The 72,089-nt window shown below is 31.3% G+C and overlaps 5 protein-coding genes across 14 annotated transcripts; all 5 read right to left on the reverse strand.

Annotated features, from left to right (window-relative positions):
- Window positions 1-7,293: 7,293 nt before the first annotated feature.
- LOC107611774 (ethylene-responsive transcription factor ERF115) lies at window positions 7,294-10,004 on the reverse strand. The gene is made up of 2 exons (XM_016313668.3): window positions 9,542-10,004; window positions 7,294-8,111 (listed from the first exon to the last, which is right to left on the reverse strand). Exons 1-2 carry the CDS (start codon window positions 9,666-9,668, stop codon window positions 7,540-7,542), a joined length of 699 nt encoding a protein of 232 aa, XP_016169154.2. The 5' UTR covers window positions 9,669-10,004; the 3' UTR covers window positions 7,294-7,539.
- Window positions 10,005-21,043: 11,039 nt separating this feature from the next.
- On the reverse strand, window positions 21,044-28,040 carry LOC107612873 (protein BONZAI 1). 2 transcript variants are annotated; one of them, XM_088496320.1, is made up of 17 exons: window positions 27,664-27,975; window positions 27,501-27,548; window positions 26,375-26,523; window positions 26,233-26,281; window positions 25,717-25,773; window positions 25,214-25,399; window positions 24,998-25,132; window positions 24,424-24,485; window positions 24,244-24,322; window positions 24,030-24,155; window positions 22,867-22,991; window positions 22,615-22,696; window positions 22,402-22,539; window positions 22,150-22,314; window positions 21,792-21,905; window positions 21,614-21,710; window positions 21,044-21,538 (listed from the first exon to the last, which is right to left on the reverse strand). In XM_088496320.1, exons 1-17 carry the CDS (start codon window positions 27,811-27,813, stop codon window positions 21,444-21,446), a joined length of 1,857 nt encoding a protein of 618 aa, XP_088352446.1. In that variant the 5' UTR covers window positions 27,814-27,975; the 3' UTR covers window positions 21,044-21,443. The 2 variants fall into 2 exon arrangements, with proteins under 2 accessions (XP_088352446.1, XP_016170125.1); XM_016314639.3 differs by lacking the exon at window positions 22,867-22,991 and having other exon boundaries at window positions 22,615-22,691; window positions 24,041-24,155; window positions 27,664-28,040.
- A 4,042-nt stretch (window positions 28,041-32,082) lies between these two features.
- On the reverse strand, window positions 32,083-35,760 carry LOC107612874 (uncharacterized). Of its 4 annotated transcripts, none has more exons than XM_016314640.3 (5): window positions 35,618-35,760; window positions 34,663-34,942; window positions 33,857-33,976; window positions 32,878-33,770; window positions 32,083-32,473 (listed from the first exon to the last, which is right to left on the reverse strand). In XM_016314640.3, the coding sequence occupies exons 2-5, from the start codon at window positions 34,933-34,935 to the stop codon at window positions 32,281-32,283; spliced, it is 1,479 nt and encodes a 492-aa protein (XP_016170126.1). In that variant the 5' UTR covers window positions 34,936-34,942; window positions 35,618-35,760; the 3' UTR covers window positions 32,083-32,280. The 4 variants fall into 4 exon arrangements, with proteins under 4 accessions (XP_016170126.1, XP_016170128.1, XP_016170127.1 ...); XM_016314642.3 differs by having other exon boundaries at window positions 35,079-35,640; XM_016314641.3 differs by having other exon boundaries at window positions 35,434-35,639.
- A 4,620-nt stretch (window positions 35,761-40,380) lies between these two features.
- On the reverse strand, window positions 40,381-45,616 carry LOC107613801 (transducin family protein / WD-40 repeat family protein). The gene is made up of 7 exons (XM_016315957.3): window positions 45,353-45,616; window positions 43,845-44,241; window positions 43,524-43,680; window positions 42,976-43,020; window positions 42,006-42,171; window positions 41,531-41,898; window positions 40,381-41,013 (listed from the first exon to the last, which is right to left on the reverse strand). The coding sequence occupies exons 1-7, from the start codon at window positions 45,497-45,499 to the stop codon at window positions 40,695-40,697; spliced, it is 1,599 nt and encodes a 532-aa protein (XP_016171443.1). The 5' UTR covers window positions 45,500-45,616; the 3' UTR covers window positions 40,381-40,694.
- Window positions 45,617-48,462: 2,846 nt separating this feature from the next.
- Window positions 48,463-56,328, reverse strand: LOC107612925 (protein MEI2-like 4). 6 transcript variants are annotated; one of them, XR_015895930.1, is made up of 16 exons: window positions 55,721-56,328; window positions 54,866-55,003; window positions 54,641-54,692; window positions 53,452-53,781; window positions 52,838-53,250; window positions 52,577-52,735; window positions 52,366-52,482; window positions 52,131-52,276; window positions 51,793-51,872; window positions 51,304-51,711; window positions 50,167-50,800; window positions 49,830-49,914; window positions 49,674-49,742; window positions 49,303-49,482; window positions 48,982-49,190; window positions 48,463-48,881 (listed from the first exon to the last, which is right to left on the reverse strand). XR_015895930.1 is itself a non-coding variant. In XM_088495984.1 (15 exons), the coding sequence occupies exons 2-15, from the start codon at window positions 54,941-54,943 to the stop codon at window positions 49,035-49,037; spliced, it is 2,907 nt and encodes a 968-aa protein (XP_088352110.1). In that variant the 5' UTR covers window positions 54,944-55,003; window positions 55,721-56,328; the 3' UTR covers window positions 48,463-49,034. The 6 variants fall into 6 exon arrangements, 4 of the variants coding, with proteins under 4 accessions (XP_088352110.1, XP_088352109.1, XP_088352112.1 ...); XR_015895929.1 differs by having other exon boundaries at window positions 50,167-50,806; XM_088495984.1 differs by having other exon boundaries at window positions 48,463-49,190.
- Between the last annotated feature and the right edge of the window lie 15,761 nt (window positions 56,329-72,089).

Here is a 72,089-nt window from a genome sequence, read left to right on the forward strand (position 1 = left end):
GAAATTTGGTTTCTGTTTCTCGTTTGGACAAATCAGGTTATTTTTGTTTGTTCGGAGACAATAAAGTCAGTCTCTTTTATAATTCGAATAATATTTGCTCTGGTCATTTGGTGGATAATCTATATAGGCTTGACTTAAATTCCTATAATAATGAAATACTACAAACGGGTACAAAACGAAAACTAAATGAGAATTCGGCATCATTATGGTACAAACGCCTAGATCACATCTCTAAACAGAGAATTCAGAGGCTCGTGTCGGATGAAATTCTTGGACCCCTAAATTTGACAGACTTTGAAGTCTGCATTGAGTGCATAAAGGGGAAAAGGACAAACGAAAAAAAATTAGGTGCCGAGAGAGCTAAAGATGTCTTAGAACTGATACATACCGATATATGTGGCTCATTCCCTACAGCCTCCTGGAATGGACAACGATACTTTATTACGTTTATAGATGATTACTCTCGTTAGGGGTATCTATATTTAATTCATGAAAAGTCCCAAGTCTTAGATGTTTTCAAGTCTTTCAAAGCTGAAGTTGAACTTCAACTTGGAAAGAAAATTAAAGCTGTCAAATCTGATCGTGATGGTGAATACTACGGAAGATATGACAGTTCAGGTGAGCAACGTCCTGGGCCTTTTGCTCTTTTCCTAGAGGAGTGTGGTATTGTTCCGCAATACACCATGCCAGGCAAACCTATCATGAATGGTGTTGCAGAGCGAAGGAATCGAACTCTTAAGGACATGGTGAGAATTATGATTAGTCATTCTTCCTTGCCTGAATCACTCTGGAGAGAAGCCTTAAAGATCGCAGTGTACATTCTTAATAGGGTGCCAAGCAAAGCAGTTAACAAAACCCCATATGAAATTTGGACTGGGAAAAGTCCCAGTATAAAGCATTTGTATATTTGAAGATGTCCAACTGAGGCGCGACCTTATAGGCCGTATGAAAGAAAATTGGATTCAAGGACAATTAGTTGCCACTTTGTTAGTTACGATGAACATTCACGGGGGTACAAGTTTTACAATCCTGCATTAAGGTCTATTTTTGAAACGAAAAATGCAAGATTTCTTGAGGATGTTGAGTTTGGGGGAAGAAAATATTAGGAATATTTTTTTTGATGAGGATTCTATAACTGACAATGATCAGGTCTATGTGCCTATTATTGTTCAAGATACAGTTATAGTACAAGAGTACAATGAGAATCCTACTATAGATCTAGTTACAGTACAAGAGAACAATAAGAATACTGTTGTTGCTCAAGATACTGCTACAACACAGAAAAATAATGAGAATCCTCCTCAACCCCAACTCATATAGCAAGCTCAACAACTTCAAAAAGTATCATTAAGGAGATCCAACAGAAAAAAGGAGAAAATCCATCTATAATCTCAAACAAGTTTCCCGTCAATGGTATCATAAGTTTAAGGCATTACCTCATATAGTTTTGAGGTAAATATTATAGATGAATGTGTATACCGCAAGTTCAGTGGGAGTAAATACATATTTTTGGTCTTATATGTTGATGAAATTCTACTTGCCAGTAACAATATAGGCTTGTCGCATGAAACTAAAAAATTTCTATCGAACAAATTCGAAATGAAAGATCTTGGTGATGCCTCTTTTGTATTATGAATCGAGATACTAAGAGATTGCTCTCAAAGTATTCTTGGATTATCACAAAAGAACTATATCAAAAAGATTTTAAGTAGATATGTCATCGAAAGTTGTAGACCAATGGACACGTCCGTACCTTAAGGAAACAAGTTTAGTCTCAAGCAATGCTCCAAAATGATCTTGAGAAAACAACAATGCATGATAAACCTTATGCATCAGCACTAGAGAATTTAATGTATGCTCAAGTCTGCATACATCCCGATATATCATTTATAGTGGAAATGTTGGATAGATACTTGAGCAATTCGGGCAGGATCATTGGATAGCTATTAAACGCATAATACGTTATCTAAAGAGAACAAAGGATTACATGCATACTCATCAGAGATCAGAAAATTTGGAGATCATTGGGTACTCTGATTCCGATTTCATGGCATATGGTTGTGAAACTTTGTCACCAAATTTCGTACAGTAGATGACATTGAAAGGTCATTAACATATTTTGTGATAATAAGTCAGCAGTACTATACTCCAACAACAATAAGAGCTTGACAAAATTGAAACATACAGACATCAAGTTCTTAGTTGTCAAGGAGAAAGTTTAAGAAAAAACATATTTTCATAGGACATATAGGAACAGAGTATATGCTAGCAGACTCATTAACCAAGGAATTGATCCCTAAAGTCTTTCATGAGCACACTGCTCGAATGGGTGTCAATATTTGTAATGCCTTGGTTTAGTGGGAGTGTATTTTATGCTATATGTCCTATGATAGATAATTGAATTATTTTTCTGCAGAATTAAGTTGATGGTTTATTTCATGTTATGTGAAATAGTTCATTTTGCAATATTTGTTTTGTATTTGATCTCAATAAAGTTTTAAAGTTGGATCAGATGGAAATAGACATGCATGAGATCACTTGGCATGTAATTTCCATATTACTCATCCAAATTTGATCTATGTCGTTAAGTATATTAAGATGGTGATTGTCGTGGTTTAGTCAAGATATTAATGTGATAAAAGTTGCAGTAGTTCCATATCTAATGTATGAGACGGACCAGATTGTTAAAGTAACGAGAGAAATAGCATTCAGATGCGCGCATAAAGTTTATAAGATGTGATTATGTTAAGAAAGAATATATGTATAGCCCAAGTGGGAGATTGTTAGGAAATTATTTAATTTTCTAATTTATTTGTGGGCAATATATATATTAATTATAATCACAAATTACGCTATTTCAAATTAAATGACTTATCTAATGGTGATCTCATTTATTGTTATAAATGTTAAATTGAATAAGTCATTATTACTTTTGATTTGGAATTAAATGAGAATAAAACCATATATTATCTTTTGTTCTTTAGATAATTATCTTTTGGATTTTAGATATACTATCTTTTGGACTTTAGATATTATTTTATTTGGGTTTTAGGGTTTAATGGGTGCCATGCTCAAATATAAATAGTGCCTTCAGGGTTTCGGTCCTCAACATACCAAAGCCGCCTTTATTGCTCTTTTCCCATCAAAAGAGTTGCAATTCAGCCGCCTAAGGATACAGAAGGTTTTAGTTAAGGAAGATCGAAAGAACCACAAAATCCAGACTCTTCCAATCATCATTTATATTTATGAATTCAGGTATGCTTCTGCATCTAGTATTTTCTTTCTTAATGATTTAACATAAATAATTTTTGGATTGAAAAAATTTCAACAATAGTTGGATATTGTCCAACAACCAAAATTGAATGTTTTGGAGAAGAAATCATTTAATTTAAACTCATTTAAATTAGAGAATCTCTCGTCAAATGAAACATACATTCTTTAAGTAAAATAAAATAAAATAAATAAAATATAAAAAAAATATTGTATGATGAATATCTTACTTGACAATATCAATGAGAAGAATCCATTCCTTGAATTTTACATTTGGGCTATATTTGTTTGAAGAGAAAATGGAAAGAAAGAAAAGGAAGAAAAAAAAATGAGAAAAAAAATTATTATTTTTTATTATTTAATTGAGGAAAAAAATTAAAGAAAAAAGAAAATAGAGAGAAAACTCTCTCTACTTCTAATACTATTCCACTTTTTAATATATTTTATAATATAAGGATAAAATTATCTTTTTATAAGATTTCTTTCTTTCTTATTTTCCTTCAATCTAAACACATTTAAAAAAAAAAATACAAATTCACTTAATTTCTTATATTTTTTTTTTCTATTTCCTTCTTTTTTATTTCTTTCTTTTTAACCAAACATAACTTTGGTGAATGATTATGGTTGTCACTTGTGACTTGTAAAGTTAATTGGGAGGTTTGGTAATTAAGCGAATTGATCTAGTCGTTAATTCATTAATTCGTTTTATACATACAATAATTTATTAACTAATAACAAATTTTTAAATAAATTTTAAATTTGCGACGGATATATACAAAAAAAAAAGGGCGGTTTGGTTAGGAGTTAGGAACACCAACATAACACACGTGGCATCATAATCATAATTAATCCCTCTTTTGGCGGTGGCAGCTTACTTTAATTTGTCTTCATTTTCTATGTTTGGTTATCATTTCAACATTGTGTGCATGTGTCACACATGCATATCATAATATTATGACAAAAAGAATAATGAAGGTGTGTCTATATATATATCATGCATGTTCATATACCTTTTTGAGTTCTTTAACTAGGTACGGAACCTTGAGTTAGTGTATATTATTTAATTAATTAAAACTTTTCAAAATTAATTTGGTTTTCTAATATCTAAAGTTCATAATAATAATAATAATAATAATAATAATAATATAGTTATTTATTTACATTTTAATAATTAGATTTTTGGGTCGATTTTATTTGGGATATCAAATATGAATATTTCTTTGATAATTTTATGAGTTTAATTTTAATATGTTAATAATGTAAAATATTTTATATAATCACATATAATTGTTATTATTTTTTTAGATGATGACTATTTAAATAATTAATATAAAAAATAATTATTTTTATTAATATAATATTATATAATTAGATATACGTATAAAATTATTTATATTGATAACATATCAAAATTAAATTCATTATATACAGAGAATCAAATTGAATTATGCTAGACACAATTAATAATATTTCATCGGATTTAGTTAGTGTTAATACAATTAGGTAGAAAACAATGTACTCTGTATTATCATATTCCTTCTTAACCAACACAATTGGATTCAAACAGCGTTTGTTCCATTTTGAAAAATTAATCATTTTACAGAACTCCGATCTCTATTTGATATAAATTAGAGATATTTATGATTCGGATGAAGTTGAGTCCGTCTCTATTTAAATAGTTGATTTTTGATCACGGATTAATTTAAGTATCGAAATTCTTTTTACAGATTCTCTATATTGTTCGGACGAAAAAAGAACTTGCGGTGTAACATATCGGAAAAGGACATCATCAGTGTCTTTTCAGTTACCGTCGACTTATATTTCGGAATCAAATCTCAAACAAGAACATAAATTATTTCTAAGATTTTTATCTAATTCTAGATCTAATAAATGATATTATTTTTGAGTCACAATAAAGTCGAATCTAAATTGAGTAAAAAAATTGGATATAGACAGTTTAAAATTAAAAGATTAAATACAAAATATTATAAAGAAATAGAGAAAAAATATGAAAATATTCGATATTAGTTTAAAAAAGTTGAATAACCAAACATACCATTTAAAAATATGTATGGTCATAACATAATGCATTAAATATCATAATTAAAATGAATGAATACATATAACAATAATATTCAAATTATCAAAACATATTTTTTTTACCAATTTTTTATTTATTTTGAATTCAAATAAAATCGACTCAAATTTCCAATCTATTTAAAATGTTCTGCAATTATTTTTCAATATTCTTTTTAGTAGGAGAGTTTGAATATTTTGAGGATTTTTATTTGGATGGATGTTAAATTTTAGGATTTTAATTTCTAACATGCATTACCCAAAATAAATGAAACAGATAGATTTTTATTTCATATTTGAATGTTTTTAGTTTTGAATATTTGTCTAATGTGTGGTTTTGAATGTTCATTTGGAGGTTATTATGAATTAAAAATTAAATTTCGAAAAAGTTGGCTAATAAATAATTAGTTTTCTAGTTAGTCAGATAATATAAATAGGATTTTGTAACTACTAGTTTTTCAATCCTTTAAGTTTCAAATTTTGTGCACACTCTTTAACCACTGAGTCATATATTTATTATAATGAAATTTGCTTTTAATTTTTTTTGGGTGACTAATTTGCTTTTAATTTGTAAGTACTTCTCACCTTTTTTTTCGATTTTACTTTTATTATTCATTATGTATTTTTTTTAAGAAAAAATGTATGATATCATGAAAATATAACTTTAAATAAATGATAATCAGTCTCGATATAATTTTAACTGTTTCATTTAATAGTATATATATATATATATATATATATATATATGATTTAATTACTCTATTGATTCTGATAATTTTACTAAATTTATAATTAGGTCTTTATATTTTTAATTAATTTTTTACACTAAATATTAAAATTAACAGAATGTTCATCCCAAAAAATATGTGGTCTAAGATCTAATAATTAAGTTTTTAAGTGTGGATATTTTTAATTTGCAAATAAATATTACACTAATAAAAATTTAATTACAAAAATTAAAAATAATGTAAATATTCAGTTAAAATAAAATATAAAAACTTAATTATAAATTTAACAAAATTATAGAAACTAACAAATTAATTATATATATAACAAGCAATATTCGTACATTATATGAGACATTATGTTTTGTGTGTGAATTATTCTAATAAGGTGGTAGTGTATGTGTTACGTACGTAGTAACAAAGTTATTATGAATAAATGATGAAAACTCAATTACAATTAATTTCATATAAAATTATAGTTAAAAATTATTAAATAATTTGACAAGATTTGATTAAATTATCAACTTCACAACAAATTAATTATACAAAAATTTTCACCAAAATAAATATGAACACCGAAATTGGGACGCGTTTTTAGCCATCGTTCCAGAACTCACAGCTTTAGAATATATACTTAAAAATATTTGCGTGTTCAAACCTATTTACTTGTTCTTGTTCTTCATATACACATCATCTATCACATTCATATTCTTTTATTTTATTTTATTTTTATTTAATGGTTTTAAACACACGTGTAATATAATAATTAAACCTCAAACAAACAAAACAAGTCTTAGTCTCTTCTCCATCTTCAACTCCTTTCTTTCATGGCGATTACATAAAATTATAATTATTCTCTCTTTTTCCTTTTCCATTATCCTTATATCTTCTCTCTTCAACTTCTAAACCATGCATGCATATATTATATTGCATGGTATGGTTTTCCTCTCCCTATCTAAACAATGATGATATGAATGGTTTCGTCTGAAAATTTCATATAATATCATATTGATTTTATTATTAATTAAATATTTTTGTAGGTTTTATATTTAACTATATTTTAATTATTAGTAAAAATTAACATATATAATAACAAAGTGATAAGAAAATTATAATGTAAAGATTTTAATTTTTTTTATATGATAGTAATCTTGTTTTTATACAACTTAATTTTTATATTAGAAATATAGTTATTTATATGTCTCTTTTTATCCGTCAAACATTTTAAATAATTTGCTTTATTATTCAAAATAAAACACTTCATTAACAAGTAATTAGTCAATACAACACATGCTGAAATCAAAAGAAGAAAAATGCATGAAACAAAAGTGTAAAATCTTGAAAATGCCAAAAAAAAAAAAGGAAAGAATCCATCAACCAAGATGGGAAAAAAAAAGTAAAGAAATCAACATTTGAAATGCATGCATGCATATGAATGTATCTTGTATATATAATTCTCTTGAAAATATTATTGTCTACCATCCATGTCATCATCATTCCAATTCTTAGGAGGATATTGCTGATGATGATAATGATGATCACTAGAAGAAGAAGAACCCCCATATTGCAATGAATATGATCTCATAAGTTCTTGTTGTTGGTTATAATGTTGATGTGGTGGTTCGGAAGATGAAGAAGAAGATGATGAATAGTGTTGATAATGAGACGGAACAAAATACATGTTCTGTTGATTATAATCGAATCCACCGTCACTTGCCATTATTCCTTGTGATGGATATTGAACACTTTGTTGAGTTGTTGTATTCTGATATTGAATCTGATGGTGACTATTATTTTGTTGAAAATTCGTGAGATAATTACCAAATTCGCCAGTTCCTTGAACTCTTTCAGGAAAATTGAGTTTAGCTTTGCTTCCTTTGAATCTAAGGGCTGCCTCGTCATATGCGAGTGCAGCCGCCTCGGCAGTTTCAAAAGTTCCAAGCCAAACCCTAGCCGCCTTTTGTGGATCTCGAATCTCCGCCGCCCATTTCCCCCATGGCCTTTGTCTCACCCCTCTATAATGTCTTCTTCTTATGTTCCCTTCATGTTTCAATGCTTAAATCAACATACATAGATGTGCATGCATGTAGCATGGAATGAATATATCCAAAATAATTAACATGTAATAATGTTATGCATACACTCACAACAACATTGGTCAATGTAAAAACATTGGAACTTTTTAATTTTAATGCATAGTGAGATTGAGAAATTTTTAATGAAATGTATAAAGATATGTAACGGGATCATATAAGTTAATGGTAAAATATACACATGCACTACTTATACACTTAGTTCATGGTAGCATGCCTCTAATATTATTGAAGTAAATCCATCTTATTGTCTTGAAAGCATAATTTGATGCATGTTTATATGTGAGGTGTTAATTAGATGGGTTATACTACGTGTATACTAAAATCAGCTATCAAAGTTCGTTATCGGTATAAAATACATGCTCGAATACAAATACACTATGAAAATTAAATTAAACCACACATGTATTTATACACAAATACATTGATAATTGATTTTAGTAGTTAATTTTGGTGTACAAATAGCATTTCTCTAATTGGATCTATATATTTAAAGTTTTAATGAATTTCTTTAGAGTTGATATAAACATAAATTTAACACATTTGATTTATGCATATTCATACACTCATCCTTACTTTTTAGATCATGCATGTAATAAATTATTATGAATATGTATAAATGTGATGAAAGTGATAGATTGACATGCATATCTGAGAAATTAAATTTTCTGTAGTCCATAAATACTTAATATCATTAAGAGTTCCTCTTTTTATTTTATTTTTTCATTGTAAGGGAAAATTGCAAGAATCTTATGGAGGTGATGAATATTAATCTATTAAAACACCACACCACTTATTAGCTTGTTGGGGAAGAGAATGAATAATCTAAGAGCAATATTAAAACCCTTAAGATTTTTAGACGATTAGTAACCCTAATTATCAAGATGGTTTTGGTTTTATTAATTTGTTGGTGTTTAAAATAAGATATATCATGTATTGGAATTGGCATGTTAATTTTTGTTTAATTACGAAAAATATAAACACAGTAGCAGACAGTATAACAAAACTAACAATAGAATTACAACTTCATCAAATTTGAGAATAATTTTAAGCAGTTTCTAACCTTTATTTTCTTTTTTATTTTTTGTTTAAGTTATTTAAGTAAAAAAAAACTTAAGATTTAAGATTATACTATCTTACTATAGAAGGATTGAATTTATTAATAAGAACATAAAATATCAATGGTTAGGTGTAGCATTTGTGAACTCTTTGACCAAGGAAACAAAAGAATAATAATTGCCACGCACCAAAAGGAATGAACAAAATAGTTATACCAAATAATCAAAGAAATTAATTAAATCCAAGAGTTGTAAACATCAACCTTCCTAATAACTAATTAAGTATAAACTGAATAATAATTAACAGATTATTACATACCTTGATCTTGTGATGGTGGTTGAGATTGTTGATCATTGTGATTAGTAGATTGATGAGAAGGGGTTAAAGGGTCATTTGGGATGCCTCCTCCCATGACTTGTGTGAGGACAGAAACCATAGCCGACATGTCTTGTTGAGATCTTTCAGAATAAATTGGGAACAAGTGTTCATGATGTTCTTCTTCCTCCTTTTGTGCTTCTTCCAATGAAAGTGACCTCTTTCCATGCCTTGGATCCACCTTAATAATCAATTTATTATCTATATATAATTATATGTTACAAGATTGAATGAAGATTTTACATGAAATTATAGATGATGATGATGATGATTGCTTGATTTGTTTAATATTAATAACTATTATATATTGTTTCTCAATAATTCAAATCATGGGGTGTTAAGAACATAACTAGATAGATAGAGAGATAGAGATAAGAGGAATTGAAGTGAGGGTGTGAGAGAAAGTAGGGTTTTTGGTTCATTGATATTTAATATTTATATATGCATTGGATATAGTGTGAACTCATAGACAAATGAGAACAGAGATAATAGAAACAGAACATTTCAAGAAATCAAAAGTTCTTTTCTTCTTTTTCCTTTTTTTTTATTTAATTTAATATATATATTTACTTTTTGTATGTGAGGTCATTAAGTAATTAATTAACAATTTTATTGTCTTAGTTTTGAACTATAGCATTACTTCAAAAGTCTCAAGTATTGTTATTAGTTGACCAATGTTTGCATACATTTTCAGAGTTCTTTTCATAGATAATTTTATTTCGAGATATTAAAATAATATTCAAAAATGGAATGTGCATGTACAATTAACTAATTCAATCTAATTAATAATAATATATGATAATAAATAATTTTTAAGTAGAAAGAAAGAGAGAAAGAAAAAGAGAATTTATCACACGAGATAGTTATTGCAGTGTGCATGTATGATCTCTCACACTCACTTTATCAATCTATTTGCAATTTTTTTTTTCATAATTTTCATCAAATTACGAGAAAAAGAAAAAGAAGAACGCAAGTAAGAGGAAAAGAAAAAAAAAAGTATCAATGGATATATAATTGTATTACTCCACTACAACAAAAATGTCATTTAGCGGCAGTTTTGAACCGTTGTAAAACATTTTGCAGCAATTTCATAAAACACCGGAAGATAGGGCGCGGCAAAACAGATAATTAATATACTTATAAGTACAAAATACAAAATTTTAGGTCTTAATCTGTTTTTAGTTATTTCATTTAAGATATTGGCCAAAATTAAACCTAAACATATTTCTCAATTAGAGTTTAGGAATTAAAAATTGTCACATTATAAAAAGTAAAAACTAGTCATTGTTATTGACTAGTAGTTAACCTGTATTTAATTATTTAAGGGCTATATTCTTTTTCTTCCCTCTTTTTTGGTTTCACTGTGTATTCTTGCTTCTTTTTTGTATTTTTTCCAAACTAATAATTATTGTACTTTTCCTTGTATATTATTTCTTATACTATTTAAATACAGAATATATATTCATGAAAAAAATTTTTATAATTCATTTCACTCGTTTGAAAATTATTCATTTATCTTATTACTATAGCATAAAACTAAATACACATACATTATTCTAATTTATTATGCGAGTAATGAAATGATAACTCTGATCTTAAGTAAGTAGATAAAAAATAAATCATCATATTAATATATTATTATTCTATGAATCTCGCTAGGGAATGAAATATCTATACAATGTGTATAATGGGTTATTTATTTGGCCCAGTTTAAATTAAAATTGAAAATGTATCCACTTTTTACCCAGTGTAACAAAACCCTTCAGTTTCACTTTAATTCTAACATTCCAATCCTTATTCAAATTTTATCCAATCCCTTCTTTGTGAATGACGGCACACTTCTCACCCTCTTCCTCGCGAGCTCTGATTACCATCCCACCGCAGCGCCGCTGACTGACACCGCATCTCCCTCATCACCTTTCAGCCGTCGATACCAGGCATAAAAAATAACCATCTATTTTGTCTATAAAAGTAACCATCCAATTCCATATGAAATTGACCATCCAATTTATTATATCTATAAACATGATTTTTTTTTCTAATACAAAATGCTTGTTGAGCTAATTCCCTAGTTGGAGTATTAAGATTTTGTTCATGAGACTTGATGAAGATTAACATGTGATTGCTCATTCATTTTCTGAACTTATATGAATGTATTGGTAGAATATCTTTTAATCATGACATACTTACCAGGCGGCAAAAATAACCATCTATTTTGTCATTGAAAGTAACCATCCGAATCCATATTAAACTGAAAGACAGTATATTTAACATGTCATTACTTAAATAACCATCCACGTATGAATAGAAATAATCATATGCTAACATAGTGAAATAAACATCTGAATTATTCGTCATTGACCACAACGTATAACACTTTTGGGTTAAACTTCTCCTTAATCACATATTCACGATACTAACGGCATATGTTTTATAATTGAAAAAATTTACACTTTGTGATAAATTTACATTATGGAATATGACATAATTAAGTAGGATTTAATAATGTTATAGCATGTCTATTATAACTTAATCACTTATATCTAACTGCAACAACTCCAAACATACTTGATTCGGTGCTTATAACTTAACATCAATTATATACATTGTACAATATCTATATTGGCTCCTCATACTTTTCCTTATTCTATTTTACTAATACCTCTCACACGTAGCCGTGATTTATTCTCTAAGGAAAAATCCCATAACAAATAATATATAAATGCTTGAACTTTTACTATTGTATGTTGGATTTTTTTAAATAAAATAAAAAAAATTAATTAATTCCCAAGTAAGATTTTTTAACTTTAATTTTCAGAATGCGATTTTTTTTTGGGTACTAAAGGTAAGTTCGCCGCACTCCCACCGAACTTTAGATTGACTTTCCAAAATAAAAGCATGCCTGTTGAAGAATGGAGCTCAAAATCCCAATTTCATTCTCTACCTTCGTTCTCATTCTTGACATTTTTTCTCTACAATGTCAATGAATCAATTGTTATCCATTTATTATGATTGTAAAATAGTATACGATGAAGAAGGTTCTTTCATTTTTAGATCTGGACAACCGATAATTATCTATATGACATCGGAAGTCAACAGTCTAATAGCGTTGAAGAATCTGATATTGCATTCCGTCGAGCAGCAACAGACAAAAAAGGTGAAAAAATTTACTACAGATATCCGACCGCAGTAGATGACAGATTGTTTTATAAAAGGTATATCACAGTTGTCTTGGCTCTGTTTATAGTATATTTATTAGACTACGGTTGTGAGAAATATTTCTATTGTTTTGAATTAGGTATCGATTATGTGACGACGAGGACGTATGTCTTATAAGGTTGTGGCACAACCGATGGACAAATGTTCATCTGTTGGAATTATTCATGTTCATCGTTGAGTTGGGTGGCCGAGGATCATCTGCAGATACCGTCGATGCTAGTCCGTTGAGTGGAGCTGTTAGACAAAATATTAGAAGAACGATGGTCGATCTAAATATGCCACCTGAAGGTAATCAAGAGGGGTCTAATGTTGAAGTTCGTAATGCTGACATGATGGATGATGATGTTGAAAGTCACGAGGGTTCTGCTATCAGGGATATGATGATGGATCAGTACGAAGTTAACCCCGATGACGGAGACGATGCTAATGATGAACCAATGGAAATTCTTGATGATGGTGATGAGGAAGAAGAGATGAACTACTATGGTGACACACAAATCGCTCTGACACAGCCTGCCATTTTTCGACCATATGACTGGCCGGATCACTTTTCTAGTTGAATCTTGATGCAATAACTTTGGATTGGTCGTTTACTCAGAGAAGCCCCGAAGAGGATCCAAGTAATGAGTTCGAGGTTGGACAACAATTTCAGAACAAGGAAGAAGTCATGTTGGCAGTTAAGAGGTACAACATCAGGAGGGACGCGGAGTATAAAATAGTGGAGAGTGACCAGTTGAGGTATAATGTACAGTGTATCCAGTTCGGGCCTGGTTGTTCTTCGAATATTCTCATATCATATCGTCGAAAGCAAGAAAAATGGGAGGTTAGGAGATACACTGGTCCTCGTACTTGCATGCAAACATCGATGAGGCATGACCATCGTAGGTTGGATTCGAAGGTGATTGCTTAAAATATTTTCACAATGGTCAAAGCGGATCCAACAATCAGCATCAGAGTTTCTGCAAGGAGGTGTGGAGAATCATTTCGGTTACAAAGCGTCCTACAGAAAGGTTTGGCTTGCAAAACAGAGTCATTGCTAGAATATATGGCGATTGGGAGTCCTACAACGAGCTTCCTCATTGGTTATTCACTATGCAGATGTACTTGCCCGATAAAATTCATTTCATTGTGGTTATTCGCTATAAAAGAAGTCACCATCTATATGTGCTAACTGTTGATGTGTCGGTACTTGGGTGCAACTTGTGACACAGCCTTGGACTGGTTCAGCCGACACTATCATGTTTTATCGGGTTTTTTGGACATTTCTACCGTGTGTTGAGGCATTCAAGCATTGCAAGCCACTTATTTCCATCGATGGCACCCACTTATATGATAAATACGGTTGGATGTTGTTGATGGCCATTGCTTAAGATGGAAATGCAAACATTTTGCCTATTGCATTTGCCGTTATTGAGGGTGAGATGAAAGAGACTTGGTCGTTCTTTCTTTCGTATCTGCGGCAGCATGTGACATCACAAAAGACAGACACAAATCAATTGATGGTGCGCTGAACGCCGAGGGAAATTTATGGAAACCACCTCATGCCTTCCAAGCCTTTTGTACAAGACACATCGCTGCCAACTTCATGACTCACTTCAAAAATAAGGAGTTGAAGAAGGTTCTAACTAACGCAGGATATTCGAAGTCGCAGCGTGAGTTCGCTGATTTTGGCAATTTTATATGGGTTGTTCCATGTTGCTGCCAATTTTTCGTACCCATGCTGTTTTTGAGCTTCTTCCCTTTTTCTTAGGACGAGGTTGCCTTCTTTGAATATCCTCGGAATAACCTTCTTGTTATACTTCCATCGTAACAATTGTTGCGTTGCATATTGTTTGAGTGAAGCTGTTTCGTGATCTTCTTCGATGAGGTCCAATTCGGCCATATGGGTGTCCGAGTTTAAGGAGGCGTTGTATAGGTTGATTCGCAAAGAACCATGTGCTATCTCAACTGGTAGCATGGCGTCTGCACCATATACAAGGTGAAAGGGTGTTTCACTTGTAGTAGAGTGTTTTGTTGTGTTGTAACTCCAGAGGACTTTTGGAATTAGGTCCTCCTACTGTCCTTTTGCTTCGTCCAACTTTCTTCACAAATCTTGCAAAAATATTTTATTGGCTGCTTCTGGTAATTCATTTGTTTGTGGATGTTCGACTGAGCTGAAATGATGTTTAATATAGTATTTTTATAAACAATTGAAATTCGGCTGTCAGTAAATTGGCGATTATTATCACTTATAATCTCACCTGGTATGCCAAATTGACCGACAAAGGAACGATTGTACGTTCTCGGATGTTATCTTAACTAGTGACTAAGCTTCAATCTATTTAGAAAAATAATCTATAGCCACTAGCAAGAATTTTACCTGCCTTGGCGCCATATGAAACGACCCAAGGTATAACGCTTTTAGATGATGCTGATTGCTGTGGATCCTTTCTTATCCAGACCAGAGATAAATTATACTTCAGCGTCAGCAAAACACGAGGCAATGTAGGCACCTGCAAAAAGTACACTCATACTCAAATCAGTATATTATTGATCGTGAGAATAATACTCAAATCAAATTTAATTTTGATACGTTGACAATATCAAGTATGTTACACAGTTATTAAATATTTTTAGATTTTTTTTATTTAAAAAAAAAAGTTATTTTCTACTATGAGAAAAAGTTTATATTTGTATATTATTTGCCTATTAGTACATTTTCTTGCTAATTGGACAATCAATGTGCAGAATCATAAAATTTTAAACTTTTGTCCATTGTAGTAAATAAAAGTTATTTTATTTAAATAAAAAGGCCTAGATTGTGCCATATCAACATTTGTTGTTTATTTAATGATGAAATCAAATTAAAATATAAAACATCAGATAAAAAATTTTAAAATCGAACCACAATAAGGAAAGAAAAAATACCCCATAAAAAAAAAGGAAGAAAAAAGTTATTCTACTCCCTGCCTATACCAATAAATTTTAAGTTTATTAGAATATATTTAGGTGCAAAATTATGTGTAAACACATAATATATTATTATTATTTATTATTGTTAGTGAAATACTATTTTACTAAACAAGAAGTTGACAAAAGCAAACTGTTTCCACACCAAACTTAAACATGATGTTGTTTAAAACTCTAAATGGATATTAGACATCCAAAAGTTAAAAAGAAAATTAATATTAAAAACAATAATTTTTTTTCTTGAATTGTCAAAACTATTTATTATTTAAATAATAGGGTAAAGTATTAAATTAGTCCTCTACGTTTGGACGTAATTCTGTTTTGATCTTTAAGGTTTAAAGTATCATATTTGAATTCAAAAAAGTTTCATTTAGCTTTAATATTGTCCTACTGTGAGGTCAAAGTTAAATAATTAACAGAATGTTCTACATGACAGTAGTACAAGGACAAAGTCGATAATCTGGAGAACAAGTACAAGCTCCAGAGGTACAAAATCAACCTTGGATGCATCAATACATTTATTTATCATTCTCGTTCTATAGAAAATATTTCATTTAAATTGTAAGAAAAATTATAAATAAATGTATTGATGCATCCACGGTTGATTTTGTGCTTTTGGAGCTTGTACTTGTTCTCTAAATTATCGACCTTGTTCTTGTACTGCTGTCATGTAGGACATTCTGTTAATTATTTAACTTTGAATTCATGATAAGACTACATTGAAGCTAAATAAAACTTTTTTTAATTCAAATAAAACACTTTAAATCTTAAAGATCAAAACAGAATTATACCGTAAAAAACTAATTTAATACTTTACTCTTAAATAATATTTTCCACTATTTTTGCCGAACTTAAAAGCGTGAGTTCGAACTTCAAAGTCCAGACATACCAAACTTTATTATTGTGTTGGGAGAGTCCACAAAAGGCTCTTACATTATATAATTATATTGTTTAGCAAAGTTTGATACACTATTATGTCGACAATCCTGCTTTTGTGTTTCTAAATCGGGGTTCATTCTTTTTTGGCGTTTTTATTCAATTTATTTATAAAATAAATTATCAAAGAATAAAGTAATATAAAAACTTAAGAAAAAAGAAATGAGAATTAGGAATGTAGTATGTGAACAGAGACCGATGATCACCAAATAAAAGTATGTGAACAGAAACCATGCTATATTGGTAATGGAAATGGTGGACATTATGAGCAAGTAAAAATATTTGATTATTTTATTATATCAGATTTGATTATTTTAATAATTAATTATTTTATTAAAAATATGTAAAATAACATGTATAAATGTACAAAATTACAAATACATAATTGTTTTAACAAAATGATGGTTATCCCTTTAAATAATTTAGGAAAATTGTTTTAAGTGTTGTCTAAAATAAGTAAAATCATTTTTTATTGCAAAGGATTCACACATGATTTTAATAACAGCATAACAAATGGTCCAATTTTTCAATCAAGGTGAAGATATAAGAATATTATTTAAAATTATTTAAAAGATTTACGTTATTGAGATAAAGAAGAGTTTTTAACGAGATAATTTATGATTTGTGCTCAAATACAAGAATGATATATGCACCAATGTTTACCGAATTTTACACTAACAAACTAAATTTAATTTAATTTTAACAATTAAACAATAATTTGATATTATCCTTAATAATTACATTGTAAATATATAAGATTATCATCTAATTACATCTTAGACTTATTAGATTCAAAAACTCAAGGTAAGAACAACCAATGCAAATAAACATAATAGTTAATTAGCATTATGAGACTCGAAAACAAAACAAATTAAAACATGCTATGCAACAAGACCGCTCTAACAATCATATTTTATACTGTGGTAATTTATACGGAGTTGTTTTCATTTGAAATTGATAATTAAAAATTATTAGATAATAATTTAGTCAAGCATATCAAATTTTCTAACAATTTTCGATTATTAACTTTACATGAAAATAGTTACATCTAAGTCAAAGTCTCTACCATTTTATATTCTTCTAGATGTTATATAGTTCTATTATTATCTACTTTTGTATCACAATAATTGAATGAGAAACTCTTGGGGCAATAATTTTTACTTTTTTAGTATTTTTGGTCATTATTTGATCAATATAAATATTAAATTATTTTTAATAAATAAATTTTATTAATTCATGTGTGTAAATTTTAAAAAATATGGGTACAAACTGTATTAATTCATAAACTTTAGTAAATATAGGTGCAAACTATATGTTTCTTGTATGCAAAACTCCTATAAATATAAGTGTAAATTATTGCTCACCAAAAATAATAATATTTAATTATTTATTGATCACGTAGCATTGCCCTAATTGAATATAAAGCTATCAAGTGCACTAATAATACAAATTCCTTATCATTATCAAAATTAATACCTAATCTAATCTTTTGCCAAAGAAGAGGGAAATGAATTATGTTTGTCTTGAAATGTATTGGTTGGCCGAAAAAACTACATGAATTGGTAAGTGAAGAGTGGAGTTTGCTCCAGGCTTTAAATCATTTGAGTCATGGCTGATGATGTTCCTAATCATTTTTACGCGTTCAAGAATTAATGAAGTGGAGCACTATCTAGATTCTAGATTCTAGTTCAACAAATGTCACATAATTTCGTGTTGCTACAATTAACAAATGTTCTGAAAGCTCGATGATCACACGTTGAATGAAGTGGTCAAAACACTGGTTTTAAAGTTAAATAGTTTAATATCGTTGGGTGTTTCGTTTGTTTTTGACGATATATGTTGTCTACTTAATTCATATAAAATGGATATTTTTTTTCTTCAACAATAATGTTAGGGAGTCAATGAGTTATAGCTCAAATGACATAGTCTCTCCATACTCAATTAAGAGGTTGCGGGTTCGAGTCTCCTATCTTTGGTAAAAAAAAAAAAAAACAATAATGTTAGGGAGACAAAAAAAAAGTCAGAACTTAAAAAAAGTCAAACTATTTTTGATTAATTTTTTCTTGACCAAATATTTTTGTTTTTTCAAATAGAGATTTTTTTTAAAGAGGTTCATCTTAAAAGTGTCTTAGCTTGTGCTATGCTAGGTAGACAAAAAAAAAAAAAACAGTCAGAATTTGCCTTATTTAGCATTAATTAATTATCACAACAATTAATAAATGCTAAATAAGGCAAGTTATGACTGTTTTAGAATGATTTTCTTTGGTTACCAAACATTTCCATTATTTCTCTTTCTATTAGCTTTGTGTGGCTAATTTAGTTAAATCTCCCTCTGATTTCGAAATATATAGTTTACCTATAAAAAAGTCTAATCAAAATGTAACTAAATTATTTCACATACATATTGGGAGATATATAAAAACAACAATAAAAAGAATACTTCATCATTATTTAAATTTTCACTACTATAAAAATTTCAACTCACATTATTTAGACTATAAACTTTATGGATCAAGCTCCACTAAAATGAAAAAGTTAATAAAATTATAAAATAATATTTTAATTACCTTTAAATTAAGATAATAAAATTTATAAATAATAAAAGTTACAAATTAAAAGATAATATGCATTATTTTATAACTTTAGTAACATACTTATTTTAGACAATCTTTTTTCTTCATTTATGTGGGTATATGTTTTATCGTGGTAAAATTGTTAATATTATTATTAATGAAATAATTTCTTTTAAAACCTACTGCAACATATTCTTTTTTAGCTTTGGGTTTTTTCCCCTTAATTTTGTTCTATGAATAGGATATGCACCATCAATAACACTATTTATATAAAAATATTATTATTAATTAATTATATATTTAAATTATTTTTTAATTAATAAAATAAAAAGAGAATACATGTTAGTTTTTAAAGAAATACTAATATCAAAATAATGTCTATTATAAAGGATATATGAATAGCGGAATTGTATGTACCACTAAACACAAATTCTCATTTATAGAAACTTTGATGAGTTGAACAGTTTTCAAAACTTTAAGATTTTCAATATTCAACCACACTTTCCAAATAGCTCTAAGAATCGATCACCGGACCAACCAATTAAATTGGTCCATTCGGTATGATTTTCTGAGCAATAGAGTTAACAGGATCTCTTCCAAGGAGAACGAATTTCAACATCGATTAAGAATTAGTTTCACATCTAATATTTGGCTCAATCAGTTTGGGATTCGGATCACCAAAAGTGTACACAAAAAAGGTCATGACAAAAAAAGGAACATGCCGAAGGCGAAATTCCTTATAATGTTATTTCTCTTTATCTTAACTGCACGAGCAATTCATCTAGAAGAGAATCAGAATTAAAATTTGGAGCGCCAATAATTAATTCGCGTGTGAATATCTCATTGATTAAAGTTGCTTTATTTGAACTACTCTTATTGTCATGATTGTGCATGATAAATAGGAGAATAAACAGCTTAAAGCTTAGGGAGAGAAAAGACAGACAGATAACCATACACACCAAAGATAAGATGTCTACGATGTAAAATTTTTATGCATTTTCTTGAAAGCACAACTATTTCTATCTACATTTAACAAGATATAATTAATGAATAATATTAGAGAACCAATACTATCGCAGCTACTTTAAACCAATATTATAGTAGACTTCCAAAAAGCTCAGTGCAAAGCCGGCAAAAAATTAAGTTTTTATTGAATTTGAATTTTGGATGTTTTTTATTTTTTAAAATTTCATATATTTTTTTTCTAATGCTAAGTGTTTGTTGACTATATAATATTGGCTCTCAAGACTTCTAAAAAATAATCAATAAATTATACTCATATCTTCATACCCAATGGTTAAACTCTCTTTCCTCTCACTCTAAATACCCTCTTAAGTGTATTTCCAAATTTTACCACCTTTGCTTTTAAAAGGAAATAAAAAGGTTAACGAATATTAGAACGTTAATATATTAAAATTAAATTCTTATTCTTTCTCCCATGCGTGTTTTCTTGGTTGCTTCTCTTTCAATACTTGAGAAACAATCTTTTTTTTTCTCTTTTCTATTTCTTTGGGTGCATTTCATATGTAGGATTTGATACCTTTTCAATCTGATGCTTTGATTTTGGTACACGATTCCTGGTGCATGAACATCCCAACTTTAACAAGTGGTTTGTCGGCAAAAGAGGAATTCACCTGTTGCATATGTGCTATTACTTTCCCCTTAAATATATACCCTTAAAATTCAAAATTCAAATATTCATTAGACCATTAACAGCAAAAGAAGTGGTATAATGAACTCACTAATAGTAGACTTTAGCAGTGCCGAATTTTCTGAATTCAACATTTTCTTGTTCATTCCAATACCAAATACAATCTAGATACATCCACAAAGTGCATTTCGTAAAAGAAAATATATAATAAGCATACATGGTGTGATAGGAGCCAACTTTTGCTCTATAGAAGAAAACATGGACTTGTAACAAAAATATTTTCCAGGCCAAACAAACAACCTAGAAAAAACAAAAAGAACATGAACACAACACAAGGAAATGATAATCATAAGGGTTGATAAGATGATCTTACTGGAGAACCCTTCTTGAGCATTAGCAGAATGCAAGAGTTCTTGACCCTTTAGTCGAATTAATCAATTCATGATACCTCGGAGGGTTGAGGGTAGCACATTGATCAAATAAATTGAACATTTTAATATGTACAGTTTTTACATGACTAGAGGCTCGGTTGGATGTTTCTACTTCGCACGTAGGTTAAAAATTGCGTTGGTAACTCCGCTAGAAGCGCTTGAACTACTGAAATCTCTCCACCTGCAAGAGAAAGAAGGTTATCATGCTTGATATTTCAAGAGAAATTTGCCAAATTCCTTGCAAACTGATACTTACTTTGAACATCCCGATACGGAACAAATTGGACTATATCACGGGAAGCAACGCGTCCAGATGAACTTTCAAGGGGTTCTCCCTTGTCTGCATCCAAAACCTGTGCAACAACAAAGTGTGAGCCACATAATTCTTGTAGTGGTCCGGTCAGCATCCGAGAGAACATAAGTTGACGTAATACCTCCATTTCTTTGAAATCAGCTCCTCCTACTCCAACAATAAGAATTGATAACGGTAGGTCCGAGGCTTTAACAAGAGCATCTTTTGTTTCTTGGAGATCTGTCACTACTCCATCCTTGGAAATATCAATTAAATCTCAGAGCAGAAGTGGAAAAACTAGGCAACAGGAATATCTTAAAAAGTTCTCAGGTATCAGGAGTAGGATCGTAGAATTGTATGCTTTACCATGCATAATATGATAGCACTAGCATGCCACAGAAAAGCTTACATACAAAGCAACGTAAGTTTTATTGAGGAACAATGATAACTACTTTCAGGGATTAATAAGTAATTGAAGACTGCTACATATATTAACTTACTGTGATTATTAACAAAACAAAGTACTTCCTTCCACCATTTGCTACAGAATGGCTGGCAATCAGCGCGGCGTTGCTTATGACAGGTCCAAAAAGAGTCGGCCCTGCAAGAGACACATTAAGTAAGGCACTTGTGTATGCCGTCATAATTCCTTGGATCCCTTCCACCTGCAACAGACAGAAACCTTTTAATTAAATAACTATTTCAACATTACAACACAAGCAACTGAGCAAGATTGTGCTTAGAAGTTCTACCTCACAGTAATGACTGCTTCCATTCAAGTTGAAACAATGGGAGACAGGGCCATCAATTGGTCGTGCTCCAAACCCCCATGCAGGAAACCGCTTGTCTGAGTCATAAAACTGTATTACCTCCCCAACCTCAACAATTGCCTAAGAAAAAGCATTCATAGCACATGGATCAAAATTACACAAACTTATTAAGTCAAATCAATCATCATTTCTTACCCTCTGGTATGCATTTTGCCTCCCGGAAGGATCAAGATAATGTAAAGAATCTGGAAGGCGTGGATTCCCATTTGAAGCTAGTCAATAAGAGAGCGAAAGGGGATAAGAACATATTTCATTCTTGTCATTCCAACACATGACCAGCATCTTTAATGAAAGTGTGAAACATATATTACTCATTTAAGTTTTGTCTTCTTTTATCTACCTAATGAAAATAATGCTCGGATGGGGTAGGAAAATAGAGAGAATAAGGATGGGGAACTCGAAACAGGCCCCAGAGGGTTGGCATTTTGGAGAACCCCAAAACACTCCCTCAAGGTAAACTGGACACAGCCAGAGTCCTCCACCCAACCAAGCGCCCTAGTGGGGAATCGAACCTAAGCATTAAGTGATGAGAATAAGTGTTTAAACTATTGAAGCACTAGCATGGGAATAGATTTGATGATGAAACTAAGGCTGCGTTTGTTTACAGGCATGAGACACTGAGACAGGGACATCGAGAAACAAAATTGTGTTTGGCAGATGAGAAATGGACAGAGACATTGTGTCCAAAGACACTGAATTAGTGTATTTTGTGTCCATCATGATAGGAAAGACACAAAGACACACTAACAAGAGACACAACTTATTTTTCATTTTTTCTTTCATTATTCTTGTTAATTTTTTATAATTATATTTTTCTTCCCAAATTTTTGAATGAAAAAAATGAGAATAAATTGGACTTTCATAATTTATTCTAGTTTATCATCAAACAAAATACAAGAATACTAATTTTTTTTGTCTCTATCCTTTGTGTCTTGTTTTCAGTGTCTTGTCTTGTCCTGTTCTCAGAACAAAACCAGTCTAAAAGTTGCATTAGCTTAATAATATTGAACTTTTAACATTATTGTAAACTTTATAGTGTCAAGAATCATTTTGCATTGCTATTCTATGCTGCAAACACTTATGTAAATTGGAAGACTAAGAAAGATCATCTAGTGCCTAGATGAAAAGTCAAAGAACAAAACTTCATGTGTCAGCAAAATGTTTCAGAAAGAAAAATTGTATAATAAAATTTTGTCATTTTATACTCATTTTCGCAGATGTATGCTTGAGAATCTGTGATGTAAATATAACATGACTGGGAAAACTATGAACAATATGAAAAAAATTCTATTTCTTTCAGATAGGATGGTTAAATTCTATGGCAAAACTGGATATCCTACAGTGGATAATCAGCCTTACATAGGACTCGAACAAAGTTAGGTATACTCTGAGAAATAAATCTAAATTAAATCCCAAAGAAATCCAATCCATGATATATTGGACACAACAAATTTCATCTGGTAATATTGTAAGAATAATAATATTGACATCTCATCTCGATCACTTGATCATTATATAAATGTAGATCAGTTTAAGAAGTTTAAGGAAACTTGTGGTGTACCTGTAAAGTCAACAGCCACCATAAAGTTCAATTCAAATCCCCCAGCCACATAATCCAGGAAAGTATATTGGACACTTTCAGTGAATTTGTCCACAAATAACTGGCTGTTTAACACCTGTATTATAGTTAACTATAATTTTAGTTATGACAGAGAAATTCACCAAAAAAAATCAATTTATATTAATATAATAAGTTAATACCACCTTGTTAGGCAGAAATAATTTTTCTCCTTGGCCACTGGAATGAATCTTTTCCAACTCCAGCAAAGATCTCTTCACTTTTCTGATAAATCAAGAACAAAAGCCCTAATATGCATTTAATTAAGCTAGAAATGGAATTAATGGAAAAATTGCCAGACGCCGGCAAAAGGAGCTGGTTATTACCCCATCAGATCATGTTTGCCATTGCTATTGAAGTTATAGCACTCTATTATCAAAGGACTGTCCTGTATATGATTAGAATTTAAAATGAGACAGCTTCAATGATGCATAGAACATAAAGCCAAAATGTAACATAAAAAAGAAGATAAGACTATGTGATAGACTGATAGTTCATTTGCATGGAAACATGATATGTATGCTTTCACTGCACTGTTATCTGCACAACATCCTAGTACAAGCATATTTTTATGATATGAAAAAAACACTGTATGCTAACACCAACACTCTATTAAATTAACAAATGCTGATATGAAATGACAAAACTACGAAAGAATAATATTTTTAAATTATGTTATATGCCTTAGTTCATGAACAGGGTGCATGTTTTGACCCCAGTGCAACTTGATCTAGTGACCTGCTATTTGAGGAAATCTTTGAAACAGAAAGAACATGATATGCCACTTTGCTTCAATTGGAAATGGAAACTAGAAATGCCTATAATAAAAGTATGATTGCCATGCTAGTTTTTCAAGTAATGGGTGGCCACACTAAATAACACAACATTTAAGTTATCAACCTTGCCTCCTACTTGTTGAATATTCAAGAACACTGGCTTCCACATTGGGTTGAGATCATTCTTTATAACTTCTGTTTTGCAAATGGGAATTTGCATACCACCTTCAACCACTTTTGATATCAGTAAAAAAGGATCCTGCAATGCAGACAAAAACAAGTGTTACTCATAACTTGCACCCCTCATATTGTCCTAAGGGAAAAGGAAAAAGGTACATACACTTCTTGAGAATAGATCTCTATATTCCAAATCCGAACACCTGAAAATCATCTCTATTGCAGTCTTTGAGCTAAGAGATTCTTCACAATGAACTAAGAGCTTCCCATAGTTCTGTGAGTGGGTTGATGTGATAAAGTCATCTCTGTGTAGATCTAACGTCAATGATTGATCAAATCTTGTAATTATCTGCACAAGCAACTTTGTTAATGTATATATAGTTGTTGGGATGCTAATTTAATTTGACTAATGTATAGACCACATTACTTTGAACAAACAATTAATGGATCACAAAATTCTAAATATTCTTGCTCATTACAAATGAAAATATAACTCAAACAGAACTGTTGAGCATTTAAAATTTCCAATCATCATATATTTAGAAAATATAATGTGAGATGGGGAGCAGTCCAAGACAAATCGATATAATTGTTAGTATAATGGATTTGCTTCTTAGTTGACAGTAGTACAGTACAAGAAGAAGAAGTTGATAGTCAGTATGTTACCTCAGATAATGCACAGGTCGCCTCACCAAGAAATTGCTGCTCTTCCAGCTTAAGCATCTGCACAAGGCAAATAAATAGTTACAATCTACCAATCTAGTCCTTTTTACACCTGCTCTAAGAACGTTTTATCACATCTAATGAACTAACAAGCATACAAAAAGGTCCACTTGGCAAACCAATATCTTCTACTGCAATGATCCATTTTTACTGAGTACACATACTTTATGTTTCTCATAGCATGCCCTAATTACTTCTAAAATTTACAAGTTCAAACAGCTAGAATAGCAACATCTAAAACGTATTTATCCCCAATGAAAACATTGACAGAAACATCACTCAGGAGCTAACTTATAACAAATAGTATTTGTTAATGCATCTATAAAATTTTCAGGAAAGAAAGTGAGGCACCACCACACCAGAAGCTACTTGATGAGAAACTTACTTATTGGGACCATATCTTAATAAAAAAAAGCAGGACAAAAAATTCAAGCACACACACCATCATAAACACTATACCTTCACATCTACATTGTGAAACTGAGTATCAACATCATACACACGAAACCTGTGATGAAAGAATTTTATAGAACAGTTCCTGGTGAAACAAAAAAATGCTCATCGGCCTTGTTAGGAGTATACATATTGTATTCAAACTTACACTAAAACTTGGACAACCTCAAAATGATAAATGAGGGTGTGTTTAGTAATCCATGTTGGATCCAATGAATTTAGAACTACTTCTGTGCGCCCAAGTTCCTCAAGTGCTCCATTTTTTCCTTTCGTATAAAGAACCAACATTGGGTCACTCTACAAGAAGAAAAATTAATCGTAATATGTTGTAAATTTTCTGTGATGGATGCAATATTCATGCAGTTGAATGATAAGACTATTAATTAACAGAATCTGAAAGCATAATTTTAACTTATCGAATAAATGGTAGTCCTATAACCAAAGGAACAATTGACATGGCCCCAGTGATTCATGTGGTTTATTTGTTGAACTATGTTAAATAAGAATTGATATGTTAAGTATGCCTTGGTCTCTTATGTCAGTCTGAGGATCTATCATAGTATACATTTTCTTCTCGTCTACAACACAAAGGAAGTTCGACATTATTTTTTTATTCTAGTAAATACAATTAGAGAAACAATTCCAATGTAATCCATTATATATATACGCACACATAAACTTTCTTTGCTTTTACTTAGCATACTCTATATTTGGCCTAGATTATTGGATTTTCTTTCCTTTTTCACTGGGATTCAATTGCATGCACTGGCGTCGGACAATATTTAACAATGTTTACACCTCAATCAATTATTAACTGCCATACAAGCAACACACTGAAACAGTCAACTTTTAAATCCACTCAGTACAAATTATTGATTGATTCGTTGATAGATACAATACATTCTAATAATTTCTTGCCAGAGATAGCAGCTTATGAATCGATGATCCCAATCCCAGAAGCAACTAGCTACTCGTTACCATGAGCAAAATACAAGTAATTCAGGTTGAAGTTTTCATGAATTTTCGTATTACGTTACTTGTAATGATCAAATCCATGTGATGATGATGTCATGTGCGTATCAAATAGAACAGATCGAAACAAGAGATAATTCTGGTATAAACTAGATATTCACAACTTGACATCATGTAAACTCATTAATTAACCAAGAACAAAAACACAGAAAAATTAATAACGGAGCGAACGGAACCGCAACAAGTTAATTAACTAAACAGAAGCATGAGCTTCAGATTCACGAAATGCTTAACCAACAAACCTTTGAGAGCACATCTCTATCGCGCAATCCCGAAGCGGAGAACAATAACTGCACAAAAAAAACAAAAAAAAATGAAGCAAAAAGTTCTATAGCCGAGAACAAGAAGAAGAAGAATGAAGCTAGTTCTAAAGCTGAGATAGAGAAGACGACGAAAAGGTAGAACCTCGATCTGAGAGAAGAGGCCGCGGTGGCCTCGGGAGCGGAGGAAGTAGTCGACGGCGTCGTTGGCGGTGTCAGCCTGATGCCGGAGATCTCCCGCAGTGGTACCGATGGAGGCATGGCCACCGGCGACGTCAGAGCAGCAGTTTCCCATTGGAAATTGGCGGCGGTTTGAAACGAAGTGAGTTGACTCAGTAAGTGAGTGTTATGCGTCAAAATGAGGAAAGGGAATGTGAGCCGAAAACGGAAACTGCGTAATCAAAGGGAACGAAACTGGAGAAGACTACGGTCACTACTCACTACACAGAATCAGAGTGAATTTTGTATTTCAATAAAAATAAAAATAAAAATAAAAAAATAAACCAACTTACGCCTTGTACTAAGAGATACCGTAGTCCGTAGGCAACTAAGAAAAAAAAAAAAATACCGCCTTGTACTAAGAAATATGGTAGGCAACTAAATAAAAAATATTAAAATACGAAAAACCAATCGTATAATCATTTACGTTAATAAATTATAATTCAAATAACAGAATTTTTTTATACTCACTTAAAAATTATGAATTCGAATCTTATTTTTATTTTTAAAAAAAATCATATAAATATTTACACATATTGATATACATTATTTATCTCTTTTTTCATATATATTTTAAAATTTTAATATATTTTAAATAAATAATTAATTTAATAATAAATTTTAATATATACATTACATAATTAATTTTAAATTTTTAATATGTATTTTATGAAGATAAGTCGATAACCAATATTTTGTATATACTTAGTCTGATGTTTTTTATTTAGTTTATTTCAAAAAAAATAATTTTTCTCTACTTACAGAAAAAAGAGATCAGATATTTAGTTAGTTGATTTTTTATAAAAAAATAAAAATATTATATATATATATATATATAAATTAATTATTAAATTAATTATTTTATATTTATATATAAATAAATATAATATTTAATTTATTTTTAATATATATTTTATATTTTAATATATTTTATATTAATGATTGATTTAGTAATTAAATTTTAATAATTAATATACATGTATGATATCAGAAAAAGACATAATCCTCAATTCAACTCATCGAAAGTAAAGCTAAATCAGGGAAAGTAAAGCAAAATTATAGATAAATCGTACTTGTAAGGTAGAGAATTCTTTGGTGCATATTATCTAATTCCTTTAAGAAAAATCCAATCCCCTTATTACTAGCCTAATTTTATTGGCTTTTTGAGATGAGTTCTATTTTAATCTTTTAGATTGATGGGTTACATTGTTTTAGTTTTTGATTTTTTTTAATTGTTACAATTTAGTTTTTTAGATTTAAAAAAGTACATTGATATAATTTTTTGTGTATTTTTTGTCTCTCTGAACTCAATATTGTTAGTGACGTAGCTCAAGTCTTGTTACGCTAAATATATTAAAACAATGTTGTACGTATTTCAACGCTAAAAAAGGCATTAAATGGCAGTGTTTAAGGGTTTGAACAATACTAAAACATTATATCCCTCTCTTTTGAACAATTAACACTCAAACAACATCGTTTTGTATCTTCTTTAGCGTCAAAATACGTACGATATCGTTTTAATATGTCTAACGTAACAATATTTGAACCACGTCACTAACGACTTTGAGCTCCAACGATGAAAAATACATAAAAAACTATATTGATGTATTTTTTTTAATCTAAAAAACTAAATTATAGCAATTAAAAAATTAAAGATTAAATAAGTGCAAATCGCCAATTTTAAAAATTAAAGTGGGGTTTATCTCCTTTCCAATCCTTTTTATTGTTGCAAAAATGTGGTCATTTACCTAACATTGTATCTTTAATTCTTAGGACAGTCAAGTCAAAAAACCCTTTAACAAGGCAACAAGGACTTGAGCTGTTGATTATAGCACCTCTAATAGTCATATCATAGATAATATCATACCGAATGATTGGATAATCATGTCATATATTGTATAGTTCTGTTAGAGTGAGAACTAAAGAATTTTTTTTTTGACTAAACAGAAAAAGAAAAAGAGAACTAAAGAAATTTGGTATACAAAATTTTCTTCTAAGAAATATCTTTCATTATATCCATTCAAATAATTTGTTATTTATAAGATTTAAGATAAGAATATTTAAAATTTTTAGATCTTTAAAATTTGAGGCAAAATTTACTTTAAGAAAGTTTAAGAGAAGAACATTGAAATGTTTTAGATTAGGTGTGAATGCCTCTCTTTTGGCTCTGGATAATTTTTTGAAGGATTACGGAGCTCCAATTAAAAAAAAAAATCTATTTTGGTTCTTGATATTTAATTTTGTGAGACTGATTAGTCTATTTATTAATGATCTCTTTTTAAATAATATATTACTCACTAATATATCTTTCATTTAATTTTTATAAGTAAAAACAATTTAAAAATTACTAATATTTTTTTATTTGATATAATAAATTTAGCTAATGTATTTAAAAAAAATAACAAAAAAAAAAAAATAACTAAATGGTCTTAATAATTATCCTTACAATTACCCCTAAAAGACAATGAGACTCCCTACAAAAAAAAAAAATATCAATCTTAGTTGGCTCTTATCAAATAAATCAACAGTTTAATATGCTAGATAGGTTAATTTCGTTAATATAAAAAAAATATTGACAGAAAAAACTAATAAAAATAAAAATCAAGGACTGAAAATAATATTATTTTATTAAAAATTTCGTTGTCTTTCGAAATAATTGTCACAGACGTTTAAAATTTTTTTTCTCTTTAGATTAGCAATTGAGAAAGTTTAAAAGTACTATTTTAAAGACTATCATGGAACAATGTAACAGTAACATTGCTTAATATGGTAAAAATATCAACAATTGTTAAAGACGGTATATAAACAAATCTTATGATTGTTTTCAAACTCACTCTTAACTTGTTTAACTCAATTTTATTTACATCACCTCAGGCAAAAAACAAAACAATTTTTTATATTCTGAATTTAAATTTTCATAAAATTGGATATCAAATTATTATCTTTTATTATCTATAAGTCCGAAAACTTAAAGAACTTTCTCTGTTTATTCTTATTTTTTATAGAAAAAAAAATTAAAACACGATTTAATGTTATTCGTTGTGAAACAAAAGAACAAAAAATACTTTTAAAACAATCACTTTCTAGAAGTGCTTTTTGAAATAAACCCTGATTATTTAATCCTTTTGCAGTTTCCAAGTAAAGATTTTGTACTTAAAGAAGAGACACCATTCTGTTAATTTTTTATAACATCAATATTGATTTATCAGCAAGTGGGGTGGCAACATATACTCTACTCGCAGGTATCCAATCCTATCCAACTTGGTCGGATAGGATTGTCAACCCGATTCGCTACTGGTAGAATTGAGTGCAGAATAGGTTGGATGCGGGTTGGTCGAGTAGAGACCGCACCTATATATGTATATGTTATAAAAATGTTATAGATAGGTGTTAAACTAAGGACCTCTCACTTAGTGCAAAAATTCTTTACTATTGAACTAAGATCATCAATTAATAATGTAATACTTTTGTTTATATAAAAACTAATTCTATCTAAATGATATATAAATACAACATTATATCACAACATTTAATTTGTGTTTGTATTATTAATTTAAGTAAAGACTTTATGTAGAATTTAACATTTGATGGTTATGTTGTTTATGAAACGGTTATATTGTTTGTAGAATGATTGTATTGTTTGTATTGAATTTTTAATCTGTATGCTTGTTAGGTTATATAATATTGCCTATCTTTTAAAACCCGCGAATAGAACCGGATATCCACAGGTTGACCGCGAATAGGATTAGGGTTGGATTGTTCTCAACCCAATAAGTTAAAGTTGAGTTCTAATAATAAATTCAACCCCTAGCTAGAGTTAAAGTTGGATTCAAACCTACTCTTCTCTACTCATTGTCACCCTACCATCAAAGATGACAAAGTACCTTCACTTTGACACCAAAATACATGACAGACAATCTTTCATTTATGTTCCCAAATTAGGCAAGTAGAGGCGTCATTCCCTATACAGCCATTAAATTATACTGTTATTGGACACTAAATGGAGTATTTTAGACACCAATGCTAAAGTTAGTCAAGCACACGGTCCATGAGACTATCTAATAGAAAAATAATAAAGTAACCAAGTGCATTAAATATTTTTCTAATTCCAGTACCAAAGTAGCATGTTATGTTACCAAGTTTTCTAAGAACATATCGTACATAGAAATTATGTCTAGATACATTGGTTTGGTTTAAGGGTTTTTCATTGTACAAATTACCAAATTTAAAATGGACAATTAATCAAATACCAAAACATGCATTAGAAGAGGTACTTGGCCTTGTAGATCTAAGTCAAATTATTTAAATAGTATATCTGATTTGGTTGGGGGAAAAAAGGATGAAATTTTTCTCAAGTAAGCCTTCTATTAACTTTATACATCAAACTCATCTATGAAAATTTCTCCCCAAACCAAACATGCTATAAGGTTTGAAAGTAAAAGCCAGATTGTATAGTAGGTACATATGGCCCCATATGATGTTATGTATATACATATAGCAAGAAATGGAACGCATCAAAATGGCAGATCAAGATAGATCACACTCACATTTGGACATTTGATTGAGCATTAGGAATATATGAATATGTTGAATACATGTTATGGCTAACACCATTCTCTTGTGTTTGTGTAGAAGCAATATTGTTGTGTGTCTGCATGGATGGCTGATAAGCATAGTACTGATTTCCCATGCCAATTTGTTGATCACCTGATACTGGCACTTGCATTGGCCAAGACCTGAGAGAAAACAGCACATTTCAACGTCAACAAAAATTAATTTCGACATACATACCCTTTGTGCATGTGTGCACGTGTATCTGTGAAGCTCATAGCAGAGTATACTTATTCAACAAACAATTATAGTCCTTCTTTTAGTTGAATTCAGGCTTTAACAATGATATGAAGCAATTCTTTCTCCCCTAAACATCATTGCTTCAGTCACTGAACCATCTCCTTGATGAAGTTAAGAAAATAAATAAAAATCCCTAACAACAATGGTTGCTTAAACAAATAAAACAATCTCATCATCCATGCTCCATAGTTTAACGGAAAAAAAAAAGAAGGGGGGGGGGGGGGTGTTGGGTGATTTTCTTGATTCAAGGACAAGAATAAAGCTTATCCAAAAAGGGTTTGAAAAGTACCCTTGATATGGGGCAGAGGCAACTGCTTGAGAAATGTAAGGATAATAATATGATGATGAAGGATTCGACTGCATCATGACATTTGCATGGTCTTTGTTCACCGCAGAAGAACTGAAATCAGGCTGATATGTCTGTTGAGGATAACCACTGTTCATATTCACCGCGGTCAAATATGGATCAGCAGTTTGGGGGGTTGGGATATTCTGTTGTGCATAGCGAGGGTCCCACATCACTTGAGCAGCATGACCATTGCCTGCATTCGCCGCTTGGGAATGAAAATCAGGAGGCGGCTGTGGGTTACTGTAATGCAGATATTGAGGATCTTGGGCCGAATAAGCCTGACTACTACCCATCGTCATGGCAGACGAATGAAATTCAGGGTGTGGATGCTGGATATTATGATATACATGTTGAGGATCTTGCCAAGACTGAGCATAACCATTGCTGCTATTCACCTGGGATGAATTTAATTCAGCTTTCGCAGGCTGAATATTCGGATGTGTATATTGATGATCTGGAAGTGGTGAAATAGAGCCACTACTGATGCCAGTGGCATATGTACCCTCCAAAGGGAGTGAACTCGTTGGAGGCAAAATCTGATTCACTAAAGCTTGGCACGGCACAGACTCTGCTGCAACTGAGTTTGGCACTGTACTAATGACAGGATAGGAATAACTTGTAGGCTGCTTGACTTCATTTACATGTTCATGGTTCAACTGCCTTGGTACTTGATTATGTTTATGTGAAATCTTAGACATTATTGTCTCCTCAAGAGAGGACCTCGATATAACAGCATTATTTGCTGGAGGATGAGAAGATGTCTCCAAAACAGGATGCATCGGTGGAGTTGAAAATCCAGGTAATGGCCGAAACAATGATAATAGACTTCTTACCTGAGACAATAATAAAAAATTCTATTCCAACTAACAAAAAAAGGTGTAATGAAAATGAATTTGCTAGATATCATAACGAAACTTACTTGTGTAATATTGAGTTCAGGATTAAATTTTCTGGAATCATTCTGGTAATTATCTTTGATGGCATGTTTAAAGACATTCTCAGGCAAGGGTATACAGTCCGTGTCAATTTTGAAACTCACCTGAATAAAATTAAAACATGAGTTGCGAATTTATTATAGTTGTGAATCAAAACAGGATGCATTTATAGTTTGTGGTGCTTTGAATGTCATTATTCAGTTTCAAGTACAGGAGTCATTAGAGGAATCAACATATATAAATCCTTATCACTTCTGAATTTTGAAGTTAAAAGAAAATAAGAATAATAAACGATAACAAGAGGGATTATTTCCAAATGCAGAAGAAAAGCAACCTGCCAGAACCAAATCAAATCACTCCATATTTATCAAACCCAGATCAAACCAAGAACATGGTTCCTCACTTGAATTCTTGCCACTAACTCGAATATAGACCTTGAATAAATATGCTAAAATGGATGCCACAAACAGATAGGTGATGCTACAAACACCATTCCAATGAACCACAAAACAAGCCAGAGGATGCTATCAGTGGTTAGAGATTTTGTGAGTTGAGATTTTGAAGGCAAAAAGGAAGGAACAAAAGGATTTACAGAGTAACATAGACTTACTCTTCGAATCATTTCCTTCCTTTCGATCCAAAATCTTAACTCACATAGACTCCCTTAGAAGTCTTTCTATACAGATTTCAATTCTCTAAAGTGAGCAAGTGTAAAGTGAGAAAGTATGGGATTAACGATTAACCACTCTTGGATCATTAAGTTGTTAATATCAATGATCTGGAAGGTCACCTGAGCAGGGAATTTCTGACCAAAAGCTAATGGTTGTATCCTCAACCTCCCACTTGAGGTGGCTGTATATGTTCCATAGAGAAGCTTCAGATTAGTGTCAAACAGAAAGAGGTAAGCACCAGGTTTTATCTTCTCTACAACTTCCTTTCTCCCCACAGGAAGCCCAAAAACTCGAAACCGGTAACACTCCGGCTTTGTCGTTTGATTGCACATGAAGATAAAGCCAGCAAGGTTATTTTCCTGGCTATTCATGCCCTCTGTTTTTTCTTCCATTGTATCACTGCATAGATCAGTAGCAGATTCAGAGTTTCAGAAAATATGAGAATCAAAATCACTATGCAATGTCAGTAATCAATCTGCTGCAAAGTCTAAAATTACAGTAAAAAAAAAAATGCAACTATGAAGAAATTGAATACCCTGCAGTCTTTGTTCAATAATTGTTTTTTGTTTCTCCAATCTTACCAATGTCACAACTTCAATAATTGTTCAATAATTTCACCATCCTTTCCAAATTACAACTATATGAAGCAAGATTAAAAGAAAACAATCCATTAAAAGTTCACCCAATGTGAAGTTTCTTTCTTCAGTCAAAATCTCATCTGATGTGTATAGTACCAAAAAGGGGGGTAATAATATGGTATTGAACCCTAATATCCATATTTCAGAAACAGTTATTCCATCAAACTCCAAACGAAATAAATAATCATGGAGGTACAGGAACTAATCACATAGCTAAGAAGTAACAGAACTTAAAAGGGCAGAATCAAGTACGCAATTGCATTGAATAACAGATAATTGCTCGCAGAAATTTTTTTTTTTTTTAATTTGTTAAATATGGGGAATTGTAATTTTGTTTGGGGTTTTTTACGTAATAGAAGAAAACAATAATATTAATAAGAATGATAACAAGAGAAGTGAAGGAAGAAAAGAAAGAGGGAAGGGGGTTGATTGTTACATGTGTGTAACGGACAAAGAGTAGTTGCTTGCTTTGCTTGTCTTCCGTTTCAAGAATCATTCGTCACAGTCGTGAGAAGGGAGAGGCTTTTTTTCTCAAGAAGTCAAGATGTAGTGAAGTGACGTCGTTCTTAGGATTTTATTGTTCCGTAACCTCTTAATTGAGTATGGAGTGATTATGCCATTTGAGTTATAACTCATTGGCTCGAACTCACAACCTCTTAATTGAGTATGGAGAGACTATATCATTTGAGTTATAACTGATTGGCGTAATTGGTAGTGTCTTTGAGATACTTAATATGGACATAAATATATATTAATTTTGTAATATGTTTATTAATAGGGTCGCTCTACTGTACAGATGCAATTTTGTACAGATTTACAGATATACCATCTCCTTGTGTCTTTTGCCGACACGTGTTGTCTCCCTTATGCGCCGCTGGAGCAGGCTTTCGGCGAGGCGTGGCTGTGTGGGTGCTCACGGGTGGGCCGAGTGAGCTGAGGTGGTTGCGTGAAATGGAACGGGATTTGTGTGCGCCGGATTCCGTTGGTGAGACATTTGCGTTTTGGGCTTAAGTGGAGCAAAAAAAAAACAATGGATAAAAAAAAGGCAACTAGGGTCTTCACCTCACGCCTCTCCTCTCAGCAGAGCAAAACCTAGCTCCGTCTACGAGGGTCGCCGCCACTGGTCTGCTCGCTATCGCTGCTGGTGGCGCTTGGGATCTGCGTGTGTTCGTCGTGGTGAAGCTCGCTTCCTAGTTCGCAAATCGCCAGTTGCTTCGTTGCAGCGGTGGAGTCGTTGTCCCCCGGCCCTTCACCTTGGTCATTGGAATAAATAGTTGATGTAAGATTAGTTAAGAACTTAAGATAACCAATCTTTTACTGTTGAAGTCGTTAATTGTGGGATCAAACTGTAGGAGTAATTTTTTTTTTTTTGCAGGAAAAATATGAGTGAAAAGGCAAAGAATTGAAGGAATAAGCACTGTAATTACAACATGGACAACTATAGAGAATTTAATTTTAACATGTGTATGATGATGCTGGGTTTTAAACGGTTTTATTGCTATGGGTCCTGCTAGCAAGGTAGGCATGATAATGAATATATAGATGTTGAGATGGCACTTCCTGGTATTGCCCATGTAGGTTTTTGTCATCTTTTAGTATGCACTTTGATAGTTCATATGTTCTCCATGGAAATTGATTTAAGCTGTTAGTTCCATGTGTTGTATTGTAAATTGCTTGGTTTATTCAGAAAGGAATGTTCTATGCTTGATTGCCTCTGAATATTAGAGTTGTTGTAGAGTTAAAGACTTGTTGCACTCTACTAAGCATGGATAACTTTAAAGATAGTAGACACATAGATATGGTAAATCCAAAATTTTGTTTCATAGGGGAGAGGCCATATATGTAAATTATAATGAAGCTTGTAAATGAATTATAATTAGATATTAATTTGTTGTTGATATTATAATAGACATAATTTTTTTTTTTAATTTCTGTGATTAAAATCTAAAAAGGATTTTTACTCTCATGTTAACAATTGTGCTGAGAACTTTGTTGTGCCTAATATGATGTATAGGCTATTAGTTTCTGTTTTTAAGTTTGTGAAGAAAAGTTAAAATTGGTGAGTTTTGTTAAGGAAAGGAATACATTGGGCAACCTTTATTTTCACTCAAGGAAGAAACAGGTGAATTAAGTTCAATCAGTTAAGTAGAAGACGAGATGGCAGAATAGCTGTTGCTGGTTTAGTTAAGTGGAGAAAATATTTTTTTATTCCTTGCGAAGGTGCTGATGAATTCACTAATGACATAATGAGTGTTAATATGTTAATTATAAGTTGACCAGTGATATAATGTATTTTTTAATTATAATGAATTTCTTTTTGTCACTTGCAACATTTTCCTTGATGAATTCTATGTTAAAACAGTTTCGATACACTATCTCATGCCAAGCTTTCATAACTAACTAATAACTTCATACTCTTTATATCTATTTCGTAAATAGAATTCTTAATTTTTTTTTCCCTCTTATTAGCTGCTTTTAAAATTCTTTATTATAAAAATATACTACAATTTTATATACTTATGTTATGATCCTTGAACAACAACTTATTAATTATAATTTGTTAAAACTTGATTTTTTTAAAATATTGGTGATGATATTTATTTTAAATTGTAATTTTAAACTTGTGACTATTTTAATTTCTTTACTTGCATAGGACCGGTTCTATCTAGACAACCAATAACTTATCCATTAAACCAATAAATCAATAAACTAGTTATCTGACCGATTCAATCATCGCGTCAGTTTTTACAACTATGATTCAGTCCACTCTACTGACCAGTTTATTGGATTGCGGTTTATCGTTTAAGGACTATAGATCATGAATTACGGTTTAAAGTTTAAGATTTATAATTTACGGTTCAGCTTACATGGTTCATGGTTCACGGTTCAGGAATTAGTGTTACGGTGTCCTCTCACATAGAGAAATAGACAAATCAACTGCAATTTAGGCTTTAAAGGTATAGACTTTATTTTTTCGGTTTTTGGGTTTTAGGACTATGGTTCAGGTTTTTTCGATTTTGAGTTTTCGGGTACCAGATTCAGGTATAATGTTCCGGAGTTAGTGCTACCTTATACTTTCCCAACAAGAAATTCACAAATTAGTCGATTTTTTGGGTTTTGGATTTATCATTTAGGGTTTACTGTTATGGTTTAGTGTGACGGTTTACTTTCACCACAACAAACAAACAAGTCAACTGCATTATTCATGAATCTAACCTTCATTTTGTGTCATCGTCACTCCTTCCACTATTTCATAACTTCCACCCAAAATACCTTGAAGATCATCTGCTAACTGTTTTCTGATTTTACTTCTACTCGTCACCAATACTATTTTTACATAAGAGGCATACTCACATCTACACTAATCAAAGTAACATTTTCTATTGCCTTCTTTTAATTAGAAATAATACTTAGAATACAAAAAAAAAAATGTCACCTGAACACTCCACATCAGATTAGGGGTTTAACATTCAGTAATTATAGCGTCAACCAGTAACGGATATAGAAAAATTTTGACTTTTGGACAAAAATAACATACGAAAATATTAAAATATTTAATCTTAATGTATTTATATTTTTGAATCTTCACGTATATTAGTTAGACAATAATATAATAAATAACTGTAATTAATACATCTAAAGTATATTAACTTACAAATATTTTTTTATTGCAATTTTTGGGCAAAATATGTCATACATCTATTATTAATACTACAATGCGTAATTGCATATTTAATATTGGTTAAATCACATTTACTATATTAACTTAGAAATATTTTTTCTGGTCACATTTACTATATTCATTTGGGTGATATACTCTTTCATTTTTCGTTCAGGAGTCATATACTTTTCAATGATATATTCCTCCTACATCATAGTTTTCACTATCCATAATAACACCTAAAATAACCAAGGCCTTATGTGAAATTTTTTGGTCTCCCGGCCCAAGCATTGCAACAACATGCTTGGCTCCAACTATCCGTTTTGACATTTTCGGAAAAAAAAAAAACCCAACGGAGCCATTCACCCTTTCAGCTTCAGCAGCTTAGCTTCGTACCGTTCTACACAGACTACCACGCTGCTCCCAATTGCATTGCTCTTGGACACGTGTCACCTCTGATTTCTTTCAATTTGAATATCTGTAAATCTTTATATAATGGAATCTGTACACTATAATTATCCTTATTAATAATGTACAGAATACGTAGATATAAATTAAATATCAATTTTTTTTTAATATATTTTGTTATTGTCACAATCAGTCAGAGATAAAAATTAATAATTTTAAAAATAATTAAAAATAAAAAAAAAATCAAACTTTGTGTTTTATACATCGTGTCTCCGGATCTCAATGTTAAATAATAACATTTTAACAAACAAATGATAGACATAAACCACTGTATCTAATATCTCTGTCTCACCAAACAAACAGCCTTAAATTGACAAACTAACCATCAACGGACATTCACATACCTAACAAACTAACCATCAACGGACATTCACATACCACACGACATCATTTCATTTTTTTTTTTTTTTGTTGAGAGTATTCGGGGACACATTATAGAGTGAATGACGTTTCTAACAAAAAAATTCAGTGTTCTCTGAAAATTTTTAAATTTGAATTAAATAAAAAATTAAAACTTATTTATTTAATAAAGAATACATTTGTTCTTATATGAACTTATATATATATATATATTATTTTTAGATAATTGTAAAGAAATTAATATTTTATTAATATTAAAATATAAATTAATTTTTTAATATTTTTAACATTTTTTAGTTATCTAAAATATTTAAGATAAATTTTTATTTTAATAAATAATAATATATTCTATTTCTAAAATTATTTTTAAAATATATGTTAAGAACGAAAACGGACTTCCAACACAATAATATTTGAATATATCTAAATGTATTTGGAAGAGCATTTTTTTATATTTTATTGAGACATATTTAGACCCAAAAAGCATAACACAAGTATAAAAAATGCTCGTTAAGTTTTCGCGTATTCAACTATCCATTCCATTAAACAATAGCCTTACCCATTTCGATTTTTCACCATAATAGTTAATTAATTATGGGGGAAAAGTTTAAGAACATATTCTCTCTCAGACTTGTACATTCACTTATCAAGTATTAAATGAGTTTTTTTTTTTTTTTTTTCTTGAGGTTTCTATTTTTTTTATCAAAAGATTTTGAGGTTTCTAACCATTAAGTAATTGACAGTGTATCCAACCAACAGGTGTCAAATCCAACATCCGAGCATCCCTTTCCAACCAAAACTTTCCTAGTATTTGTCAAGGCTATGTTCCAAAACAAGTGCCTACCCCTTTTCACTCTTTGCAACCCTTAAACTTCCCAAGGTTGCACAAGTTAATGTTCTTCCCTCAGAAATTACAAGTAAAACGAGAATTCAGCATCCATCACCAACAAAAAGTGGCAACAGAAACACGCTACTTTCATGGGGGCAGGGCGTATGTATAGTCTTATAGAGATGTTCTTTGTACCTATGAAATTTTGTGCAATCCAATGTTGAGATCCGAAGATATGGAAATGAGAACAGGCATTGACTGAAGCCATGTTGCTTTGAAGACGCGCTTCTGATGCGCTCTTATCGACTGCGAAGGCTTGTTCGCGTTGTACCTGATGTCGAATATGTGGATAACAGGATCTACTGAACCAGATGATATGTATAGTCCATCAGGAGACCAAGCTTGATTTATCAGAGCCGATTGAGAATCGCTACTTTCTTGCTTCCATCCGAAAGCATGAAGTTCTGTCTGCCTCAGTCGTATATCATATAACCTTAGCTGCTTCTCATGAGTCCTAAAAGAAAGAAAATGTACTTAATATACCAAGTGAACTTGCAAGTAACAAGAGAATACTCTGAATTCAATGTAGAAAATAATAACCACCAAAACTACAAGCCACATTTTAGAAATAGGGATTTCATAGCTTCAACCTATTTGTTTTCGATTATTTCTTGAAAAAAAAAAAAACAAGGGGGCGGCCTGGAGGATTTGGAAAATGTTGCACCCAAAGGATGTAATGTAGGCAGCCTAACCTAATTATATCAGTTAACCAAATATATGAAGTAAAAAGAATTGATCTTTTTGCCAAAATGATGCGAGACAAACGCACCTTTGGCCAGGACTTCTCATTAACAAACAAGATGGGAAAACTATTTCATCTGGTTTTTAAGGTTTTGAACCTAAATAGTATATTACTAATTCCAAATGAACATGCTTTGATATATATTTCCCATAAACCAAGTATCCAACATGTTACGAAGGCAAACATAACACAGCAAAAACTTGAGAAAACCAAAGTGGATATGACTTACCCTGTTTGAACCATGAATAAATTGAAGTCACATGGATTGGGTAGGACACTCATGCATTTAGTATCAACTTGATGCCTGTAATCTGCTCTACCAGCACGAACATCAAACCCGAATATTCTCTTGTCGGCACCAGCAGACAACACAATCTGTTTATGATGTAGACCAGCAACACCCATGACAGCAGAAGAATGAAGATTCCTGTGCAACGCTTTTGGCTTCCATTTCTCGCCATCTTGTTCGCTCCAAAGCACAACAGCATGGTCACTTCCGCCAGTTAGGAAACATGTATCTTCCCAGGGAGGAAAAACAATGCCATTGATAATACCCTTAACATGCGGCTTGTCCTCTAAGTATCTTACTCGATCTCCCTGTGATTTCATACAAATTTTGCATATATCTGCAATCAACAATACAAGAACCCCAGTAGAAAACTTTTTAACTTTTACGCCATGATATTTGGTCTCACGAGCCTTACCCCTCGACCTTTATTCAGATTCATAACTGATACTTGAGAGTCTCCCCCATCGGCGCTGTATACTGCAAATAGCCTGTTTCCATCTGGGTGCCAGGCTAAATCTTCCGGCCATCTCCGCTGCTTTGAGGATGAACAATCAGTAGAGCTAAGTCGGGAGGCTGATGATCTACAAAAGTCAAGACGTAGAAAGAGAACATGTTATAGATAACAAGATCAACTTTTGAAATAGTTTTAAGTTATAATATTCTATAATCAACCACTCCTTTTCATCCTCTTTGAAACTTCCAATAGGCCTTTGGTTAGTTCTATTTATATTCATATTCACATTTCACCAAAACAACAACAGCAATAAAAGTACTGCATGAAAGGAAGATTGTGATTAACCAAGAAACTGTAGTCTGTGCATGGTATCTCTTGAAGTATCAAACACAAAACAAGATGAAAGTAGAACTGTATAAAATTAATGAAATTTAATAAAACAAAAGAACAAAGCAAGATTCAAAAGCAGTAGAACTAGCACACAATCCATATCACCTATTTACTTTCCAATATTAATTCGAATGTAATAACATTGCTACTCAAAACCTTGGAATACCCTAGCTGGGTATTATTAAGGAAGCAAAAAAAAAATTAAATTTAAAAAAAAAATAAAAAATGTATTACCTTCCAGCATTCACTGATAAAAAACATTTGAGAAAGATTGTCCATTTAATAGTGAATGTCTTATTATAGCAAATGATCAGAGAGTCAAGAGCCAAACGTTAGACATGTCATGATATTAAAAGTGAGATTCACAAAGTCCAATTGCTTGCAAATCCATAAAGGAGATCTGTACATTTAAGTTCATATCTTGCATATCAGACATTTTGATGCCATCATTGGACCAGTATGTAAGACATAATAGGAAAACTATAAAATTTTCAAAAAATATTAAGGAATTTAACAACAAAGATAAAGATGAAGGGTATACCCCCTAGCCTGAATTTGCCACAAGTTGAGCCCTCCATCCAAAGCACTGCAAGCATTCCACAAAAGTAGCAAGAATAAGCCTCAGAAGATAGATAAATCTTTTATAATAATAATGATGATGATGATAATAAACCTAGCCACTATATATTTTTTATCACTTTAGTTCTAGCAACTTGAATCTTAGAAAATGGTTCCAACAAAAGACGCGGAAAGAAAATGTACTCAAGAATAAAGGTAATACTCCAGAAGCCTCATCATGCATCCTAGCATATGCAAGTTTAAAGAAACTTAAAATCACGACCTTAGATGGCAATCAAATGTCTCACACATGTAGACTTTTTACATTCTTCAATATGGCCGAATCACTAAAACTTAAAGCCTAATAGTCATATTGCAATCGAATTTCCTTTGGTATCAACTGATAAGATTTTACAATAGAGTTGTCGTGGCCAAAAGCTGAGAGAAGTTTTTTTTTTTTTGGAGGAAAAAAAGAAGGTAGCTCTAACATACTAAAAGGAAAGATTTATAGAAAAGAAATGCGTATATTACCTGGTCACGAAAAGATTATCATTTACAGGACAATAAGCAAGACTCCGCAATTTCCTCTTGTGTTGACTTGAGATATGGTTGCTTGTATGACAATATACCAACTTTGGTGAAGCACTTTTGCGTATTAAAGGAATCAATTCCTTGTGTTCTTTTTGCTCTGGAAAGCAAAATGAAATCTTGTGAAATTAAAGTTACACTTGAAATGGAGAGGACAGCAATATCTAACATGAAATTCAAAGAGAAGCACATAACCATTGATATCATCCATGGACTAGCCAAATCCACATAAAATGAAGGCCGCGCTAGAGATGAATGTCTTACCAAACTTCCTTTTGGTCCCTCTGTCCTTGTCTTCAGTACTCTTCTTCTCAGAAGAAGGTCTTTGGGATATTTCAGATTTTACTCTAGAACCAGAACTGTGAACTGATGGACTTGCTTCAGAACCAGAAGTTACGGCAGCTTTTGTAGAAGATCTTGGCGGTGTTGGTTGCGAAGTTTTTGGTTGCACGGCAGGAATAAGAAGTTCTGGTTTGGATTGATGGTGTTTTTTGGAAGAATCTTCATTTCTATCTGTTGGACTGCTTGATCTACGTTCTACCTTCACAGTTTTAATTCCATTGTCTAAGGAACTTCTAGATGACACAGCATTATTAGTTTGACCTCGAAGGCGAGCCAATTTTGTCTCGGAATCTTGCAGCCTTTTTTCTGCTTCCTCAAGCTGCACCAAAACATACATTCAGCAAATAATTCTGAGAAGAGATTCAAAAAAAAAATTGTGCAGACTACAGATGATAATGTTTCACAATATCAAAATTAGAAGACAAAAAGTTATCACTTGAAATATTGACAACATGGATAGCATTGCTCCAAACCTAAGAACAATTTATTCATAAATAAGTTTTTCGAAATTCATAGAAAGATTCCATCACAGAATACAGTTTAAACAAGAGCCAAACCAAACTACAGCCATCAAAACATGACACAAAACACATTTGCAGTGTATTCATACTGAAGTCAGAACCAACCAGAGTGAACCAACTTGTATGCATGCATATGCAACTGCTACCAAAACAAAAGCGCATTCCAAAGAATAAAAGAGAAAACCAAATGTTGAATACTATCAACAGAAAATTCAAAATAAGTTGTCACAGGATTACAATGACCACATATCAACCTATTAACTAGAAACAAAACTACATGCTTCAGCAGTTAAAGTGAGTTTTGTAGGAGAGTAAAAATACAAGTGGAGAATCAAAATAATCTTAGGAATTTCATAATTGCTGCATTAGGGTTACAAAAACTTCTCTTTTTTCCTTGCTTTCATTAAGAAGCTTATGGAACCCAAAAAAAATATAAAATTTACAATTTTTCCATAAAGAAAGAAATGCATTATGGTTGCCAACAAAAAGCAGAACCAGCCATATAGCAGAGTGAAATGAACTTCATGCAAGTAAAGACTAAAGTATATCAAAAGTATCTATGTTTCTACCTTCAGGAACCAAAAAAAGGGCACACAACAAACCACGATTTTCTCGACTTTTATACCAACAAAACAAAGAAAATAAAGCAACGAATCAAATAGATTCTTTATAACTGTGAAAACATGAATTCAAAGTTATTCTAACTTTACATCAATTCTGCTACAAAAGAAACAAACACTCATATATAATGAACATGCTCCTTTTTTTTCCCTCCTAGCTCAAATACTGTTAATCATTCGAAACAGTTCAATATCATAAATAAATAAATAAATAAATAAATAAACAAATCGAAATGTGGAAGCATAATAACGGAAAAATGAGAGGTTAAAAAGAAAAAAAAATAAAAACCTGCGATTTGTAATAGGAGAGGCGGTGACGGAGGTTTTTGACTTCGCGAGTACGGTGTTCGATGAGAGCTACCAATGCCTCCTCTTGCTCCTCCTTGGTAGTGGTTCCGCCGGCGCCGTTAACGCCGTTATCTTCGCCGTTATCCATTTTCGGAGATTACTACGATGCTATTTCTCTGAGAAGAGAAGAGAATAGAAGAGAAGAAGAGACGGTAACAGTACTAACATTTCTAAGAGCACGAAAAATGTTACCTAATTATTAATATTAATATTAATATTAATCAATAATCAATACTTATTTGTGTATTATTATCACATTAATTAATTAATTAACTATTAATAAATAAAAATATAAATAATTGAAGTCGGCGAGCTGTTTTTTCCAAAAAAATAACTTAGTATTATAGATAGATAGATATAGATAGATAGATAGAGAGAGAGAAGAAAATATATTCAAATTAAATCCACTAACTATATATCGATGAAGATGATGATAACTTTTCTTTTTTTTTTTTCTATCAATGAACAAAAAAATTCATATATGTCAAATATGTTTTTATATGTCATCATCTAATTACATATTATTGGCTAATTCAACTTTTTTATTATGTAATAGTTATTTTAAAAATATATAAAAATAATATTTCATTAATTGAAAACATGTATATTTTTAGTATTTGTTTGTGCGCCATTATCTAGGATAATTCAACGAAAAAATATTTTTTTTATTTTTTAGAGTGTTTGGCAAATTTCTAGTAGTAAAAATAAAAATATTAAAAAAATAAATAAAAAAACATCTTTTTTTAGAAGCTGTAATTTACATCTTTTTTTAAAAGATCTTTTTTCATTAAAAAATATTTTTCACGTAATAAATAAACAAAAAAGTACTTTTATATTGTTATACCCAAACATAATTGATAAATAAAAAAATCTTTTAAAATGAGATATTTAAACATAAAATTACTTTTACTTTTTTATAAAATTTTTAAAAAAAAAATAATTAAAAAAAATATTTTCATAAAAACTCACCCAAACAAAACCTTAATATAGTTTCATTTGTATCATCTTTATCATACATTTTCATCTAAATTCTCAATTTTGATCAGCAAAAGAAAACCTAATATCTTATATGCTTATAGTCCATTTGGAGTTGAAATCTTTTCACCAATCATGTTTAAAATTATGTTAAAACGTAATTTTAATTATATAAAATGAGTTATAAAAAAAAAGTATTTTGCAAAAGAAGAAAAACCATAATTTGTTCTCATCACCAAATCGAACACGCAAAGCAGATTTTATTCCAAACATATTACAACACTTCCATTTTTTCTGTCAGCAAAATTAGGAAGTAGATCGATTGGATCAAATCTATTAGATAATTTACTATACATAAATCAAAATAAATAATTTCAATACAAAAATAATTATAAAACATAGTTGTGCTATTTTATTTATCACATACTATATTTGGCAAAATGGAATTAAAGTTTGTCAAGGAAACAAATATAGAGCATTCCAAAATATGACCATAATAAAGTGAATCACAGAAAACAAAAGATTGTAAAACCATATAACTTTTCACATTCAGCGTATGGATGCAAAATAAAGGAAGAAAACTTTTGCACCGAAATAGTAAGTTACTTACAAATATAAACTTGCTACTTTTTCATGGGATTGGTAGATATTCATTAATAAATAATTAATTAATGAGTAAACCCTAAAATCTAATTTGAAGTAATAGCGTTAAGAGTTAGATTATAATAAAATAAGAGGTTATGGTCAAAATAGTTTCCAAAATTCCACGAGTAGTTTGTCTTTCCTTTTGCTCTTTCTTTTGTTTTTATGTCACCAAAAAAAAAATCAAATTTTATAAATATCCAAATAAATTTCTCAATTTCACCGGCGTGAATCTCCGTTGATTAGGGATTTACATGTAAGTTAAACCTAGATCAATTTGGAGAATAAAAGGTTGAGTGGCTAAATTCTTACGAAAAACGGACACTTCATTGAGTTGTCATGTTCACGTGTATTCATTCGACACGTATTTGTTATGTCCAATTAGGAAATGGATCTTTTCCATTTTTTTTTACCGGAGAGAATAAAAGTGGAATCAGAAATTAATAAGAAAGAGAACAATAAATGGTGAGATCAAACACTGGACACTATCCAATTTTTTTCCCACAGGAGAATTTTTCCCACAGGAGAAGATCCACTCCCGTTCAATTATGTCTTAATAAAAAATTCTTGTTCGAACACACTTAAATACATCTAAATATCATCATGTATGAATATGTCCAACCTTATTTTTAACATATATTTTTAAAATAAATTTAAAAATAATATATTATTATTTATTAAACAAAAAATATTTAAATACTTTATATAATTAAACTAAAATATTAAAAATAACAAAAAAAATTAATTTATATTTTAATATCAATAAAATATCAAAATATCATTATAATTTATCTAAAAAATACTTTATATTTTATACATATACATATTTTCGTATCTTATAAAATTTTAAAATTCGCATATTTCCCCGCATCAAAGCTAAATTCAAAGTGTGCCATACATCTTAGCTAACAGTGGACCACATAAGGATCCATAAGTCCATTGCCCATACAGAAAATGTTGTGTCATTATCATCTTAGAATATAAACAAATCCTAATATAATTGATCACATGGCAAAAGAAATGAGTGGCTTAGAGCTCAGTTGTACTCAAACAATGATTAAATGACAGAGTTGTATGAAAATAAAATCTTGTTTTATTCATCCTAGCAATCATTCCACTTGAAAATAAAAAAAAAAAAAAAAATTATGAACAATCTGCTTATCAAATTTGTTACCAAAATAAAAGGTTTAATTACTATATGCTAAATAGTGTAAAAGAATTGATGACATTTTTGTATTTGAAAAAATGTTTCAATATGACAACACTTATGTAGGAAACCTTTTATACACTAAAGTGCCCCAAAATTAAAATCATATTTGAATAAATATAATATGGTATGTTTATGAAAAACTACATAGGTATAGCATCATATTAGGTAGTGTTTCTACCCATTTCATGCCAGGAATTCAGAAATACCAAGCAAATAAGCAAAAATTTGAACAAAACTAGTACCATAGAAGTAAATGTTCAAATTAAAGCTTTTCCTTCAACAATAACATTCTATATAGACATTAAAAAAAGTTAAAAATGACAAAGTCCCTTTAGGACACCAATGCCCAGGGATACAACAACATAAACCAAAAATACAAATATAAACAAGATAATCTTGAGAACAAAACATCCTTGAAGAGTTTGAGACTCACAATGATGTATGTGAACCAATCTCAAAGGGAACTTCAAATTGTCATGTCCATTCAAAGCTAGCCAAAATTTAAAGCTTTTCGGTTAAGCCATACTCTCTAAAGTTGTCCAGTGTAGCATGACGGCGCCATGCAAGGAAAACATAAAGATAACACTAAATATCAGCAACTTCATTCTGGTTATGTACCTCGGTCCTCGGCCTCCAAAAACTCCTGCAAAGGCTCCTCTATAAGCCAAAATTGTGAGCCCACCTGTCCTAACGGCTCCAACTCCATGTCGACTGATCAAAAAAGAGAATGTCAATATACATACTTGGGTTGGCATGAAATACAGCATAGTACTGTTAGTGCCTGAGGCTACTATGGTCAGGTTTTCGATGAACTCAAGGACGACTCTACTCCATTAGCAGATTCATCTCCGGCTGCAGCTGAAGAACTCCCTTGGTTGCGATTCTCATCGTTAGCACTCGTACGAGATTTTCCTGGCCTTGTTCGAATATTGTTTCCCAAGGGGAAAGGCTCCTGTAGACAGTTCATTAAGTATCAGCTAATGAAAATTCGAACCAACTTTTGACTGGTATATCACTATATCAGTTCCTTGGTAAATTATAGACTAAAGGACAAGCTAATTTACCGGATCACCAGCATTTGGGCCATCCGTGTGGAAGAGAATGGGGCGACAACGTTTATCTTCATTCATTAGACTTGAATTCTGGAAATGAGCAATCAGAGCAGCTTTTCCTTGAATTCGGGCATATGCAAGTACAGCTACTTTCTCACTGTTAAACTTCTCCCATTTTTTCCCATTAAAAGCCTGCAAAACAGTTTCAATATTAGCTTCATCAATTTATGCACAAGCAAACATATTAACTAAATCATATTGCATACAAGACATTATTTCATACTCCATGAAGTAAATTCTTTGTGCTCCATGGAGTAAAAAAGAATTTCTCATTGCGTACATAAATAACTTGAATTACTATAACATAAGAACAATCAAAGAACCTGATGGAACTGAATAATTTGACCAGGGTCAATCATGTTGATGAATGCATAGCCAACATTACATTTGTTCTGCAACCATGAATAGAATTGAGTTAGAAACAGTTATGATTGTTTTAAGATAAGGAAAGAACTAACAAACTCCAAATATATGCTTGCCTTGAAGTCAATTGGCAAATACAGAAAATCATAAGTTCCCCGACATTGCTCATCGATGGCAGCAAGAAGCATCTTTGAAGTATACCTGCCAAAATAATAAAACATCTAAAAAGATCAACAAAAATTTGCATGATTTACTCCATGTAAAATCAGTTGGGAAAAACTGATTGATTAAATACAAAAAGGGAATGTAAAAACGTGTGATTCCATCTGTAACGGAAAATGAGTCAAAATGCAAAAGGTAAGAATTAACAATCAAATGCTAAAGACAATACCATTAACTGTAAAATGTGTACTTAAATAAAATGTCAAGAAGCTAGGACGACAAATGGCATACTTGTTTGGAATATTTTTTATCATAAGTGTGGTTCGGTTATCTTCCCCGCGCAATATGCGGCCTAGATCAAGCTCATATTGCTTTTTATCAGCACTGTTAGTATTTGCTTCACTTCTACGATGATAGAGGCTTCTCATCCGTTCATTGGCCGAATCAAACTTCAGCATTGAATTCATGGGAAGTCTCCCTGGGAAAAAATGTGACAACTTAGGAGATCCCTGCCCAGCACTGGATGACAATTCTGTACTGTTCCCACCCACATGAGAAAACATGTTGCGAGAAGACAAGTCCGGAGGATGCATCTGCCAAGAACCATGAAAACCTGTACTTCCTAAAGATCCCATTCGAAAACTAGAAGCTTCAGGAGACTCTCCCAAGTAAGAAGGCTGTCTTTCCCAGGGTGAGGCAGTAACGACCGGTGCTGATCCGACATGATGGTCTATCTGTGATGATCTCAGCACATGAGGTGGTGTTCTAGGAAAGCCGGGCATCTGCGGAACACCAGGAGCACCAGCACCATTAATAAAGGATGGTGGTGTTTTATGCCAAAGCATGGCATTTGATGGAGGTTGCTGATGCAAGTTGGAGTTGTTCCACATATGATAAAGTCCCTGAGGCGGGCGGCTCCCGTTTCCTGAAACTATTGAATTCACATCAGATATCTCTTCATGCTACAACCACTCAGCATATACCACTTGCATGCTGATAGAAAAGCCAAATTCAAGACAACTATTCAATCCGGAATGCTTAGTCTCAGATAGACAAGGACAAGTCTAAATTTCAACAAATATTAAATAATTTGACTTTTGAAGGACAGCCTTGGAGCAACGGTTGAGTTGTCTCCGTATCTCAAGGTCACGCATTCAAGCCATGGAAACAGCCACTAATGTAGTTATCAGGTGTTAGGTTGTGTACATTACACCCTTTGGGTGCAGCCCTTCCCCGGAACTTGCGTTAATGTGGGATGCTTGTGCACCGGACTGCCTTTTTTTTATTAAATAATTTGACTTTTGTGTATAAGTTAAAATTTCAGTTATTTAAAAATATTATGAAAATATTGACAACAGTATGCATCATCATAAAAATTGCAAGGATGCAGTTTGAGGAAAACAGTAGTAGAATGAACAATGCACTTACCTACTGCATTAAATTCAGCTAGGTTGCCAGGTGAGCCAATCCCCTGAATATGCCTGCTGTCCGACAATTCTGTCGATCCAGTTCCAATACTGGCAGCAACATTGCTGATGGGGTTTGAAAAGTTGTAGGGACTACCACTAGCTAAACCATCATGAAACTCAGGTAAAGAATGAGGATGGAACCTTGTAATAGATCCCAGTTTCATTGCATCAACAACATTTGCAGACTCGTAAACTCCGGATACTTTTCCACCAGAAGCCCCTCTTGCCATCTTTGGTATGCTAGAACCCACAGGATATAATGCATTATCAACAAAACCATTCAGAGGTATCCTTTTTGCAGATTGAAACCCCTGATTATATCCACTCTCCAAGCTGCCACCAGATGTGGCTGCTCCAGAAGATGTTGCTGTAAATTACATATGTAGTGAGACCAAGAACATCTCAACTTCATAAGGGTGAAAATAAGCCGAAGCAGACAAAATCATACCGTTCTGTCTTAATAAGTTATCACTAAGATTATGAACAAAATCTGGTTCTTCTTGTCCCTTTTGAGACTGCTGCATTAGACTACAAAAGCAAGGTTTCCAGAATTGTTAAAAAGGAAAGAGGTAATATTTTCCCATCATGGTGATTAAAGACTTAATCACTAAAGACGAAAAATACTATCAAATGGAGCAAAGTTAAATATGCAGATCCAAAATAAAGATTCCGTGTAGAGATCATTAATTACAAATGGACACATAAAAAGCAGAAGAAAAAGTTTTAAAATATTCTATAACAAGAAGAAAATAAATTAAAACTAAAAGTAGAAGGGAGAGCCAATACATAGCATTTCTAGGATGGCCAGGTTCAAGCTTGATCTGCTTCCCAGGAATGCAGATCCTGTTCGAAGCACCAAGAGAAGCTTCTGCAGCTCGCACATCATAGAACTCGATGAATTTCACATGATTCACTTCAGGAGATTCATATATCTGCAATTACACAATAATTATCAATGCCAAAATCATCCTTGTTAAGACACATGAAGCAAAAAGGGTGAAAGCCCACAATAAAAACTTACTTCTTTAATTTCTCCATATAATGCGAAAATATGCTTAAGTTCCTCATTTGAAACAGATGAATCAAGACCAGATATCATCACACCACCATGACCAATATCCTTTTCTGGAGCATTGCCCTAACATGCCATCAAATAAAGATAAAACCATAAGCAAAGCAAAAGAACTTGAAATACAAAGTAACTGACAAGGGAAGAATATAGCAGTAACTACCTTTGGAATTGAATAATGTATATCAAGCTTTCGAGATCTCAACGACTTATGTTGGAGTGCTTTCATTGCATTTTGTGCTGCCCTTATATCATAATAAGAAATCATGACAAAACCGCGAGGCTTGCAAGCGGTATACATGGTTCGGATATCTCCATATTGCTGCCAGGAAAAAATAGTCCATTAAAATTTTATGATTAGTGGTATGATAATTAAAGAAATTCTGAGACAGCATCTACCAGCATAAGAAAATAAATGTTTCACCTCGAAGAGAGTCTTCAGCTCAGAGTCATCTACATTGCTATTAATGTTTCTAACAAAAAGTGTCCTAGAAGATTGGTCACCAAAAGGAATTTTTCCTTTGGAACCTCCGAAATAACCAAGATCTCCTTCTAAGCCGCTGGCTCTTTTTCCTGAAACTAGATGTTCATCTCCTTCTAACTCCATGCCTCCCCCACTGCTAAACAAATCAAAATCTTCGAAATCATCATTTGCTTTGGCATGAACATTGGATCCTAACTCATCAGCAACACCAGAAAACAGGTCATCCTCATCAGGAAGAAGATTCCCAATAGTGTCAGCCTCAATTTCTTGAAGAGATTTATATGGTTCTTCCTCAGGAAGGGAACCAACGGAAACAGACTGATCCCGGAAAACATCATTCCCCATTAATCTCACTGCACCAAGAAACACATATAAAGAGGCCCATGAGGATATCAACTCAACTAATATAAAACCAAAATGAATAGAAAACTTTTCTTAGTTTGCATCTCAAGTTCTAGTAAGATAAAAGGGCATCAGTACTAATTCCTTTACCACTCTGCATTAACCATTATACAAGCATGCAAATATCTTAGCATGGATAAAAAGATTCTTACACTTTTGAGTAAACATATCAGACAATGAACTTGAGAATAGACTGCTTTCACGAGAGGCAGCATTGGCGACAATCTTGTTCCCAATGAAACCATACGAGCTAGATGCCGGCTGCATACGCACATCAGTCCATGATCTTGGATGATAGTTAAGTAACTCCTTGGAATCCTTCAGCACATCTGCAATGCCTTCTTTACCACCGAAACGTGTGCTTCCTGTGCCTTCGGAAGATAAACCAGTCTGCGACATCGGCAAGCCTGTTTTTGCATTCATTCCACGGGGTGATGAAGCATTCAAAATGCTGCCAGGTGATGCTGTGATCTCACTCTTTCCTGAAAATTTCATCAACTTTAGTTTATATTGAAACAACCTATATTTATTTGTTTGGAAGATGAGCTGCTTGTTTACAGAACACATAAATCAACACTCAACAAACAAATGCATGTAGAGATGGATATTACATTATTTGCCTTAAAAATTAGCATAAAAAATAGCAGTGAAATCTTAAGAGTAAACATACCAAAAACGCATACATGAGCTTCAATATAACAAATTGAAACATCTATATTAAGATATCATAATTAATAATCATAGTTTTGCAACAATTAAAGCGTTTAAAGGATGGCATCATAAATTATACATGCATTACGAAGCATTAATAAAGGTTGCAGCAATTAGGTTTTCGCAACAAACTGAAACAATAGTATCAATTGTAAGCTAGAGTCAAATACTCAATAAACATACTTGCAACATTGGAAAGTTATCATTGTCTTATCCAGTAATTCATAGCAAATGAAAGACAGATATAGGTTAGACAAGCATACTAGCATTCAACAACAAGTGAAAGATGTACTAGTTTTAGAGTACAGAGCAATTACTTGTGTTAAGGCTATTTCACAACTACATTTATAATCATGTATTCCAAATGCAACAAAACAATTATAAGAATTTGAAACAGAAAGTGAGAGAAATATTACTTTTAAATCCCAAAAGGGAGTTTCAATCAAAACCCCAATGGCATCATCTAAGGCATAAGATTCTAAACCCAAATACAAAACTGTTCATGCAACCTCTACGTACAAAAAATTAGTTAGTAGATACTCAGGGCAACAACGATAGAATTTAACGACACGAAACAGAACAATAACTTGTGTGGGACTATTAACAAATGATGAGTTGATAGGACCTAACCTTGCGGGTATCGCTCGTGAATAGATTTTTGCTTCCGTAATCCAGGATTCTTCTGCTCATACAAAATTCCACACACTTTTAGAAAAACCAACAATAGTTCAAAAGGGGAATATCATCAAGATCACACATAATTTTATCAACCTTTTGGAAACTAGTGCCAAAGTTCTTAAATTTATATGATAAAATTTAAGAACACCAAAGTGAGAGAGTGAGGATAATCCTCACCTCTGGAGGAAAGGAGATGTCGTCGTAAAAGTGAGACGAGGTCGAAACGCCCCTCTGGTTCATTACTTCAAAAGGCATCCTTCAGCTGAGAATCCAGAAATCCACAATCTCACTTACTAGCCTTTATTTCCCTATCATCTGCTGGAAAATTTAAGGTCATTTGCTATACACAAAGGAAATGACATATAACAATGAATATACAAAACCAATCCACATAAAAAAATCTAACCCCATTTCAAACCCACTAAAAAAATACCATCCATCATAACTCTAAGAACAAAACCAACCCCAAAACTGAAGAATCAAAGAAAGGTAACAAAAAGGGGACTACTTTAAACTCTTTTAGAGGTGCTACATGAATTACAGCTTAAAAAGGGAAAATCAAAGATATCAAACCAGAAACAGTAGCATCTACCACTGAACAGTACCAGATGGAACAACAGCAAAGGATGAATAATATATTAGAAGAAAAAAACTATCAGAAACATCGTTGCTCACCTACCAACAACCTAACACAGCCTAGAAATTCGGCTGCAAAAAAGATAAAATTATGAAAAATGGACAAAATCATCCACCGGAATTGAAAAAAAAAAAGATAGAAGGAGTGAAAAGAATTTACATGAAAAATAAAATAAAAAAGACCCGGAACAAACGCAGATCAAGACGGAAGGGTAAGAAATTCAATTTTTTTTCAACAACAGTCTAATCTAACAGATCAAAAAGAATAACACAGAGGAGGTTCTAATCTGAGCAAGAAATCATATCCACTGGCACCAAAGACAAAGATAATTCAAAAAAAATCAAAATCTATTCTGACTTAAACAAACAGATACCAGTTTCAACGAAAATTCTCACCTTTGTTAAAAAATTTCAACACAAACACCAAACCCCAAGAAAACAACTTTTTTTTTCTATCTCTTCCTTCAAGCTCAGGAAAATGAAATTGAATCTTTGGAGAGGGTCCTAGAAGCTTATATAGAGCAAGAGATCTCTGTAGAAACCCTCTTTGCTTTTGTTGTTTACTGCATTGCCTCGTTGTACACCCCTTCACCGCCCGAAAAAGAGGGTCAAGATGAAGGAAGTAACGTAAACATTAACACCAAAAATTGTTGGTTTCTGCCGAACGAATTCTGAAATATTTTCTTTCCTATGTAATAATAACAACACCAAGCGAAAACAAGGAAAATGGAAAAAAGTGATGTAATCCAAAATTCGAAGTTTGAATCGGAAAAAATGGAGATTCCGGCAACCGCGGAGCGGAATTCCGGCGAGATTTTGCACTCGCCGGTTGCCCTCTCTGGTTTTTTGGGGAAAAAATAATAAAAATTTGTTCTCAAACAACGCAACAATACAGAGTTTGAGTCTTTCTGACAGAGAAAGAGAGAGAAGAAAAGGGTGTTAGTTGGCTTTAAAAATATTGAATTAAAATTAAATTAAACAAAGACAAAAATCTTTGAAACTATATATTAGGAAGAGAAAAACTAGCATCAGGATATATAGGATGGTGTTTTAGATTTTCTGTAATAGTAATTATAATTATGTTATTTTAATTTTATTGAATTGATGTTATAAAATACTTATCTTGCAGAAATAATTATGTAAAAGAAAGAATAAGTATAATTAGATGATTATATAAAATAATTTATATATTAATGTATTAAAATTATTTTTTTTTAATTATTAGTCAATTATTATAATTGTTAAGAATTTAATATGATTTATGATGCTATAAAAAATTTATATAAACAAACAATCAACTTTATCGGGATATTTTTTGGTCTATGATTAAATTATTTATGTTGAATATAATAACTATTTTTGTATCAGCACTTTTTTTTTACTAAAGATAAGATTGAGCTGCGATTTCTAGATAAATATGAGAAGACTATGCTATTTGAGTTGTAATTCGTTGGCAGTTTTGTAAGCACTTTAACCAATAGGTCAATATATTTTTTGATATTATATACATTTAAATTATTTATGTTGACTACAATAATTAATTTTGTATTGATTTCGTATAACAAGATGAGAATCAATCCTATATTTTATTAATTCTGCTAGATAACTAAGAAGAGTGCTGCCAACTCCTACCAACTTTTATTGAACTGAATTTTAGAGCTCATTTCAAAAAAAAAAAAACATATGTCTAATCATCCATGGTAAACCTAATTCATCCCCAATTACCACTAGTAAACATACTTAATCCTGTCTTTCACTGTTCAAGTCCAGTCTCATCCTCTAACTCCGACGACTATCCTTTTCCGACCTCTCCTCCATCTTTGGACGTGTTTCCATCGCCGGCGTCAACAATGGTCAATGACGCACGTGCTTTCATCGGCGAGTAACCACTGGTCTTCTGAAGTGTATCTAAGTGTCGCCATTACTGTACAAGACACCATTCACAAAATACACCTCCATTAGAAGACACATGTACAAAAAGACACTTTCTAAAGACACATCCATTAGAAGAATATTCATAACCCACATCAATGGATGATGCATTAGTTCCTTCTTCTCCAAACTTACGTTCCATCGACGAAGTCGTCTGAGAATGCGGAATTTTTGTTTGCGGCTTCTGGACGACGTCGAGGGATGCACGTTCGATGGCAATCAGGTGATGGAACACGCACGAATTTTCGCGATAACAGGTTTCACCGTCACAAAATGGCGGCACACCAATGAACCGGCGACGCAGCGGTTATTGCGGCTGGAACAGCAGTGCACCGCAACGGCCCCGAATCGGCACCTGGCGAGGAAGATGATTGCAACCTGCAAAATAAAAGCTTCTACCAGAGCAAAACGGCCGCGCACCAAAGAGCCGGTGACATGGTCGTTATGCAGCTGTGACGGGAGCGCGCTGCAGTGGCAGCGAAGCGGTGCTGTTGGCGAGAAAGGAGATGTTGCGATGATAGGAGGAAAACGAACGCTGATCACAGTGACCTTGTGGACGGTTACTCAACACAATCCTTATTATTCAAATTTCTCATTAATGTCATTTTTTGAAATTTAAATTTATTAAAATAATTTAAAAGTATTAATTATTAATTGAGTTGTCAAAAATTGACAAATTGACTCTTGGTACCCAATACTTTTTCATATTTTATTAACAATTTTGCTATATATTTAAGTATTTTTATAATCAATTCTAATTAAGTTAGTTCAAAGTTAACAAAAATCGTTTCATTAATGAGAACGTGTAGATATACTCTAATTCCCAGGAATGATATCGTGCATTTTTTCCTTCGCGTTCTTTCTTTTTCTTTACGTACCTCCTCTTTTTTGTTCTTTGCGTATTTATTGCTCTACACGTAGTTGCTGTATTTTTTCTTTTTCTCTTTTTAGTACTTTTGTAGTATTATGTATTTATTCCTTTTCTTTATTTGATTTTTTTTTCTTCTTATGATGATGAAAGGAAAGAGGAAAAGAAGGATGATGATACTACATAGAGACACCAAACCAATCTAAATTAAAATAATACTGAAATTTTAAAATAGTGACATCAGAAAAAACTAAACTCAAGACAAGTATAAAAACATAAATCACATTGAATCTTTTTTTTTAAAGTAAAGAGCTCAACACACAAGGTGGAGCATTAAAACAAACCATACAACACATGAACCCAGATAACAACACTGGACAACTCAGCATACATGACAACCCCTAGTCATCTTCGGCAATGCCATCAACAACCAAAGGGTTCACCACCAAGCCATTCATCATAGAATTCGAAAGACCTGTTCAGAATTTCTTCCACACTCGATTCTTGGTTTTTGAAGATTCTACAATTCCTTTTTTGCCAGATTGTCCATATAACAGCAAAAAAACCAATGAACCACCGCTTTATCTCATCCTTTCGCACTGAACCATTCGTCCAACTTAGAAAGTGCTCCTTTAAAGAACATGGCATTGTCCAAAACCTCCCAAGAGCGAACAGCCACGCACTCCACACCTGCCAAGTGAACTCACACCCAATAAACAAATGAAACGCAGTCTCTTCAGACTTACAGCATAACACACACAAATTATCTTGTTGTGCAATAATGCGTAATCTACACAACCTATCATTGGTTTTCACCCTGCCTACCAACACAAACCAAGCGAACAGCTCGATCTTCGGAGGTACGAAACCTCTCCAAATAGCACTAGTGAAACTATATGTAGTGATGTCCTCCGGAAGAGTCTCTACTTGCATCACCTACACAAAGGAGTTAGTGGAAAAAATATCAGATTTATCAAACTTCCATACCACACTATCATCTCTTTCATTTGTTAACTTCACTGTTTGTATCCTCTCTTGAAGTTGCTTTAGTAGCTCCAACTCCCATTGAAATAACTCTCTCCTCCATTGAAAACTCCAAATCCACTCTAACCCATCCCAGAACCCACAATCCCCTATAACGGATCCTTTGAGGTTTGAGACCGAGAAAAATCTTGGAAACACATCTTTCAACGAACCACTAGGTAACCAGTTATTCTCCCAGAACCGGATTAATCCGCCATTACCTACTTCCATGGACAAGCCGCTTATCATCCTTTCTCTCACTTGTGGTTCTCTGATTTGTAATTGACAGATCTCCTTCCTAGGACCCCTTCTTATAGGTATTGGCTGCCCACTCAGCATCTCAGAAGGATTCATGTTATTACAGGAGCAAACAACTTTCTTCCATAAAGGACAGTCCTCTTTTGAAAATCTCCACCATCACTTAAAGAGTAAGGCTGTATTCCGAACCACTATATCACCAACTCCCAAACTACCTGCCTTTTTTGGAGCCATTACTATATCCCATTTTACTAGCGGCGTCCCATATCCCCCATCCTCTTTACTCCATAAGAAACGTCATTGTAGTGAGATCAACTTCTCCGCCACTGTCTTGGGCATCTTGTACAAACTGAGATAGTAAACAGGCAGGTTATTGAGAACCGATTTAATGAGGACCAGCTTACCCGCCTTATTGAGGGACTTTGCTTTCCACAGACTCAGATTTTCTTCCGCCTTATCAATCACTGGTTTCCATGTCCGAACAAGCCTCGGGTTTGCTCCCAAAGAGATGCCCAGGTACCTGACTGGTAGAGAAGCCTCCTTGCAACCTAATAAATGACACATCTTCCGTGTCCAACGCTGCTCACAATTGACCGGAATAAAGCTGGACTTTTCAAAGTTGATGCTCAATCCAGACATCAGCTCAAAGCACCGCAACAATCGTTGGTAGTTCCGGATAGTCTCCTCCTCAGTAGGATAGAACAGGATCGTATCGTCTACAAACTGTAAGTGTGATAATTCAATGTTGTCTCGCCCAACCAAAAGTGGGGTAATACACTCATTCCTCACAGCCGCTCGAATCATTCTATGGAGAACATCCATGACTAGCACAAACAGAAAGGGAGATAGAGGGTCTCCTTGTCTTAGGCCCCTTTCCATCTTGAACGGCTTAGAGGGGGAACCATTTATTAGAATCGACATCGATGCAGAGCAAACACATTCCTTTATTCAAGCCCTCCACCTACAGCCAAAGCCCATTTTGTCCAGAACAATATCCACAAAGCTCCACTTGACCCTATCATAAGCCTTTTGAAAGTCTAATTTGATTATCGCTGAGCTCTTCTTCTTTACTTTCAGCCACTGCACAGTTTCACAAGCAATCAGAGCCCCGTCATGTATTTTCCTTCTCTTCACAAAAGCACTCTAAGTCTCCCAAACCAAACCCGGCATAACCTTACGCATCCTCCGAACCAACACCTTAGAAATAACCTTGTACACACAACCCACCATACTAATCGGCCGGAAATCTTTAATTTCTTTAGCACCAACAAACTTCGGCACTAGCGCCACCCTAAATCACATTGAATCTAACTCATGATAACACCGAAATTTGGAAATGATGACACCAAAAATTCATCAACATGGTTTAAATTTCATAAGAAATACTACAACTAAATAGAGACTCCAAATTCAAGCCTATGACAAGAATCACACTAAATTTAAATCAAAATAACATCAAAATTTTAAAATAGTGACACTAGAAAAAACTAAACTCAAAACAAGTATAAAAACATGAGTTACAACGAATTTAACTCATAATAACACCGAGACTTAAAAATTATGACACCAGAAAATTTATCAACATAGTTTAAATCACATAAGAAATACTATAACTATATAGAGATTTCAAATCCAAACTTATGACAAAAAATTATAATGATGATGATGATGATTATGATGGAGAAAGAAAAAAAGAAAAGAGAAAAAAATCAAATACAAAAAAAGAAAGAAGAAGAGTAGAAGATGACGATGGTGGTAGTGGTGATGGTAGTGACTACAACGACAAGTCGACAATAATGATAACGAATGAAAAAGATAAATAAAAAAAATAGAAGGGAAAAAAAAAGAAAAGAAACAACACTGACGATAGTGTAAACAAGAAGAAAAAATAATGCACATAAATATAAAAAACAGTTATACAATTTGGTCGAACTTAATTGAACAAATTACTTAATTATAAAACTTTTTTCTTTTGTTAGAATGATACTAAGGTATAAATAAACATATTTGTTTAAACGAGTCTCTAACCAAACAAAGTAAAAATACCCCAAAACACATTTCTCTTTTTTTCTTTCTCTCTTTTTCTTATAGTCTTCGTGTTGCTATTTATAAGAATTTATGTGTTTTGTTTTATAATTTTGTTGCTTTCTAAAAAAAATGCGCATCCCTTATAAAAAAAAAATTTTTTTTTTTCAAAAGAAAATTCTATTACTTAAAACAAAAAGATCAATTTTGAAAACTTGATTCCAAATTGGTTATAAAAATACTGATTCACCCGATTACTATTTTTTTAACATATTTCTCGAATTTAATATTTTTTACTACTTTTTAACATATTCCTTGAATTTAATATGACCAATATAATTAAATATTTGTATTACAAATTTAGATAAAAGCATCCCAAACACATTCTTCTTTCTTCTTTCTTTTTCTCTTTTCTTTTCTTCTTCACATTATTATGTACTATTATAAAAAAAATACATTTTGTTTTAAAAATTTTGGTATTTTTTCAAAAGAATTATGTTTTTTTATAAAAAAAAACTTTTATGATTCTTTTAAAGAAATTCGTTTGTTATTTTTCAAAAACTTTTTTAAAATCACTGTTTCACCCGGTCTCTTGTTTTTTAAAATATTTGTATAATTTTTCAAAAAATAGAATAAAAAATTATATTCAATTTTTTAATTTATATTTATACACTGATAATAAGTTATTAAATTAACTCTTATGTATTAGTGTATGTTATATATATTAATTTACATAATTTTTTAACTAAATAATCAACTACTAAGATAATTAAATACAATTAAATTTATCATATATAATAGAATAACAAAATTTGTTTACAGTATTACAATAATTTTTTTTTAAAAAATAACGAATGGATAACTAATACTTATGTAGATGTAACATAATATCCATATTTTGCCAAGTATTGATTTTAAGATAATAACAAACAAATTTTGTTCGATTTCTTTATTAAGGAAATAAAATTAAGTTCATTTAATTTCATTGACTATATTAAATATTTATTTGGCGAAAGTATAATTTTTGTTAGATTTTCTCTTAAATATATAAAACTGATTTTATACTCAAAACAGGATAACAAATTCATTTTTTTTTTCTCAAGAAGAGTCTAATCTAACCTATACAAAAGAAAAACACAAAAGAATTTTTAATCTCAGTAACAATTTTTTTTTTATCTCTTTCTTCAAGGTTAGAAAAAATAAAATTGAATCTTTGAAGAGGGTCTACAAAATTTATATAAAGCAAAAGATCTTTGCAAAAGCTCTCTTTTGCTTTTTTTTTTTTTAATTATGGAATCCAAAATTTGAGGTTCGAATTATAATTCTTTGAACTGTTTGTAAGTTGTTTTTATTTTTTATTATATTATCTTTTTATACATATCTCACCGTCTAAAAAAGTATCAAGATGAAATAAGTAATATAAACATTAATACTAAAAATTGTTGGTTTCTATCAAACAAATTTTGAAATATTTTTTTTAATGTAATAAACACTAAGCGGAAATAATAGAAAACAGAAAAAAGTTATGAAATCCAAAATTTGAAGCTCTAATTGTAACTCTTTGAACTGTTTGCAATTTATTTTTATTTTTATTATATTGTCTCGTCGTCCGAAAAAGAAAACAAAATAAAGTAAATAATGCAAATATTAACACAAAACAACCTTCATTTCTACCAAATAAATATTGAAATATTTTTTTATGTAATAAACAACACCAAGCATAAATAAGAAAAAATGGAAAAAAGTTAAGCGAAAAAAAAGGAAAATAGAAAAAAAGTCAAGCGAAAAAAAATTTATAGAGTTCAAAATTCTAAACTTGAATTGTAACTCTTTAAACCGCTTAAAATTCACTTTTGTTTTTTATTGCATTGTCTCGTTATACACATCTCACCGGTTGAGAAAGAGGATAAAGATAGAGCAAATAATAGAAATATTAAGACCAAAAGTTTGTTCATTTCTACCAAACAAATTCTAAAATATTTTCTTCTTTTTTATGTAATAAACAACACCAAGCGAAAATATAAAAAAAAAAGGTTTCTTTTTTATATATAATAAACAACACCAAAAGAAAATAAGGAAAGATAAAAAAAAGTTATGAATCCGAAATTCGAAGATTGAATTGTAACTTTTAGGACAGCTTGCAATTGCCTTTTGTTTTTTATTCATAATTTCGTTGTACACACATCACCGCCTGAAAAAAGAGGATAAAAATAAAATAAGTAATGTAAATCTTAACACTAAAAATTGTTCGTTTCTACTAAACAAATTTTAAAATATTTCTTTTTTTATGTAATAAACACCAAGCGAAAATAAAGAAAAATAAAAAAATATAAAATCCAAAATTCGAAGTTCAAACTGCACCTCACCGCCCGAAAAAAAGGAAATTGCACCGCTTCTAATTTACTTTTATTTTTTTATTACATTGTCTCGTTATACACACTTTATCACATTTTATCACCCGAAAGAGAAAATCAAAATGTTAGTACGATTCAAACCTACACTCTCCAGAATATATAAAAGTGAGATTTTCACTAGATCAATATGTTCTCTAATAATTCTATATATATATATCCTCAAATCAGAAATTATAATATTTATTTAATTTTAGTTTTCTTTTTATACTAATTCTTCTTTAAATTAATTATATTTTTAATTATACATGACTATTAAAAAACAAAAATACTTTTATTAATTATAAAATATCTTTTTTATTTATTGTTATTTAAAATTTTGTAGTCTAACAACTCATATTTATTATATTCATATTTAAATTTAAATAAAATAAAAAAATAGAATTTAAAAATAAACTAAATAATATATATTATGAATACAGATTAATTTATCATAATAGAATTTAAAAATAAACTAAATAATCAACTATTAAGATAATTAAATTTATCATAATAGAATAACAAAATTTGTTTACAGTATTATAATAATATTTTTTTTAAAATAACGAATGGATAACTAATGCTTATGTAGATGTAACATAATATTCATATTTTGCTCAGTATGGATTTTAAGATGATAACAAACAAATTTTGTTCGATTCCTTTATTATGGAAATAGAATTAAGTTAATTTAATTTCATTGACTATATTAAATATTTATTTGGCGAAATTGTAATTTTAGTTGGATTTTCTCTTAAATATATAAAAATAATTTTATACTCAAAAGAAATTTGTCTAAAATTTTCAACACAAACATTAAATGCTCTCTTGTTCTCATTTTTTTTTCAAGCAAAGAAAATATTACTGAATCTTGGAGAAAGTCCTAAGAGGCATATATAAAACAATAGATCTCCTCAAAGATCATCTTCCTTCACAAATATTATTATTTATTCACAAATTTATTAATTATTATTTATTTACAAATCTTGATAGGATAAATATTTGTGTTACTGAGTGCATGTCCTTGCCCAATGACTATATACCAACGAAACAAGTATTAAAAAGTGACTCATTTATAAAAATTTAACACATTCATTGTATTCTATATATTGCTTCTAACCAATAGATAAACAGGGTTTAATAATGACAAATTAAAATTTAGTTGGTAAAAGTTTGGATAATTTTTTTTTTTTACCAAAATATAATGATATATAATACTTTAATTATAAAGAGAAGATAAATATTAAAAAAATCTCTCCTAAGTACATATAATGTAGTCTTTAAAAAATTTTACTAATAACAATATTAAAAATAATTTTAGAGAATCTTGTGTTATTCTATCACATCTTGTGATTCTTCATTAAAATTTAAAGATGAATATTCTTATTTTTATCAATTATTTAGACCAAATCCGCCTATGTTACATCTGCGGTACATAGCCGGTCCCAAAATTCGGATAAAGGAGGAGGGTTGTGTTAGGTCATCGACAACCAACATAAAAATATAGTCGAATCCCATGACATGAATCAAAGACATTATTGCGCTAAAATTAGGTCGTTGCCCGGAAGCAACGCGCTGTATGGCTCGAGTACGGTGTCAAATGAGTAAGAGCCGCTGCATCGGTGCCCAGATGTAGTGTTAAATGAGCAAGGGTTCTCGCGTTTTCGTGAACCGACGAGGGTAAATAAGCTAGTTCACAAAGTAAAAGGTAAAGGTCGGAGCGACAGAAGATTGAGATTTAGGACATTGAATATAGGCACTCTAATAGAAAAGTCCATGGAGGTGGTGGACACCATGACAAGGAGAAAGATTAACATTATGTGCCTACAAGAAACAAAATGGGTTGGTGCGAAGGTTAGGGAGTTGGATACTTCTGGTTTCAAACTTTGATATACAGGAAAGGTGAAGAATAGGAATGAGGTTGGAATAATTGTGGATAAGCAGTGGAAGAAGGACATAGTGGATGTCAAGAGGCTGGGAGATCGGATCATCTCTATCAAACTTGTGGTGGAGGGAGGTGTTTTCCATATGATTAGCGCCTATGCACCGCAAGTGGGTTTGGACGAACAACACAAGATAAGGTTTTGGGATGATTTAGAGAGTTTGGTTCAAGACATACATTTGGAAGATAAGATTTTCTTAGGAGGAGATTTAAATGGCCATGTTGGGAGAGAAGTAACTGGATATGGGAGTATTCACGGAGGCCATGGTTTCAGGGTGATCAATGCCGAGGGTAAAACTATTTTGGACTTTTCCTCAACCATTGATCTTCTCATCGCAAATACATGTTTTAAAAAGAGAGACGAACATCTTATAACCTTTAAGAGTGGCATGACAAGCTCTCAAAATCGACTTCTTCTTGTTGAAAAGAATCGACCGGAATTTTTGCATTAATTGTGAAATTATCCTGGGAGAGAGTTTAACAACACAACATAGGGTGCTTGTCATGGATTTTTGCGTTGAGCAAAATTTGAGAAAAAGACATCATACGAAAAACCTAAGACGAGCGGATGAAAGGAGATGAACAAAGAAGCTTCCTAAAACGGGTAGGAGAAGAGGCAAAGTGGGATGGGAATGGGAGTGCGGAAGAGATGTGGATGGAGATGGCAGAAGTTATTAGAAGAACAGCAAAAGAAAGCTTTGGTGAATCTAAAGGAATAGGACCAAGAGACAAGGAGTCCTAGTGGTGGAATGCAAGTGTACAAGAAAAGATAAAGATAAAAAGGGAGTGGTTTAAATAGTGGTCTTTATGCCGCAACGCAGATAACTGGAAAAAATATAAGGCGGCTAAGAAAGAGACAAAAGTGGTTGTAAGTGAAGCAAGAACAAGAGTATATGAGGGTCTCTACCAGTCGTTGGGCACGAAAAAAAGGAGAAAAATGTATATATAGAATCGCAAAGAGCCGTGAAAGAAGAACGAGAGATTTGGATCAGGTTAAGTGCATAAAGGATAAGGATGGAGAGGTGTTGGCTCAAGAGGAGAAGATTAATGAAAGGTAGAAGAGTTATTTCTACGAGTTATTTAACGAGGGACAGAAGACTCTTCCGAGCCTTGGTCGGTTATGCACAAGGAAAGAAGATCAAAACTTTGACTACTATTGAAGGTTTCGAGACTTCGAGGTAAAAGAGGCTCTAAAGCAGATGAAAAATGGCAGGGTAGTAGGACCTGATAATATCTCGATTGAGGTTTGGAAGGGTCTTGGAGAAAAAGGCATCAACTGATTAACCAAGCTTTTTAATGAGATTTTAAGGTCAAAGAAGATTCCTGATAAGTAGAGAAAGAGCACATTGGTACCTATCTACAAGAATAAGGGGGATATACAAAGTTGCAGAAATTATAGAGGAATCAAGCTTATGAGTCATACTATGAAGTTATGGGAAAGGGTGATAGAACGGAGATTGAGAAAAGAGACACAAGTAACAGAGAACCAATTTGGATTTATGCCAGACAGATCTACCACTGAAGCGATATACCTATTAAGAAGGATGATGGAGAGGTATCGTAGTAATAAAAGGGATCTACATATGGTGTTTATTGATTTGGAAAAAGCGTATGATAGAGTACCAAGGGAGGTCTTATGGAAGGTTTTAGAAAAGATGAGAGTAAAGATCGCATATATTCGTGCAATTAAAGACATGTATGATGGGGCCACGACTAGTGTGAAGACTCAATGATTACACCAGGGATCATCTTTAAGTCCATACCTTTTCACATTAGTCTTGGAAGTACTCACAGAGCACATCCAAGAGCCTGTGCCATGGTGCATGCTTTTTGCCGATGATATCGTTCTTATGGGAGAGTCAAGGGAAGACCTAAATAAGAAGTTGGAGTTATGGAGAGAAGCTCTAGAAGTGCATGGTCTGCGCATAAGCCGTAGTAAGACGGAATATATGGAATGTAAGTTCAGTCTAAGAAGGGAAAACCCTAATATAGAGGTGAAGATTGGAGAAAACATCCTACGAAAAGTTAAAAGTTTTAAGTATCTTGGATGCATCATACAGGATAATGGAGAGATTGAATAAGATGTAAATCATAGGATCCAAGCAGGTTGGTCAAAATGGCGGAGTGCATCTGGTTTTATATGCGACAAAAAAGTGCCTTTAAAACTTAAAGGTAAATTCTATCGCACCGCTATAAGACCGGCTATGCTTTATGGTACGGAGTATTGGGCGGCTAAAGGAGAGCACGAATATAAGCTGAGTGTGGCAGAGATGAAGATGTTAAGATGGATGAGTGGTCATACGCGATTAGATAAAATAAGGAACGAATATATAAGGGAGAGAGTTGGAGTAGCACCCATTGTGGAAAAGATGGTTGAATCGCGTCTCAGGTGGTTTGGACATGTGAGAAAAAGACCGATAGAACATCCAGCCAGGAGGGTGGATGAGATGGAAGATGGACAAGGGGCGAAAGACAAAGGAACACCTAAGAAGACCATCCATGAGGTGGTCATCAAACGAGATCTACATGTAAACGGTCTCTCTGTAGACATGATACATGACAGAGTACAATGGCGTCGTTTAATTCATGTAGCCGACCCCATTTAGTAGGACAAGTTGTTGTATCAGTTATTTAGACCGGTTATTTAGGCGATCTTTTATAAAAAATGTAGAATTATTTTTTTATGCTTTGTAAAATTTACAAAAATTGTGGATAAAATCTTATGTATGAATGAAATGGTTATATATTTTAGTCTTATTTGTATGATCTTGGTATTATGTTGGTTTTTTTATGCACTATAAAATTTATTATTCTAGTGATTTAATTTTAGAATTTTATTGTATAGAATAATGTAATAATTTATCCAAAAAAATATACTAAATTTCATAATTTGGTAATGAATTATATCATTGTAAATTGTAATACTTTGTTCATATATATATATATACACAACTACAAGAGATGATGGGACTTGTTTATTTATGCAGTTGAAAGAAATATTTTTTCAGATGCAAAAATAATAGAAAAAAAATTGTATTTGGATAAAAAGATGAAAATTTTATTTTTATATAAAATTAATAATTGAAAATTATTAAATAATTTTATATATTTAAATAAATTATTATTTAATGATTATCAATTATTAACTCTTATCTATATTTATATAAATACTTTTTATTTGAATATATGAAGTGAAAAAAATTTACATAAAAAATAAAATAAAAAAGACTGAGAATATACGCAGATCAAACGAAGGATAACAAATTCAATTTTTTTTTCTCAAGAAGAGTCTAATCTAACGTATACAGAAAAAAAAAAAAAAACACAAAGGAATTTTTAATCTGAGTAACAAATTTTTTTATCTCTTTCTTCAAGGTTAGAAAAAATAAAATTGAATCTTTGAAGAGGGTCCTACAAAATTTATATAAAGCAAAAGATCTTTGCAAAAACTCTCTTAGCTTTTTTTTTTTTAAATTATGGAATCCAAAATTTGAAGTTTGAATTATAATTCTTTGAACTGTTTGCAAGTTGTTTTTATTTTTTATTGTATTATCTTTTTGTACACATACATCTCACCGAAAAAAGGTATCAAGATGAAATAAATAATATAAACATTAATACTAAAAATTGTTAGTTTCTACCAAACAAATTTTGAAATACTTTTTTTTTATGTAATAAACACTAAGCGAAAATAATGGAAAAAGAAAAAAAAATTATGAAATCCAAAATTCAAAACTCTAATGGTAACTTTTTGAATCGCTTGCAATTTGCTTTTTTTTTTTTTTTTATTGTATTGTCTCATTGTACACACTTCATCGTCTGTAAGAGAGAACAAAATAAAGTAAATAATGTAAACATTAATACAAAACAACGTTCATTTCTACCAAACAAATACTAAAATATTTTTTTATGTAATAAATAACACCAAGCATAAATAAAAAAAAAAAAGGAAAAAAGTTAAGCAAAAAAAAAAAAGGAAAATAGAAAAAAAGTCAACAAAAAAAAAAGTTATAGAATTCAAAATTCTAAATTCGAATTGTAACTCTTTGAACCACTTATAATTCACTTTTGTTTTTAATTGCATTATCTAGTTATACATATCTTACCCATTGAGAAAGAGGATAAAAATAGAGCAAATAATATAAACATTAAGACCAAAAATTTGTTCATAATCTACCAAACAAATTCTAAAATATTTTCTTCTTTTTTATGTAATAAACAACGCCAAGCGGGAAAAAAAAGGAAATTTTTTTTATATATAATAAACAACACCAAACGAAAATAAGGAAAAATTAAAAAAAAAAAGTTATGAATCCGAAATTTAGAACTTGAATTGTAATTCTTAGGACAGCTTGCAATTGGCTTTTGTTTTTTATTCCTAATCTCGTTGTACACACATCACCGTCCGAAAAAAAAGATAAAACTAAAGTAAGTAAGGTAAACCTTAACACTAAAAATTGTTTGTTTCTACTAAACAAATTTTAAAGTATTTTTTTTTATGTAATAAACACCAAACAAAAATAAAGAAAAATAAAAAATAAAAAATCCAAAATTTGAAGCTCGAACTACACTTAACCGCCCGAAAAAAAGAAAATTGTACCGCTTCCAATTTGCTTTTATTTTTTTATTGCATTGTCTTGTTATACACACTTTATCACCCAAAAGAGAAAATCAAAAAGTTAGTACGATCAAATCTACACCCTCCAAAATATATAAAAGTGAAATTTTCACTAGATCAATATGTTCTCTAATGATTCTATATATATCCTCAAATAAGATATTATAATATTTATTTAATTTTAGTTTTCTTTTTATACTAATTCTTCTTTAAATTAATTATATTTTTAATTATACATGACTATTAAAAAACAAAAATACTTTTATTAATTATAAAATATCTTTTTTATTTATTGTTATTTAAAATTTTGTAGTCTAACAACTCATATTAATTATATTCATATTTAAACTAAAATAAAATAAGAAAAATATAATTTAAAAATAAACTAAATAATATATATTATGAATACAGATTAATTTATCATAATAGAATTTAAAAATAAACTAAATAATCAACTACTAAGTTAATTAAATTTATCATAATAGAATAACAAAATTTGTTTACAGTATTATAATAATATTTTTAAAAAAATAACGAATAGATAACTAATGCTTATGTAGATGTAACATAATATCCATATTTTGCTCAGTATTGATTTTAAGATGATAACAAACAAATTTTGTTCGATTCCTTTATTATAGAAATAGAATTAAGTTAATTTAATTTCATTGACTATATTGAATATTTATTTGGCGAAATTGTCATTTTAGTTAGATTTTCTCTTAAATATATTAAACTAATTTTATACTCAAAAGAAATTTGTCTAAAATTTTCAACACAAACATTAAATGCTCTCTTCTTCTCATTTTTTTTTCAAGCAAAGAAAATGTTGCTGAATCTTGGAGAAAGTCCTAAAAGGCATATATAAAACAATAGATCTCCTCAAAGATCATCTTCCTTCACAAATATTATTATTTTTTTTCAGAAGCTTTTTAATTATGATCTATTTACAAATCTTGATAGGATAAATATTTGTGTTACTGAGTGCATGTCCTTGCCCAATGACTATATACCAATGAAACAAGTATTAAAAAGTGATTCATTTATACAAATTTAATACATTCATTATGTTCTATAGATTGCTTCAAACCAATAGATAAACAGGGTTTAATCATGACATTTAGTTGGTAAAAGTTTGGATAAGATTTTTGGGATGGTTACGCGTCTAAGTAGTTTTTTATCCAAGTTTATTCAAGTAGGTCCAACACTAATAAAAATTACTTTCATTAAAAGAGCGTCATTACACGCGCTTTTTCTTCTTCTCCTTCCCGCGCTTCTTCTTCTTTTAAATACATGCATACGTCTTCTTTTTCTTATTTCAAATTCACGCATACCTCCTTCTCCTCCTCCTTCTTTTTCTTCGCGCACGCAAATTCTTCTTCTGCTTCTCCTCCTCCTCGTCTTCTTTTTCTTCTTCTCCTCTTTCATTGTTGTCATCACCAACAACACCAACATTTTGTTAATGGATTATTTTTTCAATCGAATTGAATGAAATGTAATTACTAAATTGAATTGAATGGAATGGACGCAGGTGTTCTGAATTGATTTGAATTGATAATCTCTAAATTATAGACACAGATGTTTTGAATTTTAGTTTATATAATGGATAATGTTCCGTTCATTTAGTACTATACAATTGTTTCACCTTAATAACGTGTTCGGTTCATTATGCAGAAAGCTATTTTGAATTTGATTTTATATAATGAATA

Source organism: Arachis ipaensis, chromosome B8, assembly GCF_059453495.1.
Source record: "Arachis ipaensis isolate K30076 ecotype BB chromosome B8, ASM5945349v1, whole genome shotgun sequence".
NCBI classification, from domain to species: domain Eukaryota; kingdom Viridiplantae; phylum Streptophyta; class Magnoliopsida; order Fabales; family Fabaceae; genus Arachis; species Arachis ipaensis.

Coding starts and splice junctions, on each gene's coding strand:
- LOC107611774 (XM_016313668.3), bottom strand. CDS start 9,668: ATGTCGGCTATGGTTTCTGTCCTCACACAAGTCATGGGAGGAGGCATC. Junction 8,112..9,541: donor ACCACCATCACAAGATCAAG/GTATGTAATAAT, acceptor TGAAACATGAAG/GGAACATAAGAAGAAGACAT.
- LOC107613801 (XM_016315957.3), bottom strand. CDS start 45,499: ATGGATAACGGCGAAGATAACGGCGTTAACGGCGCCGGCGGAACCACT. Junction 41,899..42,005: donor ATCTGAATAAAGGTCGAGGG/GTAAGGCTCGTG, acceptor ATGAAATCACAG/GGAGATCGAGTAAGATACTT. Junction 41,014..41,530: donor TTATTCATGGTTCAAACAGG/GTAAGTCATATC, acceptor TCTTTCTTTTAG/GACTCATGAGAAGCAGCTAA.
- LOC107612925 (XM_088495983.1), bottom strand. CDS start 54,943: ATGCCTTTTGAAGTAATGAACCAGAGGGGCGTTTCGACCTCGTCTCAC. Junction 54,693..54,865: donor ACATCTCCTTTCCTCCAGAG/GTGAGGATTATC, acceptor TTGTATGAGCAG/AAGAATCCTGGATTACGGAA. Junction 49,483..49,673: donor AAATTATTCAGTTCCATCAG/GTTCTTTGATTG, acceptor ACTGTTTTGCAG/GCTTTTAATGGGAAAAAATG.
- LOC107612873 (XM_088496320.1), bottom strand. CDS start 27,813: ATGGGAAACTGCTGCTCTGACGTCGCCGGTGGCCATGCCTCCATCGGT. Junction 25,133..25,213: donor GAGATCTATTCTCAAGAAGT/GTATGTACCTTT, acceptor TCTGCATTGCAG/GATCCTTTTTTACTGATATC. Junction 24,156..24,243: donor AATTATTTCTGCCTAACAAG/GTGGTATTAACT, acceptor ACTATAATACAG/GTGTTAAACAGCCAGTTATT.
- LOC107612874 (XM_016314640.3), bottom strand. CDS start 34,935: ATGGAAGAAAAAACAGAGGGCATGAATAGCCAGGAAAATAACCTTGCT. Junction 33,977..34,662: donor GTCAGAAATTCCCTGCTCAG/GTGACCTTCCAG, acceptor AATTTTATTCAG/GTGAGTTTCAAAATTGACAC. Junction 32,474..32,877: donor GCCTCTGCCCCATATCAAGG/GTACTTTTCAAA, acceptor GTTTTCTCTCAG/GTCTTGGCCAATGCAAGTGC.